The sequence below is a fragment of the Talpa occidentalis genome, unplaced genomic scaffold (genome assembly GCF_014898055.3).
Source record: "Talpa occidentalis isolate TD23 unplaced genomic scaffold, MPIMG_talOcc4v2.1 talOcc4.9, whole genome shotgun sequence".
Classification (NCBI taxonomy): Eukaryota; Metazoa; Chordata; class Mammalia; order Eulipotyphla; family Talpidae; genus Talpa; species Talpa occidentalis.
The window spans coordinates 111,070,592-111,133,035 of record NW_023605305.1 but is presented as its reverse complement, the minus strand read 5'-3'; the positions used below and the strand labels follow the sequence as shown (position 1 = coordinate 111,133,035).

At 44.0% G+C, this 62,444-nt stretch overlaps 1 protein-coding gene across 4 annotated transcripts; it reads right to left on the bottom strand.

Moving 5' to 3' along the window:
* Positions 1-2,953: 2,953 nt before the first annotated feature.
* Positions 2,954-56,309, bottom strand: SLC22A15 (solute carrier family 22 member 15). Of its 4 annotated transcripts, XM_037498422.2 has the most exons (12): positions 56,184-56,309; positions 43,017-43,229; positions 30,540-30,672; positions 29,721-29,885; positions 27,647-27,776; positions 23,904-24,119; positions 19,427-19,567; positions 17,270-17,355; positions 10,810-10,930; positions 8,566-8,638; positions 6,179-6,367; positions 2,954-5,569 (listed from the first exon to the last, which is right to left on the bottom strand). In XM_037498422.2, exons 1-12 carry the CDS (start codon positions 56,268-56,270, stop codon positions 5,480-5,482), a joined length of 1,644 nt encoding a protein of 547 aa, XP_037354319.1. In that variant the 5' UTR covers positions 56,271-56,309; the 3' UTR covers positions 2,954-5,479. The 4 variants fall into 4 exon arrangements, with proteins under 4 accessions (XP_037354319.1, XP_054546788.1, XP_037354320.1 ...); XM_037498423.2 differs by lacking the exon at positions 2,954-5,569 and having other exon boundaries at positions 6,231-6,367; positions 8,562-8,638; XM_054690813.1 differs by lacking the exons at positions 6,179-6,367; positions 8,566-8,638.
* Positions 56,310-62,444: the final 6,135 nt, after the last annotated feature.

The following is a 62,444-nucleotide window of genomic DNA, read 5'->3' as shown; positions in this document are numbered from 1 at the left end:
AAGGAGTTGTTTTTTCTCTTGTTTATATCTCTTAACTAACTTTGCACAAAATGGTGAGATTAGGCAACAAAGTTAAGATGGAATGAAGATTTTTTCTATTTATAAGTTGCCTACTCAGAGCTAAGTCATCCATTGAACCCTTCTCAAATAGATCTTGGGGAAGATTATCTTGCTTGAGTACATTACTTGGTAGTCTTGTTAAGCCAAACCAACTGCTTTATGTTGAAGCATTCATTCATTAAAAGACATAATAAATGCCTCCAGTGTCTGGATTATTCTGCTAGTTCTTAAAAATTACTAAGATGAATGAGATATGGAACTTGTTTGCTTTTGAGTACCACATAGCACATCTGGAAGGGTATGAGAGATTCTCACATTCCTTAAAAATATTTGGATGCTTATCACATCCTGGGCCCGCGCTATGGGTGGGCACATGGTAGGTAAAAATAGACATGTTTCCAGTTTTCAGAGAGCTTATGATCTAGTAGGGAAGACATCCCCATTTATTAAAGTACACAGTCAGCTATAATGGAAAACTATCTGAGGTTTAAGACATATCAAAGGTAAAGGTAATAATAGGATTTAGTAAAAAAAAAAAAAACTGCTGGAGATTAAGCTACAACCACAAACACAACTCAAAAACAGTCATGGGTGTAAATTCCTTTGTAAGCAGTTCATTGGATCAAACACTTAGTAGAAGACTGCACGTTGAGGCAACTGGGTCAGGAAGATGGATACAAATGCAGATTTGAGGCTGTGGCTCATGGGCTGGGTCTGGCTTCTCCTGACAATGCCTGATTTTTTCTATAAAACTTATAATTATACAGAAACAACTCCAGCAGGTGCATTGACTTAGACTCTCTCTATGACACACACTTATGACACCCATGGTGGGCTGAAGGATCTTCCCCCCAAAGACCTCTTTGTTCAAATCTCCAGAACCCGTGAGTGCTACCTTCTGTGGCAACCATGCCTTTACAGAGGCCATGAAGGAAAGCAGCATGAGGTGGGGAGATGAGCTCCAGGGCCTAATGTAACCTCAAAGGTCACTTGTGAAAGGCAGGCAGGGCAGAGAGAGGAGAAGGCGTTATGATCACAGAAGCAGTGGTTGGAGGGACGTGGCCAGGCCTACAGGATGCCACAGCCTCTGGAAGGAATGGAGTTGCCCATGGAGAATCCAGAAAACACCAGCCCTGTTTTTTAGCCCCTTAAGGACTCATTTTATAACTTGACCTCCGGGACCATAATAGAATAAATTTGTGTTATCTAAAACCACTAAGTTTGTGTTACAGTATTAGGCAAATAACTAATGAAACACCCTGTTGCTTAAGTGAACTACAAGGACCTGGGGAGTCTTTACAGAAAAGTTTGATTAGCATTTCCTAATTGCTGCATTCTTCTGTCACAGTTCTTCCTGTAAAAGCAAAATAATATTCTTCCTTCTCCTCCTCTCTCTTGGCTATGTTATCCACTCAGGGGAATGGAAAAATTAATTACAATAAATAATATGGGAAGAACTGCTCTTCTCTGCCCATGTCCTTTCCTATAAACTTCAGAATTTGATTTTCTGACCTATGTCATGTTAGAGGCAAACATGATCTAGACATAAAGCATTTTGAGTCATTCGTTTTATTTGTTTTTCTATTTGGCATCATCAAGAAAATCAGGGTGTTCATGTGGGGCAATGTGGGACTTTAAAATATATGATGGGGCCTCCCCTGGTGGCGCAGCGGTTGAACGCTGGCCTGCGAAGATGCCCGCAGCCTCTGCAGCGCCGGTTCCATCCCCAGCCACCGGAGAGGGTCCCACACGGCGCGCAGACCTCTCCTGCCACCCGCTGCTCCCCTCAGAAGTGTATTTCATCAGTCTATCTGTTCTGTTCCCCACTCTGGCTCTGGTGAATTCTCTCACCCTCCCGTGCTTCTGACTGTACCCAGTGCTTGTATAAATAAATCTTAAAAAAATAATAAAATAAAATATATGATGATCATTGGTCTTTGTTTTCTCACAAAGGATCATCAATGTGATGAGCTACCTGGCAGTAAGTATTTAAGTTCCTCTTAATTTGGAACGTAAACATTTCTTCAGTATCCACAGAAAGACCTAGTGTGGGTAAAGAAGGCTGTTCGCAGATCACACTGTAGGAGGGGAATATGGTACAAAATATGTTGTGGGCTTTTCTTTTGCAGTCAGCTATTAAATGGATGCATGCCCCCTGCAGCAGCAATGGGAAAACATGCATTCTTGTAATAAAGTAATGCCTTTATAATAATGAAAGTGGCTCTAGGAAGCAAATGAATCTGTTGTATTATCACCAGCAAGAATAGTTTAGCTTCGATGATTTTAAAAGCCTAATCTGAAGTGATGGATATTCACCCACTTTCCCGTGCCTCCCAACACTGAGGATTTCCTGCTGACCCCTCTGGATCATTCCTCACCCTGTCCTGGGCCCCAGGAGGCTGGGCCATGAGTAGGCCTCCATCAATGGGCTTCCTTCTGCATTGTCTTCTTTTCTGTGGTTTCTGGATGCTGTGCCCACACATTGGTAATTCATTCATTTATTACACTCTCTCCAAGTCCAGTGTGCTTTTTTTAAACTCATCTCACATGATTATTTCATACAATTTCTTGAAGCTATGTCTTGAAGCAAAGCTACTCCACCAGAATCTAATCTATTCTAAATCAATTGTTCTGTGGGGTCTAGACTAAAGTTATCTTACTACTAATTTGGCTACATCTGTCCTTGACATATTTCAATAAATAAGTAATCTCTCTCAGCTTTATGTTACAGAGCTCTAGGGTCTCAGCTGAGAAGTTATTTAAATGTTTTCACAGATGGAAAGCTCTTTTTCAGGAGAAATATAACCTATAGGGAAGAGAAATAACTCTTCATCTGGGTAGAAATAAGAAAGAGAACTCTGTAGTTTTGCAACAGAATATCAGTAGTCTTGACTATAAAGTACCGCAGAAAAAGCTTTTCGATATCTTTTATTAGCATGTTCTTCAGTTACCCCCTAAAGAATTTATCCATGAAATGATTTGATCAAGCAAAATCTTGCCAACAGTTTGTTCAACCTTGTTGAGATGCATCTACTTCATAGAACTCCTGTGTTTCACTCCATTTTATGAATATAAAAAGGTGTCTGTACATTTCTGTACCGAAGGCATTTCATGTCACTGTTTCATGCTGACACTGAACATCTTTACACACATGTCCTTGTGCACATGGGCCCGAGGCAAGGACTAAGGCAAACACTAAAGGTGGCACGCTTCTCATTTCTCTCTTCCCAGCTGCACGTCTGGAGCTGCTTATCAAGTGTGAAATCACCTTCATTTGTCTTCACCAGTATTATTTCCATTTTTAAGTGAAAATCGAAAATACAATGCAATGAAGACAGTTAGGCTAAGTAGTATTGGACAAAACTGCTTTGGTTGTATATGAAATACAATCCACATCTATGGCTACGCACCGTCTGTGTGTGGCATTGTTCGTACAGATAATGGGTTGTGGTAAAAACACCTGAAAATCATTCCATCCCATATACAGAGAAGCAGCTTTGTGTCACAAAACTTTCAAGCTGACTTGCGATGGACACTGTAGTCGATGAATAAGTGTATGCATCTATCAGGATGTAAGGAAATTCCTTTTTCTCCCTATCTTCAACATTTAATATTATGACACTGGAATCCCCCTAATGGATTTTAAATGGCCTAGAAATGAAAAGTCAAATACATAATCAAGGACATGAAAATACTTTAATACCCATAAAGGTTCAGATGGATACGGCGTAACTGAGAGGTCAGCATGGAGGGAGACAGGAGAGTACCCAGCCCACCAGTGACGCCTCCCCGGGTTCCAGAAGCAATCATTAGCATTCACGACACTTTTCCTCTTTCCCTCTAAAGCAGTTTTTGTTTCTCCGAGAAATTAGTAGAAATGGAAATCCTGAAAATACAAATATTTTCCTAATTGGGCAGGTAACCTAAAACAATGCTTCCCAAGCTTGTTGACCCTATGATACAACTCCTATTTGAGGGAACATTCCAATTTTACAGAGAAACGTATTTTCAGCACATGATTTTAGGAAACGAAATCTGATTTTGACTTATGTGCAAGCTGCTAGTAAGGAATGAAAAACCAACATTTGCTATGAAATCTCTGAGCCTTCCATTCTGACTCAACAGGCAGGGGCTGATCTAGGATAAGGAGGATTCAAGTCTGAACGTTGCCCAAGTCTCCTGGCCCAACACTGAAAACAAGACAAATACATTGTGACAGATAACTTGTTTTTCTTCATCATTAAAATAGCACCTTTGTGGGCTTCCCTGGTGGCCCAGGGGTTAAAGACAGCATTATCAAGCTACTGCCAGCCACTGCAGCACAAGTTTGATCCCATCCCACCAGGGAGCAACCCACATGGCGCAGCAGACCTCTCCTGACTCACCCACTGCTCCCCTCAGCAGTGTATTTCTCTAGATCTGCCTGTTCTGCTCCCCACTCGGTCTCTGTTAAATCCTCTCACCTCCCACACCTCTGGCTTACACCCCAGTTCTTGTATGCATAAATAAATAAATCTTTAAAAAAAAAAAACAGCACCTTTGATTTTGCTTTTCAGCATTCAGGAGCCCCTCATGTCACTTTTTAACTGCCCTCTGCTTTATAAAACTAGCTCATTTTATTATTCTTTTTAAATTTTTTTTTTAAACTTGCTCATTTTCTGTGCATGATTCTGAGATTATTGCTGCCACAGCAACCTGAGATGGAAAGCTTTCTGGGGGGGATGCATAAGTGGAAAGTGAAGAAAGGTGGAGCCACGGCTCCACCTCTGGGGCTGAGAAACTGCGTCAGTACAGTCAGCTTTTCCTAGTGCATCATCTGAGGAATCCAAGGCACCAGCTCTCATTAGGCTGGGAACCGGGCTGAGGACCCCGATTTCATCTGTACTGGAAAAGCGGAGTCTGTGGGTCATGCAAATAACCTCTCAGTGCTTTTCCTCTGGAACAAACCTGAAATGCCAACACCACCAGCCCCAACACTCCTGGGGAGGAGCAGCGGATGGAGTAAATGCCAAATATGGTATAAAAAGCAAATGTGGCCAGACCTAAAGATTAAATCTTATCCCACTTAAATGGTGAGAACTTTTACATATTTGCCCTTAGGACACGAAGGAAAAGCAACAGAATCAAATTTCTAGATAGCAATCAGTTTGCCACTTAGGCCTCTAAGCTAGAGCTCTGGGCCAGAGGCCATGATTCTGAGATAACCCCGAATTTTGGACAAATTAACAACTGTTCCTTTAATGCGGTGGCATCCTCTGTCATGAAATCTCTTTTCCAACTTTCTTTGCACCTGAAAAAATCAGTTCACACCAAGTTCTGTTATGTCCAAGCCCATCGTCCTAAAACCAGGTTTCCTGGGAGAACCTGCCTTAGTCGGAGGCACAGAGCGGGTCCTCACTCCTGGGGAGGGTCTGGTTCCTCACTTGATCATCTGGGTCTCCTCATCCGCGTCATAGAATTCCTCTTCCTCCTCGCTCTCGCTCCCCAAAGCACTTTCTTTCTCTGTGGACTGAAACAGGAAAGGAGAAAGAGGCGGTGGACTGATGTCTTTCTGCAGTGAAAGTGACTATCTAGCCATTCAACGGACAAAGTGTTTTTATGACATCTATTCCCCGAAGAATTAGGCCCTTAAAGTGTCTAAGAAAGCTAGTGAGGGCCTCCCTGGTGGCGCAAGGAGTTAAGGCGCAGCACTATGAAGTATCCGCAGCCTCTGCAGCATGAGTTCGAACCCCCGGCCAAGGAGCTACCCACATGGCGCAGCAGACCTCTCCTGTTTCGCCCGCTGCTCCCCTCAGCAGTGTATTTCAGTAGATCTGCCTGTTCTGCACCCCGCTCTGTTTCTGATGAATCCTCTCACCCCCTCCCTTCCCACCCCCATACCCCGCATCTTGGGCCTGCACCTCAGCTCTTGTATGCATAAATAAATAAATCTTAAAAAAAAAAAAGCTAACGAAATCCTTGATTATCTCTATTTCTCTGGAAAGCAGCCACTGTTAGATTCCACCTTTGCTTCCTAGCAATTTTCACTCGGTTCTGCTGCATCTCAACAGAACGTTCCTTTTCTCCCAAAACCAGGCTCATCGGTAGGTGGGAGTGATTAAGAAAAACACTGTCGTACCTGAGGGGGCTCCAGGGTCTGCAGAGATAAGGCTTCCTCCCCCAGTCTCCGATACGAACACACCTGAAGGTCAGAGAACGTCTCGAGCAATGGACTATTCAGGGTTTCTGGCAACAACAAACTCAGGAGGCCGGAGGTCAGGCCTGTGGCTCCAAATACAATGAAGGGCAGAGACCACTGTACATATCTCTGTGGGGGCAGTGGCGGGAGGAAAACAAGGCAAATCAGGGTTAGTCTCCTGGCAGATGGCGTCAGTGCTGAGGGTGAAGGGCCGAGTTTACTTATCAGGCTCCTGCCTTCTGGCCAGCTACGCTACAGATGCTTTGCCCCATAGAGAGTCCCCGGAGAAATCATGGTGGTTCCTGGGAATCTGTTTCATGCATGGTGGATGCTGTGGACTTGTTGGCACCTGAGCAGGTCAGAGTTCGGGGTCAGGGGAGAGGGAAGCCAGCGCTCAGCCTCAGGGAGTAGCTAAGAACACAGAGATCTCCAAGTCTCTGCACACAGGAGATGCCCCAAAATAATCGCTAATGATAAACTTCGAAGTTTATCGTTCTCAACCTGGAATGGACCAAACAATCCCACACATGCCTGCCAATTCACTTGGCTCCCTAACTGAGAGGCACAGGGGTTAAAAGTAGAAATATCCTCTCTCTCCGTTCCATCCATGTTGCCTCAAATGGCGTGAGTTTATCTTTTAGATTGCTGAGTAGAATTCCACTGTGTACCTAGGCCGCACCTTCTCGATCCAGTCATCTGTTCTGGGGCATTTAGGTTGTTTTCGTATCTTAGCTATTATAAATAGCGCAGCAATAAACAGAGGAGTGTTTTTGTGTCCTCTGGGTAGATTCCAAAAATTAACAAACATGTAAGAAAATAAATAAACAAATAATGTTGTGTTTTTTAAAAAATATAGAAATACCCTGAAAATGACAAGAAAAGCCCAGAATCCTGGTATACACACATGGCTTTGAACTACCCAAACTGAAAACAGCAGCAGGCAGTGATACAAACACTTGCTTTAGAGATTCTAAATTTAAACAGATTCTTTAAATACAAACAGGTTCAGAGATTGTGTTGCTTGTGGACTTTGCTCTGGGGCTTTTCCCAGCTGATTAACATTCCTGAATTCCTGCACAGGAGTCACTTGCCTTTATCATCTACTGGTTTGGGTTTCCAAATTCCGTGGGTAGGACCACTCACTACGAGTGAGGATGGCCCTTCAGATAATATTTTCCTGATTTTTCATAAGTGATGAGAGATGGAAAAAGAGGGAGAGGAAGGGACACGGAGGTGGGGAGAGGGAAGACAGGGGGCTGGCGAGGAGAAACTCTACCCTCTGGCCACGTCCAGGCAGACGTGTCTTCATTGTGGGTGTGTTGCTGAATCAAGGGGAGCCGCTCACCTCTTCCCAACTGAGCAGGACTCAACAGAAACCCGGTGCTGGGTATTATGATGCTTTAGGAGAGCCACGTTGGAGATCTTTAGCGATACACACTGAACGTCGGACACATTTTGCAGAATGGAATTAATGACTGCTCCATAAGGAGGGTGTTGGGGTCTAATAGCAAGCATGAAACATGGAGAGAGATGCTCAGAGGAAGGAAATGCATTGCAACTTCGAAAAAGAGGCTGCAATGGCATTTCAGAAACGTCTGTCCTAGGAAGCAGTTGGTACAGCTGCCTGCACTGTCATCTGCTGTGAACAGAGCAGGCTCTTAGCCCACACCAAATCCAGTCGCCTTCTGTGAGTGGGGGCTGGAAGCTCCTAGATCAGACAGTGCAGGGAGGCGCAGGACCCCACAGGCTCTTTCCCAGGGCCCTACATTTCAGAAACAGAGGGACGTCAGAGCTGTCATTTAGCCCATCCCCTTTCATGTGACTCTGAAATTTACAAAATGACAGCAACTATTAACAGGCACACAACTAGTTGTATTTCTCTTCTAATTTTCTTCCCATGTGGTGTGCCTTGTAGAGGGTCTTTCTGCTGCCTGTTCAACTTGAACCCAGGTAACAACAAGCCTCCCTCATATGGTTATGCAGTGTGCGTGTGCTACATGACATGTTTCTCCCAGAGCCCAGCACACAGAGAAGCTTATTAAAAATTCACTAACTGACTAGCTTATGAAAGAGGACAGGGAGGGGCCAGCTGGCATTAGCTAACAGCCCAATGAAGACACTGAAGTGAAAATTCAGAGTTGGAGGTAAAAGCATCCTTGGGAAGAATCTCTCCATCCCGATGGAGCCTTAATGTCAAAGGCACAGTCTCACATTTGTGTCAGGCTGAACTTGCATGGCACCTGCCCATTACCCCCCTTCTATTCAAAAGTGCAAGCATTGCCAAAGCAGAGCACCAAGAAAAACAGAACTAGGGGTTACAAACCAACCAGTGAGGGGATGAAGGGAGCAATAATGCCACCAATTCGAGAGAACATGGAACACGCTCCGAGGCCAACGTTCCTGAAAGGCATAAGAAAAGGTTTTTTAAAACCAGTAAGTTCTAGGAGGACAATTCAAAGACCCTGTGGGACAGAGGGCTCAGGACACAAGATCCCAAAGGGGAAACTCAGGATCCAGAGAGCACTGCCTACCAGAATATTCTGTGGTGCTGGGAATGTTCTAGAATTGCACTGTCTACTACACAAGCCACTGGACACAAGCAGCTACTGCGAGTGGTTGCAATGTGACTACCAAGCATGAGGACCTCAACTTTTTTTTTAAATATTTGTTTTTATTTATGCATACAAGAACTGGGGTACAGGCCAGAGGTGTGAGAGGATTCATCAGAAACAGAGTGGGGAACAGAACAGGCAGACTGACTGAAATACACTGCTGAGGGGAGCAGCGGGCGAGACAGGAGAGGTCTGCTGTGCCATGTGGGCAGCTCCCTGGCCAGCTGGGGATCAAGCTTGTGCTACAGAGGCTACTGACAGCTTCATAGGTTGCGTCTTAACCCCTTGCGCCACCAGGGAGGCCCAGAGGACCTCAACTCTTTATTTATTCTTACTGAATTTAAATTTAAAGAGTCACACAAGGCTAGTAACTACCTCATTGGTCAGTTATAGAGTTTGGTGCAGAAATGAGCAAGTGACTATCTCTTGTCAAGTGTTCTCTTGTTCTTATAATTTTTCCTATAAGGCTGTTATCATCAGTTTGTGTCTTAGGTCCCCTATGTATTAATGTGGTCATGGAGAGCCAGGACTTTTCAGTGATGTGGAAAATCAACCCATTTATTTCAACTCAACTAATTAACTCTTACAGGGTATAAAAAAAGATAACTCTTAAAGCATATAAATAGGAATGGACTGAACATATGTGTTCAGAGAACCAAGAACACTGCTTTCTTGGGGAGCATGTCTATAAAAGGGGGGAGTGCACATGACAATGTTTGTTATCACCCTGTTATCCCAGACTAACTGTTAATAACACCCACATTCCAAAGTGTCCAGTCTGACAAAATGGTTATAGCCAGTGGCTGGGAAAGTGAGTTATAGGGACAATAAGGAAATAACTAATCATCACAGACACTTTGCAAAAATTTGAGCAAAGGAGACGGTAAACCAACAGGCAGAAAGAATCATGAGGTTGCCTGGATCAGGGAAGCAGATGGGCCCATTGGAGCAGCACTAACTGAGGGGTACAGCCAACCTGCAGAGGCAGAACCAGGGGCCCTGGCGGCACTGCTACCCTTCACATCCGGGTTTGTTTTCTGTGTCCTGAGGGTAACTCAGCACAGAATATGTTCTTTTCAACTAAGTATGTCCTATTCCTCAAAAACACCCTAACAAGGTGGTCAGGAATCGTTCTCGTGAAGCTCGGAAGGATAGAACACCCCACCCCGATTTAGACCTGCGGGTGCTGCCCCACGACCTCCTCCAAAGCCCATGTAAAGAAGCTAGAGTAAAGCCATGTAACGACTGAAGAACAACTCTGTGGAGAAATAAAATGGAAATTGTACTTTAAAAAAATATGTAAATCTAACATTCAGTTATTGCTACGTGGATTATCTTTTTTTTTTAAAAAGATTTATTTATTTTTATATAAGAGCTAGGGTACAGGCCAGATGCACGGGAGGGTGAGATAATTCACCAGAAACAGAGTGGGGAAGAGAACACACAGACTGATGAAATACACTGCTGGGTGTGACAGGAGAGGTCTGCTGCGCCACGTGGGATTCTCACCAGCGGCGGGGATCGAACCCACGCTGCAGAGGCCCACAGCACAGCGCTCAACCCCTTCGCCACCGGGGAGGCCCTACACGGATTATCTTTTTAAAATGTGTATATTTTATGCTAAATGTAGGTTCTGGGACAAGAAGGACCCTGTCCCATGTCTGTCTTGCACCTGACACAGGATGGGTGAATAAATGAAGCCCATGGATGTCCAAAAAGACATCCAAGCACTAGGTTGGTGGGGGCTGTTCAGTGCAGAGCATCTCCCACAACTTACATGAGGGAATTCAGTTTAAGAGAAAACTTTGTTCTCCTCAACCAAGCAGTCCACACAGTTTCACAGCTCACAACTGCCTGCTGAATTGTGGCTGCACCTTCTAACTCTGGTCCAGGTGACGTGAAAACCATACCTGTGCAGGCGCAGGTGTGGGAGAAAGAGGGCAGCTGTGCGAGGCTTACCTGATGACGGTGGGGTAGAGCTCAGATGTGTAGATATACACCACGTTGAAGGCGGCACTGATGGTCAGCTTCCCCAGCAGAGACAGGGAGTGGCTATTCACCACCGCAAACACACCTGTGTCTGAGGAGAACAAGAGTGACACCTGTCAGACCCTTTGTGGGGAAAAAAATCCTTGAAAGGACACATTCCATTTGGAAGGATCCCGAACAGCAAAGAGGTGGTATAACTGAGAACACACTCAAGAGAGTTAGATGTGCCCCAACACACAGGCATGGTTCTCCCCAGAACTCTGACTTAGTATTTGTTAATACGTGTGGCTGAACTTGCACTTGCTCCTGAGCGACCAAGGCCCCTGAGGACATCTGCTGTGGTGAGCATCAGCTGTCATCAGGGGAGCGTCATGGAAACCTTTCGGTGTCACCTGCCTCTCCCTTTTCCCCAACCAGTTTGACAAAATGGTTATAGCCAGTAGCTGGGAAAGTGAGTTATAGGGGCAATAAGGAAATAACTAACCATCACAGACAATTTGCAAAAATTTGAGCAAAGGAGACATTAAACCAACAGGAGGAAAGAATCACAAGGAAAGAATACACCATTAATGGTGCATCTAACATGGCGGCCAGATAAGCCCCCAGCACGTGAGGGGGGTGAGTCTTCCAGACACAGAGGCAGAGAAACATCCATCTTCTAGAAAAACATCCCTCTTCAGTCTACACTCCTTGCTGTTTTTTCACTGAGAAGACGGAATAATCCCATTCAGTTACTACAATCACTGTATTCATATTCTTTAAAGAACAGAACTGTCAAAAATGGGACTACTTTTAATCTCCCCTCCTCCCTCACCTCTTACTAGAAATACTAATCACTAACGATAACTGAGTTTCTTCATGTCACAATTTTACATAAAATGCAAAAGTAGATTTTATGCCAGTTCATTTTCCTATAAAAAATACTATCAATTATCCTGTTTCTCTCCTTTGTTAACATTATTCTCTCAGGGACCTTACGATTTTTTCCTTTCAGACATATTGAACCTAAACCCTTCAATAACCCACTAGCCTCTACCTTCAAAATAGCAATTTGCCCTGTCTGAGGGAAAACAATTCTCATGGACTCTGTTATACTCCCCTCTTCACTATCAAACATCTCCAATCAGCAACTAGTTCTCCATTTCTTCAGATACATCTGCTCTGTAATGCACTGCTGTCTGGCTCTCAGCATCCTGTCCTGAAACTCCCACTCTTGAAGGTCAACAGCAATGTCCTAATCACCAAAGTAATTGCCTTTCAGTCTCCTTGACATTTCTGCCAAAGAGAACACGCTTGTCCCTTCCCCGGACCGCATGCCTGGCTCACACAAACCACTCTTCCTTTAAATAACTCAAATGCAATATCCTGCCCTTCCTCTGACCTCTGCTGCTCCCATTTCTTGATCCATCCAGCTGATGTGCTGCTGACACTCTTAGTTGCTTACATTTCCATCTTGTCTGTCCCAAGAATATTTCACGTTATCTCAGGTGAAGGCTAGTGTCTTTCTTGTGCGTGTGTCTCAGAGCAACTCGTAGCATGAAGCACAGTGATGCTCATCAGGTATTTGTTGAGCAACTTAAGTGGAAGAACTATGAGAGGGATTAATTTCAGTGAGAAGAATCTGTTTATTTTCCCTCAACTTGTAAGGAGGGAGGCATACAACACACTCTGTTCCAAAACATAAGTTTTGCTTTCCCAGTTTCACTAGAAAATAAATCTTCATCTACTTTAAAGATGGTGTCCTGAGCACAGCGGTCCAGGGACTGCCAAACTCCACCATCTGGGGCTTTCTGTTTCTGCCAGGCTATTTGGAAAAGGATTTTGTAAGTTCTAAATATGTTCTTTTAAGCTCTAAGGTGATTCTGGGAAAAAACAATCAGGCCATTCAGCATTTACCCCAAGGTATGTGCCGGACTTTCAAGATCTAACAACTTCAATTAAATCAAGAATGAGGGGGAATGAAACTCATCAATTGTTTTTCAGAAAATTGAGTGAATCAGGCAAAGGTCGTAGGTAGCATTGAGCAAACAGAAATGTACACATTTGCTTAACTGCCAGTGAGCTCTGCGCAGTTTTCCACCCAAACAGGATGACCCCCAGCCTGCGTGCAGACAATGTGACAAGTTAAGGGGCTGCCATCCTCGAGACTGGACTCAAATGGCAAGTCATAGCAGCTGTATCATCTAACACAAGCTCCAAGGCATGGCAGAGAGAATCTCCCAGTGCCAGCCGAGGTCCATATAGGGGGTCTGGCTCCAGACACATGTCACCTAGCACCTCATTAAATGCTCCACGTTTCCCTCCTATGTTCCTGCCAATGAAGGCTGCAGTTGCCAGCCAGAACCTGGGAGAATTCACTGGTTTCTAAGATGGCCCATGTCAATTACAGACAGCCCTGCTTATTGGAAAATACTTTCTTATTTTCTTTGGGACTCTGGCTTGTGGAGCTGCTGGCCATGTAGAGTTCATATTTAGGGGGGCTTTGCAGCTACAAGGCTGGTTCCCTGGATTACTGACCTTGGTTCTTTTTCTGAAAACTAAATCAGGCATTATTGGCTGTTACCAAGAGTGTTCAAAATGACCATTTAGAAAAACAGTGATTGTTGAAAAGGGAAAATTTAAATTGAATTTTTTTCTTAAAAAAAAAAAAGCAACCCTTAAAACACTTGTATCCTTCAATGTACTAAACTCAGGAGATTATGTTTATTCCAATGATGCAGCTACTAAGGACATCATCTTTGGAAACAGTCACGTGGATGTCTGCTCAGAGGCCATTTGGGGCCACCCAAGCAAAATGTCTCAGTATGTTCCAATCACATTTTTCTGGCCCCCAAATATAAAAATTCAACTTAATCACCCACGTCATTCTCTGGATGATTATAGCAGATTCTTATTGTTCACGCATGTGCTAAACATCTTTCGGATAGTTCCAGGCCTTTTGCTATGAAACAAAGGACAAAGAAGTGTGATTACTTGTGCTTTCTCTTTTTAAAGAAAAATACCATACTTACACATAGTTCTGTCACTATAGATTCACTACTTCTAGAATTTCACACAAATAAAATAATCGGGTCTAGACATTGTGTCTGGTTCCTTTAAGTTAGCATAAAGCTTTTGAAATTCATCTGTGTTGCTATATCAGCAGGTCACAGCTTAAGCCTGACCAGCGTGTCAGTACATACTGGGCAGGGCACTTGGGTCTAATAATTATAAGCCCCAGGCTGAGGATATCAAGAAACCTATTTTCTAGATTCCTGGCTCTCCTTTCTAGAGATAAACTTTAAGCCTGTGCCTCAGACACACAGAACCACAATCATATGTCTAGATGCCAACCAGAGAGGGGCACCTGAGTGGACAGAAAGGAGAAAGCAGATGAATATTTGGTGGGAAAATCTGAGAGAAAATGAGCATAAAAAGCAGTGAGATGGGCCTCCCCTGGTGGTGCAGCCGTTGAGCGCCTGGCTGCCAGGCTGCCTGCAGTCTCTGCAGCGCTGGTTTGTTCCCCCCCGCGAGGGTCCCACAAAAAAAAAAAAAAAAAAAAAAAAAAAAAAGTGAGACAATAAGTAATCTCCAAGCTTAGAAGAGACGCTAAAAAATTTTCTAAGTACTAGGTCTCCTTTCTAATATGTACCTCTCAGAACTTTCCTAATATACAGCTTTATGCTCAAAACTTTGGGGAAAAAAAAAAAAAAACAGAGAAAGTCATAAAAATATTTTTAACATTTAAATAGGAAAGATTCAGGGAAAGTTTAAAAAACTTAAAAAACAAGTTTTTAGCTCCAAGAAGAGGAGAGCCAAGAATAGCTACTTGACTTTGCAAGTACAGAAAGGATTATGCAAAAGACAAACAAACAAAAAAAAGGTGCCTCTGTTTATAGCAGCACTATTTACAATAGCTAAGCTATGGAAACACCCAAATGCCCAAAAATAGATGACTGGATCAAGAAGATGTGGTACATATACACCATGGAATATTACTCAGCAATCAAAAAAGATAAACACATGCAATTTGCAGCAACATGGATGGCGCTGGAAGGGATCATGCTCAGCAAAATAAGCCAGAAAGAAAAAGAAAAATACCAGATGGTCTCACTCATAGCAGGAATTTAGAAAACTTAAATAAGGGACCAGGAAAAAGACTAATGATAATAAAATAAAAATAAAAATCAACAGGGAACTAGAAACTAGAAACACTATGGGGGGAGGATTAGAGTCAAAATAAGGGGGGTGGGAATTGTATGGGGAATATAACCAAGATGAAAATGCATACACTGTACAAAAATGAAAAATGATGTAAAAAATATATAAAATAAAAAAAAGTGACACTCACCAAAAAAAAAAAAAAAAAATAGTGACCATCTGTTTTCCATCTCCAGCAATGAATAAAATGAATGGATATGGGCTCAGATGTCATGCAAGAGGATCGTTCTAATATCCTAATGGATATTAAAATTAGAAACCATTTGCTAAAGGACATTGTGGAATTTTTGTCTGGAAATCTTCAAAAACAGACAAGACATTCACTTTTCTAAGTGTCATCGTGGAATCATGTTCCTGAGAGTGTGAAAACACTCCCTGCACCATGTCCCTTACTTCGCATCTGCCAAGGGGAACAGCGGACGAAGGGATCCAGCTGCTCTATTACAACAGGCTGGACATGAGCAGAGAGTGATGGCTGGTTGGACGGGAGCACAAAACTCTGCAGAGACTAAGGGGTGGGTGACTGTACAGAGCAGGAGGGAGAAACGACGTAACTTAGCCTGGCCCGCAAAGGTATGCTAGGTTACCCGTATGTTTATAGTAACAGTGAGAAGTTTGTGGGGCCTCCCTGGTGGTGCAAGAGGTTAATATGCCACACTATGAAGCTATCTGCAGCTGCTGCAGTACGAGTTCAACCCCTGGCCAGGGAGGTGACCCATATGGCACAGGAGACCTCTCCTGACTTGCCAGCTGCTCCCCTCAGCAGTGGATTTCAGTCGATCCGCCTGTTTTGCTCCCCACTCTGTCTCTAGTAAATCCTCTCACCGCCCCCTCTCCCCGCCCATCTCTGGCCTATACCCCACCTCTTGTATGCATAAATAAATAAATCTTTTAAGGAAAAAAAAAAAAAAAAAAAACAGTGAGAAGTTTCCAAGCATGTTCTATTGTGGGCAGAAAACTCGAAATCCCATGTTGTCCATGACAAACACAATCTGCTGAACCGAGAGCTACAATGATGAAGCCCATTAATTCTGTCTGAGACAAACAGAGCTGGACACTTAGTACTACAAGCCCAAGGCAACAGCTGAGAAGTTTCTCCTGCTCCTAGCACAGTTTGCTTGCAGAGTAAGAACTGCTTACAGAGTAAGAAATAGGTAGATTAGTAAGTTCTCCATGATTCCATGAAAATAAGTCAAAGACTATTCTAAATCCTAGGTAAAATTCTATCTAGAGAACAAACTCATCCTGAATTCAAGGCAGAGAAGGTCACACAGCAACCCACAGGACAGCAGGCCCATTGCGGGTGCAGGTCACAGACCTATAACGTGGCCCAGGGCTCTTCCTGAGATACTGGTACAGCCAAATGCCAAAGGGGCGTTCAGTAGGAGAAGCTGGTGGGAAATAAAATTCTTCAGCTGTGTTTCTTGCAGTTATGTCAAACCATCTCACAGTGATGCCCACTTGAAGAATGAGCGCCACAGTGGAACAACATCGGAGGCCCCAGGGCCCCCACAGGGCTTCTGCCGTAGGCCCCGGCAGTGGAGTTAACCCACCGGAAACACAGCTCTCGAAGTGGCAGTGCAAAATTAAAAAAGGCTGAGAACCAGAATTTTAATTTTTTATGAGAAGAAGTGATATTACACAAGGGTGCTCAGGGAACCTTCTTTGAAGCTGTGTTTGCACAGCAAAGCTACAAATATATAAACACCCCGACTTTCCTAATGACGTTTTATCCATACTTTTCATGAGACTGAGAAGATGTCACTTGTCACCATCAGCGACTCCTCTCACTGCTGCTGTCATTCCTGGGGCTCCGAGGTACAGGGTGCAAAGGCAGATCTGAGAACCACTGATGCTGCTCCCCCATTTTGGGATCGGCTGGACAAGTGGTGTGATCAGAAGCCTTGGACAGAGTTTCTTTCTGAGCAGAACTAAAGGGTCCTCTTCCTCATCAAATAAACAACTCTAACATCACCAGTGCTACAGCCCAGCCGCCCCAGATGGTAGCTTAATCGCCTGAAAGAATTAATAGTGCACCTCTAAGCCCATTATTCACCCAGAGAATAGTTCAGGCAATGGAAAGAATCTGGCCCATTATACCCCACACAATTGCAAAATAATATGCAATCATAGACATGAAGCCTGGCATATGGTAATCTCTCTACTATATTGAGATTCATTGTAATAAAAGTGCTGTTCAAACCCTTATGTAGAAATCCAAAAGGCATACCTTTCTTCTCTGGAAGAAACATCACAATAAGACAAGCCAGTCCTCCCAAGCACAGAAATGTTGCTAATGTTCGCTTTCGGCCAAACCTAAATAATAGAAAGAAATGACACATTTCTCTTGAGGATCTCACCAATTCACCGCTTCTTCTCCCAACCTTCCTTTTACAACGTCCTCAGTTTCATTACATATGTTCATCTTTTCTTAAGGAGCGAGGGGTGGTTCTGACAGGCCAGGACATTCAATGAATAATTATCATAAAACAAAAGAAAACTTACTGGATGGCAAGATTAGATAGTGGCAGGAAAAGAACTTAGAACAGTGTTAACTGTTCCAGGCATGTGTTACATGCTTCCTGCTTATTCTTACTTTGTCATAGCAACAGTCCAAATGGCACATACCCCCATCTTCTAGAGAATAAAGAATCACGGACAATGGACTCTTCCAGATCATTTCATTTTCTGGTTACAAAAATCTAAGCATTTAGGGCCTCCCCTGGTGGCGCAGGCAGTTGAGCGCCGCGCTGTGAAGCTGTCCGCAGCCTCTGCAGCGGCGGTTCGATCCCAGCCAGCCAGCAAGGGTCCCACATGGCACTGCAGACCTCTCCTATTGCGCCCGCTGCTCTCCTCAGCAGTGTATCTCGTCCGTCTGCCTGTTCTGTTCCCCGCTCTGGCTCTGGTGAATCCTCTCACCCTCCCGCACCTCTGGCCTGTACCCCGGTTCTTATATAAATAAATAAATAAATAAATCTTTAAAAAAAAAATCTAAGCATTTAAATTTTTAAACATTGTAAACAAACCTCTCTCTTAAAAAGACAAATAAAAATATGTCTTGTTAGAATGTCAGAATTAAGTATTGCACACTTTATTGGGAGAAATTATTTTCAAATAAAATCTCTAGCCTTGGAAGAAAAGATATTGGTATTAATAAGCCTACTGCCATTGGCCAGATCCTCTGTTAGGAGCTTCGATGCTACTTGTAATTTTTGTGACAGTTTCATCAGGGGAATTTATAACCCTGAGTTTAAAGACAGGCTCATGGAGGCTTCATGAGGTGACATGTCAAGGCCATAAAACTAACAGGTGGCTGAGACTGGACTCGGGTGACTGCTGGACCCCGAAGGCGGGGTTCCTCCATCTGCTCAGGTTGTAATCCTAACTCCAGTGGGCAGCAGCTGACAACAAGGAAAGACTTGCATCTCCAGGTCATTCTGCTGGTTTAATAGTCAGTATCCAAGGCTTTCAAGTGAGAAGCACCACGTTAGGCAGGTACCTGGGAGGGGGGGGGGATGCAATACTGTGGGGTGGCCCCAGGGGCAGCATCCTTGTTACACTTATGTGGGTGTCAGAGGGGTGCACCAGAAGCTATAACAGCACGAAGGAAGGGTGTTGGCATACTGGGGTGTAGGGACAGATTTCCGACCAGGATGAGAGGAAGCTCAGTCACTAAGGGGAGGTGCCATTGGAACACCCCCCAGAAAAAGCCTTCAACAGCACAGACCCAAAGCTGGCCTTCAATGTTCTAAGCTCAATATTCATGAAAATGGAGTCAAGCGCAATGCCAAAGGAATGTCACTTTTTGTTAAAATGATGATTTCTGGAGAATAAGAAATGTACCATCCAACTGATTCCCAGCTCACACAGATCAGAACTTTTAGCTGTCCTGATTAGGGACTAAGTTACAGATCTGGGGAAACTGAGGAAAGGGTAGTCTATAAAAGAACTTTTACAAAGCATTTCAAACCAGTGCCTCCTGACAGTGACTTTTAAGAAGGTCCCATGGGTCTTAAGAGGTAAGAACAGTCTCTCTAGAAGTGCTTTCAGTAAGAACAAAATGACAGTGATTAGGTGTTGGAGTTCTATCTACAGAGAGCCAATAAATAATCCCATCTGTTGAGTCAAGCAAGTTACATTACTCGAAAAACTTGGGTGGTTATACCTTTCAACGCTGGGTTAAAAACTGAAATCTTGTAAGCATGAAACCCAGGACGTACTGTACTAGAAGTGAATTCTGTTGTTTGGTTAGACTCGGAATTCTAATCACCATGGAGTAATTAATTAGCAGATACAGTGCACGGGCGAGAACAATGGTCCGTAGGTATTTATGGATAAGTGAGCCTGTGTATTCGATACAGTTCACTTCACTCCCAACTCTACTCACCATTTTTGGTTGATCAAGTAGATGCAGATAGGGTAAGATGGGATCTCTATGAGGCCAGACAGGGCCAGGTTGGCATAAATATTTCCACCTAGGTCACCTGCATTCAGAGTTAGGCCATAATAGACCAGGCTGCACACAAACCTGCAATTGAAGGTAAAAGACAAGAAGAAAAGACACATAAGAATTTTCCAGAGAGGATCCCATACAATGTGAGTTGTTGCAAACAGCAAGCCTGACCTCCCCACAAATCCTTCTCTCCTAATCTCAATCTCTGTACGAGGAACAAATGAAAGCTAAAAGGGCCTTGGACATGATCTGATCAGATGCTTCTAAGTGATGGGAAGCCCCCCCAAAAAAGAAAGGCATTGCCTGTGTTTTCATCAAGCGCTTCTGCATATTTACAGCAGACAGTGACCTTGCTCTTACTGGATTTACTTATTTATGCACACAAGAGCTGGGGTACAGGACAGAGATGCGGGGAGGGATGGATGATAGGACCCACCAAAGAAGAGGGGGGAGCAGAACAAGTAGATTGACTGAAATACACTGCTGAAGGGAGCAGCGGGCTAGACAGGAGAGGTCTGCTGTGCCATGTGGGTTGCTCCCTGGCTGGCCAGGGATCGAACTGGTGCTGCAGAGGCTGCGGATTGCTTCAGGGTGTGGTGCTTAACCCCTTGCACTACCAGGGAGGTCCCTAATTCAAGAATTTATGGAGAGCCTCCCTGGTGGTACAAGGGGTTAAGTCTCAGCACTATGAAGCTACTACAGCATGAGTTGGATCCCCGGCCAGGGAGCTACCCACACGGCGCAGCAGACCTCTCATGTCTCCCCGCTGCTCCCCTCAGCAGTGGATTTCAGTCAATCCACCTGTTCTGCTTCTCACTCTGCCTCTGGTGAATCCTCTCACACCCCACATCTCTGGCCTTCACCCCAGATCTTGTATGCATAAATAAATAAAATAAATCTTTCAAAAAAAAAAGAATTTATGGAACTCTTGTTTTAGGCAATTGTTTTTATATTATCTAATTGACGCTAGAAAAGAACTCCCATGGAGAAAGCCAACAGAGGATGGCACAGGCCAGGGACGGAGAAGGTTCTAATGGCGACGGCCCCCTGACACCAGCCCCAGCCTCCTGCAGGTGCCCACACTGTGGACACCAGTCTTGGGGGAAGGAAGACAAGGTCCGCGGCAGATTTAGGAGCCTCTTGGGTCAACTGGAAAAGAGCCCTCTGAAAAGCCATTAAGTTACTGACACATGTCGATGCTGGAACGCTCCCGGGTGGCAGGCTGGGTGCCAGGTACGAAGCCGGGAACTCAAGAGCCCAGACACCAAGCCTGCTTCCCGCACTTGGGAACCGGGCAGCTCAGTAGCCCAAGTGCCTCCCAGAGGTGGCAGTTGGGACTCCCCCAAGCAGAGCCAAGGGCGTAAAGAAGTTCCGTGTCTAGGAAACTGCATTATTAAAACCAACCCCAAACAGAACAGAGCAAACAAAAATTACCTCCCGAAGCTCAGTTTCAGTTATAGCCGAACACATTCTGTAAACCATACATTTCTAGACAAAGAGTAAAACACTTGGGTTTGGAAGTTTGCCCATTTTTCTGTTTCGTAATTCACTTTAACAACTATTTATTAAAAAGGGGAAGTTCCCATTTGCTTCCCTTCAGTTTTTGTGAAAAAAGTCCAATGAGCTATAGCTAAGATGACAATAAATGGAAGAAAAATCTTTATTTCCGCCTCTGCCGAAACAGCACCGTGGCCCAGACCCTGGGCTCCAACAACCAAGGAGAAGGGGGGGGTGAGGAAGACAGAGAGACCCTCAGAGCTGACTGCTCAGGGCTCATCCCTGTGGGGCCAGTGAGCCCAGCAGCAGCTCAGCACTTCCGGCAACGCTTACTGGCTGGAGCCGCTGGGCTGCAGCCAGGAGATCGTGTTCAGACGGAAGGTGACACCAAGCTCCCCCCGGGCCCGAGGCGCCTTGTCACAAGCAGCAGGCCAAATAAATCAGAAGCCAGGCAGTTCTCTAAAGCATTTTAGAAATCTTCCCTACCTGCAATAAAGGCCCTCCCCTAACGTCATGGCATTCTGCATGGGGTGTGAGTGCCAGTGTGTCAGGGTGTCAAGGTGTGAGCGTGTCAGTGTGTGAGTGTGTCAGCATGTGAGCATGTCAGTGTGTATCTACTCTGCACATAAATTATGTACAGAGCAATGACAGCGGTAAAAAACACACACACCTGCTTTAGCCAAGTTGTGCTGGTGTCAAGCCGGGCATGGATAAGCAAAGCCAGTCCTGGACACCGAGGCTTTAGTCACCAGTAGGTGGAGAAAGGGGAGCAGAGCTAGGGAACCCCAGCCCCAAGGTCGAGACCCGCTCGCAAGTTCCCGTGACGGCAGACCGGTCCTCGGGGTGTGCATAGACGCAGCTATTAAAATCATGGCAATCTTTTTATGGGTCCCAAAGAGAATTTAAAATGCATATTATTTATTTATTTTCTTTTATTATTATTATTTTTTTTAGAGATTTATTTATTTTTGTACACGAGCTAGGGTACAGGCCAGAGGGTGAGAGGATTCACCAGAGACAGAATGGGGAGCAGGACAGGCAGACTAACTGAAATACACTGCTGAGGGGAGCAGCGGGTGAGACAGGAAAGGTCTGCTGCGCCATGTGGGTTTCTCGCCAGCTGGCTGGGATCGAACCTGCATTGCAGAGGCTGAGGACAGCTTCACAGTGCTGCGCTCAATCCGCTGTGCCACCGGGGAGGCCCATTAAAATGCATGCTATTTAACAGTATATTTAGTGCAGCAAAGAACTATTTTAAAAGATACTGGTATGGGAAATAACCAAAGGAACAGCTGTTGAACACAGAGGTATAATTTGACTCCCCAGTTCAGGCTTTCTTCAATGACAGATCCACAGAAAATATTTTAAAATTTTATAGCATCTTCAAAAAGAACAGCAACATGTGGAATGACATTGAATCTATTACCATGTATTTTAACATTCTGCGCCTGGGGGAAGACGGTGATTTGAGCAGAGCTCCTCTGGCTGCATGAGGCATGAAATAATCAGGGACATTTTCTCTGGCTCTGTCTAGTTTGTTTGTTCATCTATTTTGTTTATCCCCGAAAGGCCAGAACCCAAAAGCAATATGCTTGGAAAAAATAAAAAACTTAAAAACAAGAAGTAAGTAACCCTAACAGGTCACACGCTCTCTTCAGGCAGAGGGTCTGACTGTCTACATAACATGCAAATACAGTCTTAGGGCGCCCTCAGGACCTGAACGTCCTTGGGAAGAATTTCCTTTAAAATAGGTAGAACCTCAAAATTGCTAGCTTTGGCTTATATGGTTCCCCTCACCTCCATGCCTCCAAGCCTGTCTGCCACTCAGCATCCCTCACGCACCTGTGATGCTGGCACCAGGGGGAGCTGCAGGTGGTGTGACCTGGCGCTGGCCACGCAGACAGCAGCCAGGGCTTGGTTGGGCAGGAACAGAAAATCGTGACATACAAAAAAGATCCTAGCAGATTTCCTCAATCTGCTGTTCTTTTTAGCTTTATTCACAAAATTGGTCTCCTTTATTCCCACAAGAAAATGTAGGTTTCCATGCAGGATTCATGGAAAATACACAACAACCACAGCACAGGAGTCCTTTAGGCCAGTAATTGTGATGTTTACATGCCAAACTGGATCCCGTATGTGTATGACCCTCCTGCAGAATGCACAGTATTAAAACACATGCACGCCACAAATTGCAGGTCCCACCTATCCCTTTCTCCCCTTTCCACAACCTCATTTTGTAAAGGACCATCCTGAGCTAATCAAGGTGCTGAGAGGGCTGTGAGTGGGGCTGGAGGAGCCAAGGTGGATAATGAGGCTCAGAGAGGGCTGGTCTGCACACGTGGCTCTGGTCCATCATGCCAAACTCCCAGACCCCATGTGTGCAGGGACTGGCCTGTGAGCATTTAGGCTACCCCAGGGGGTCCACAGAGGACACACACTGAGAATGTGCTATCCGAATGCTTGAGGCCTAAACCAAAGGTAGATACTTCCCTTTTATTTTTTGTCTATTAAATTTATTTATTTTCTTACATTGTTCATTTTTGCTCAGTATTTTAAAGTCCCTTTTAAAAACTCTTCTGTTTCTGGCACACTTGCTTGTTTTTGGAGGGGCGGCCATGGGACAAGCTTACATGTTTGCATTAATCACCTCCTGATCCTAATGTGTTTCTGATCCCTACTTATACCACTTCAGTCAACCTGCTGCCAGGCACATCCTTTCTTCCCTGAGAAGGAGTTTAGGGCAAAAGCAGAAGTGGGCACAGGCAGGCCCTGCTGGGGGGTAGCCTTATTTCTGTGAGACCAACCTTAGGCTAACAAAGAGCCAGTTTTCTGTGACCCTGGAGAAGGAGCAGGTCACCTAGGACTGGTGCAACCGGAGTGGGAGCTTAGCAGAACCGCCCCTGGATGTAATTACCAGATGAACATCAGGGTCAGCGTGTGCCCCAGCAGCACCCGGTGGCGGAACAGGTCCAGGATGCTGCCAGTCTCCTGGGCACCCCTGTGGGCCGGGTGTGTGAGTGTGAACGTAGACTTGAGCTTGCGGTTCCTCCTGGCAATGAGGTACAGAGCTTCTTCAGCCTCGCTCAGCCGACCCTGGGAGTATAACCAACGAGGTGATTCAGGAATGAATCTGAAAGAGATGTCATTAAAGGCTGTATTTCCATGTCGGTACATGTGCAGCGGAAGGAGACAACTCACTACACAGTATGTGGGCTCCATGCCAGCCTCCAAGCTTGAGCCTCCCAGAGGGGGCCACATCCACCAGGCTGGCCGTGTGAAGAGGTGGCCTATTTTTTGCAGGGAAACCAAAAACGTCCTTCCAAGTAGCAGTAAAAAAGGGAAACGTTATGCATTTGCTTTTAAGTACGCTGTAACATATGGAAGTTAAGCCAATAATACTGAATGATACAAATTCCTCTGTAAGCATGAGTTATAGATATGGTGCTAAATCACAGCCATGTGTTGTGAGAATAATGCTCTAGAAAAGGGCTTTTTCTGAAGTTTGGAGTTTGGAAAAAGTGTCATGAGAAGAAAAAAATTTTACGAAGTGTCTTTAATGTAGTGGTATGTTATTAAGAAGGTAGAGATTATTTTAAGGTTACATGAAAATGAAACAAGACTTGTCACATCTTAGGTACTCTTGAGGGTTTATTACTTCAAAATACTCCAACCAGGTCACACGCTCACTTTAATGTGTCCTGGGGATATTTCCTGGTGCCCCAAGATCTTAAAGAAGAAAAATTATCTGTGACTTTCAGTTAAAACACGACAGTTATTTTCCACATAACTACAAAGTACTGAAGATTCAAATTGCCACTGATACCGTCAACAAGTTTTACGACTTAGATGTTCTGTGTCACAGGTTTGCATGCACTTCCAGAGGACTTCCCAAAGACAAAACTGTGGCAAGAACATAGAAGCCTTATTTTACTAAACACAACAGAAAGTACCTTTTGATCTATTTTGATCTAATAAATTATTTGCCTAAATTGAAACACATAAGAATAATAGTGACTATTTCAGGTGCTTTTTGGAATATGCTATATCCTTTGGATAAGGAAAGTGAGTTGACAGCAAATGCCAGAGAATTTGGAACTTCATGGACAGTCGGTCAATAATCACTCATCAAGCACTTTCACTTTATACCAAGCAACATAAAAGGTGCTAAGAGAAAAAACAGAAAGGCAGAGATTTCCCCAGAAGTTCCACCACTGGGAAGAGAATATTTGTGCACATTTAATTGTCATCAAGACCTGAAACAAAGGTCTTCTGTAACAGTCTGAAAAATCCTTCCTCATTGCCAGGTGATCATTACTGCTGACACCAGGTAAATAACCAGTAAGATACTGTCCTGTTGGAAGGTAGGTCAGCTCGCCATCGACTGGATCAGCTGCTGCTATCTACAGGGCTGTATAGGAGGTACTGTGTAAACTAAGTCTATCCACAAAGAACATAAGAGAAGACCATATGGCTGAAGAAAGAATACTTGGGACAGAAAAATTATGAAAGTATATGGTAATATAAATTAAAACTCAGGTAAACTGGGAGGAGTGAGAAAGAACCAACAAAGAAATAGCTAAAACATTATCACTCATCATCCTTGGGTAACTTTAGTCATTCTTGCTTTCCATTAAAGTTCCTTGTGTTTCAGAACTGTTATTGCTTAATATAAATCACCTTTTAAAAAAAGATATATGTACTTCCAAAGTTATTGCAGCATTATTTATAAAAACTAAGATGTGACAACAATCTGTGTTCAGATTGTGAATGAATGAATGGATTGAATGAATGGATTGAATGAATGGATTTTAAAAGGTGGTAAATATACACACATACGAACAATGGAATACTACTCGGCGATAAAAAAAGGTGACATCTTGCCATTTGCAACAACATGGATGGATCTTAAGAATATGATACTAAGTGAAATAAATCACACATAGAAAGACTAATACTGCATAATTTCACTCATATGTACAAAGAAAGCAAGCAAGCAAATGAATAAGGGAAAATAAAAACAGATATAGAAAACTGATTGATGGTTACTGGGGGCAGAAGGGTGAAGGAGGAGGTGAAACAAGTCAAGGGGGTCAATTATATGGTGGTGGGTAGAAACTAGACTTTTGGTGGTGATTATGATGTAGTCCACATAGAGGTTGAACCCTAAAGTTGTATTTCAGAAACTGAAGTAATATTATAAATCAATGTTATCTAAAAAAATTATTTAAAAAAGGAGATGGGGAGAAGGCTTTGGAGGAGCAGCTACAGCACTGAGCAGGAGGCAGAAAAACAGGAGGTTTATACCAGAATTACAGGCATCTTTGTGTGCCTAGGACACAGGTTATGGGGAACTGGAAGGGAGAAAATTAAGAAAGATAAATTGGAAGCCAACTGTGGGACACCTTATTCCAGGCCTAAAAAAATAAATACATATTCCAATTTTCCATGTTCTCTTCTCTCTGTTTCCAATTTTTCATGACCTGAATTCATTTTCCAGTAAGTGGTTGTCCCCATCTGGCACTAAGCAATAACCAACTCAGACTACATATTCAGAAAAAGCAAAGCAGACTGGCTTGAATCATTCATTGAATTCATTCTACTATGAGAGCCAGATTAGATTGAGAAGTATGAAATTTATGAACTACTTTAAAAGAAAATTCATTTATCGACCAATATTTACATGAATTCAAGGAACTATATTAGACACCCACTTATTCCAAAAAATAGAGTTATTAAGATGTTAGTTTCCCTCTCTAATAAAATCATTTCACCCATATTCCCATTGTCAAATACACTCAGTAAATTTTGCCTTTTTAAATACAGATGAACTATTTTTGCTATCTTCTTTTTTACACTTAATGATTCTCTTCAGAGAGAGTATGAAAACAGATGTCAGTTCAATCCCCACCAAATCTTAATAAGCAGAGCCTGAAAACTAAATTAAGGCTATTTGAATGAAAATTCTACAAGTGTCCAGCACTTTATGGTATGTAGGAAAATCGGTGCCATTAGCTGAAAGTTTTATTTATCCCAAGGATTTCAATGGTTAAAATTAGAGGGCTGATATCTTAGGAAAAAAAAAAGCTTTCACAAGCACATTAAAAGTTGTCGTGAAATAAGCCTAAATGAGTGCCTCGCTTTACAAAATTTCGGGCACCTTTGAGCCTTTGCTGCACTGTGACTCACTGCTTTGAGCTCACACACTCCAAGGATTGCTCCCATATCTGAGAATCTTCCAGAGCCCTGAAATGATACTCATCCATGGGATAAACAGTTGTGGCTACATTTTTCATATGAATAGATTGTGTCCCAACACATTCCTGAGCCACACACACAGCACCTGATCTGCTCCAGCCTGAAGATCTTTATGCGTCAAGCTTTAGATTAAATGAGAAATGTCTATCCCGGGTCGATAGCTAAGGTTAAAATGCAGTCTATGGAGAGGTCACTTTAAATAAGGGATACCTGCATTCTGAATTAATTAAGCATCTCTCTTCCCAGGCTGCCAAGCATTGGAGCGCTTGTGGAATTTAGTTCTTCACCAAAGTCAGTGCAGGCAACCTCCTGAAAGGGAAGAACGCCGCTCATTGACCCTCATCCTCTTAAGTTGTTCCTTCTACTTAGTAAATTAAAACCCCAAGAGGAAAAACTACTTACAAAGATAAGAGAAAGACCACGGTTCCCTGCAGGTTAACCAGAACGGCGAGGGTCCTCCAGGAGCGGATGAAGTATCCCAGCAGGGCATACTGGGCGATGCCCACTGCGAAAAAGAGGCCACCGATCGATCCTAATTCAGAGACAAGAGCCCAATTACTGGAGAAAGCACCATCTGCACCATGGTTTCCAACCCAGATCCCAGAGCCAGTTCCTTCCATGCGAGATGTCAGCAGAAAAGAAAAACCTGCACAAGTACCAAGTGTCAGATGATAGAACTAGAAGAGGCCAGCAAGCTGGTGGGGAAGGAAGTACAGGTGAAAACAAACTACCTGCGGTCAGGGTGGATTTGAAGGGCCTGCCCAAATGCTCTCTGCCTTTACTGTTGGGCTGACATCCACCTGAGCCCACACTGAGGCTGGGAGACTTTTTTTTGCTACACGGCAACAAGGATTTCAGGGTGTGAGATTATTGCAATTCTGACTTCATCTTTATCACAGAGGCTGCCACTGAAATTCTCATCTTAAATCACAGCAATTCCCCTGTTGTCTTTCCCTACCTAATTTATTACCATGGGGTACATGACGTCTCATGTTTATCTGGGTTTTGTCGGTCTCTCCCATCTAGAATATAAGCTTCATGAGTCATGGATTTTTGTTAGCATACTGATAGGAAAAAAAGCAATCCCTGCAATCGTGCTGGGGCCTGCATTTCTGAAATAAACACTGAGATAGGTATTAAGATGGGCTATTATGTCCAGCATCCTTGTGGCTTCGGCACCTCTGACGCACTTTCTATAGCTGCTTCTTTCACTAGTTGTAGTGAAAATTGCTATTTCTTGAGCTTTAAGCCTTTATAGACATTGTCCCCACAGCAGGTGCCATTATTAGCACAAACTCAAGTTAGGAAATAGCTCAAAGAATTTGGGGGCAGTGGCGTGAGGACAGAGCTGGGGGGCAGGGACCAGGTCCCCTGCCTGGGATGGCAGCCTCCGCCCTGTGCCCATCTCTCTCCCACCCCAGCTGTGGCAGGCAGGCTTCTGTAGGCCTCTCCAAGCCAAGGACTTTGCTGATCTATGACGAAAATTTCCTGCAACGATCCTGTAAGACAAGTGCTTCCTTCTATTCCTGTGTATCAACGACCGATCTTAACAAAAGGACATACTGGGCTTCAGAGACACAGTATCCTTATCCACAAAATGAAGGTAGAAATTCTTGTAAGTTCTGCGAATATCAGAGGTTAGTCAATGTCTCGGGTGGTACCAGGCATGGATAGATGCTCAGAAATGGGAGCTGGCACCGTACATTAGTTCTAAAGAAAGACAATGGTGCTCTCATCTCTCTCCTCCTGGGACATACTTCTGTCAGTCACACGGCCAACTTGCTTCCCGTGTTCGTACAAGAACACCAGCAGTACTCAATGAGCATCAAATGAACAACAAGCAAAACCAAGTTATCGCTGCTGCAAACATTAGAGTCCACGTTATTTTCAGTCACTGACTTTTTAAATCATTTCTTTGACTTTTAAATCATTTTAAAATCATTTATTTCTCAAATCATTTCTTTTACAACAATGTAGTTTTGAGAAGATGATTAAAAACAATACAAAGCATGGCCTCAATTCTGCAACTCAAACACTAGAAACACAATACAAAGGTACTCTGCTGCCTTGAATAGCACAAACCAGAAAGGCCAATGAGACAAGGATTCCATGAAACATGGGAGAAGGTTCTGGGAAAGGAGTTTCTAGTGTTTGCTATCTTTGCACTGCTTTTCAGTTTAAGGTAAAAACGCAGTTAGCAACTTTGAGGAAAGCAATGCTTTCACAATAATCCTAAACCACCAGTGTGGTGGGGGGAGCTGAGCATCTGCGAGGCAGGCCCCTGGGGAGAGTCCGCAGAGGGACATGAGCAAAATGACTCATTCAAGGTCATACAGAACAAACTCAGGAAAGCAAGTATAATAGTTGGACAGAGAGCCTCAAGTTTAAGCACATTTTTCGACTCTAGGATTAAACTGGTGGTCTACGGGTTTTCTGAAGCCGCAGCCACCCCTTGTTTGCACGGACTGAACAGTACCTGCCAGTGCCCAGTAGGCGGTGCCCACGCACTCGTTGAGCAGGACAAAGGCCACCAGAGACATGCCGCCATTCATCATGCCCACCAGGAAGCGAGTTACTGCGAAGAACTCATAGGAGGGGGAGAATCCATTTGCAATAGCAAATAAGATGTCAAGAGCAAAACCTAGAAAGGAAGGAGCAGTAGTCAGTCATCCAGAGACAAAACAGCATTTGATGAAAGTAATAAATATTCATTCGTTTGTAAAGAAATCTGTAAGCTAAAATTTTCTGAGCTGTTTTCTTTTTTCAGCTTTTCTGAAAAACTATAAAGAAAACCTGAAATTCCCCTTTTTTATTACAGTTGATGGCTGTCAATCACGCACAGTTCTCAATTAAGAACAATAACGTTAGTGATTGAAAAATCCCAGCTCCTGGCTCACTCTCAGCGTGTCAGGAGAACCATTCTGAATCTTACAAAGTGCATTTGAAGGGACTCAACACACAAAACAGAAAGACCTGGACCCAGAAAACTGTCGTCATCTTTGTTGTCCTTAGAAACAGGATGTAAGTGAGAATCTGGGGGTCACACAAAGCGCCATCATCTAGGAAAGGCTTACATTGCCATGTCTGGCCGTCACCAGGTGTGTCGGTCACATTAACATCCTTGGCCAGAATTAACCTTGGCTGAAGCTTGGCCTCTTGCCAATATAATAAAAATCAGTTCTGCGTCCACATGGCAATTCCGTGAGAACCTTCAGCAAGGAGCCCCTTATTATTTCTCTGAGAATCTCAGGGAGTAAGTTCTCTTAGCCCGGTCAGGAGTTCGCTGACAGGTTACCTGTGAGAAAGACTTTTTTCCTTCCGAAGCGATCTGAAAGCTGACCGAAAGAGATGACTCCCACAAACACACCGCTGAAGAAAAAGGAGCTGACTGCACTGACTTTGTACGACCGGTTGGCAATTAAAAACCACTAGAGGAAGAAAAAACAAGAGACTTTTAGGTCACAAAGTAGATGGGTTGAGCTAGCTGTCAAAAAACCAAACATACAACAACTTTTCCATTGCAATATCTCTACCACATCAAATTATTATTATTATAATTATTTTGCATAAAACTGGGGTATAGGCCAGGGGCAGAGGGGGTGAGAGGATTCACTAGAGACAGATTAGGGAGCAGAAAGGTGGATTGACTGAAATCCACTGCTGAGGGGAGCAGCAGGCGAGACAGAAGAAGGTCTGCTGCGTCATATGTGGTCCCTGGCTGCCATATCACCCATTATTAACTAGAATTCAGTACAGCGCCCACTTTGGATAACAGTCAAGGTAATTTTGTCTTCAGAAATGCTAGAAATTTTTTATTATATTTTTATTACATGTTATCACTATGACATACTCTCATAATCTTTTATACACATCTTATCACAGCACTGAACATAGTATAGAAAATCATTTATGTGTCTACTGACTAGGCCCACGTCCTGACTCCCGTGTTGCTTGAGATGAGGTGCTAAGTCCCATTCATGTCCACTTCTCTCTCAGCTGACATCCTACATGGTCCATAGGAGATGATAAATGAAATATCCTTTTCCTAATATGTTAATAGTTTTAATCTCTTGAGTATTTTTCTCAAAAAAATTAAATATATGATCCAGTAAATCCACTCTGAGAGCAGTCATACATTGCCTAGTTGACAATGGGCCATGCACAATAGTGGCCCCAATAGCCTCTCCCATAGAGCTTGGTGAGCAGCAGGCTACACCACATAGGTTTGCATACACAATCTGTGGTATTCACATAATGACAAACTGCCTAATATTGCATTTTTCAGAACACATCTGCCTTGTTAGGTGGCATGACTATATATACACAAAAGAAATGAAAGCAGGGATTCAAACAAATAATTGTAGACTAGTGTTTATTGCAACATAATTCACAATAGCCAATGGTGGGCTCAACTCAAATGTCCAATCACAGATGAATGGATAAACCAAATGTGGTGTGTGTGTGTGTGTATACACATATGCAATGGAATATCATGCAGTCTTAAAGAGAGAATGGATAAACTTGAGTACATTATACTAACTGAAATCAGCCAGACATTAAAGGACAAATATTACATAATTCTATTTATGTTAGTGTGATATAGTGATTTATAATAAGAAACACATGCTTGGAAAGGGTCAGGAAAAAGATAAAATTTGCAGGCAGACAACAGATCTGAGGCATACAGCAGGGGAGGGGCACAGACAGGGGTCAAAGCAGGGGAAGGAGGAGCACAAGGGACTGTGGTGATGGGTCACGGGGTGTGTGGTGGTGGGAGAACTCTGGGGGCTACACATGAAGGGAGACATCAAATGCTGTCCAAAAATGAACAATAAAATTTTAAAAATATGTGTTTGGTCTTTGTCCACATAGCTCCTGAAACTCTTACAATTTCCTATGTAGGAACCATAGGAGCCTCAAAAAAGCTGTAATTAAAAAAAAAAAAAAAGAGCCATAGGGGGACCTTCTGCTATAATATTTAGTTTTGTTCCCCGTTTCTGAAATAGATCCAGAGCTGCAACAGTGAAGTGGGTGTCTTTTGTTATTCATAAAGGCCCCTTTCAACCACCTTGGGGTCATGTTAGTGAGGTGATTTCTGGAAAGTCCCTACAGACAGGACTGGTTGCCAGGGCAGCGCAAATGAAAGAGGGTTGGAACTTCTGCTCCCATCCCTCCAGGCCTCTGGGGAGGGGCAGGAACCCAAGATTGAGTTCAATGACCAATGGCTGAGGATTTAAATCAATCATGATTTTGTAATAGAGTCTCCATAAAACCCCCAAAGACAAGACTTCAGAGAAGTTCCAGCTACTGATGGAGGAAGAGCGGAGAGCCCAGGACAGCCTGGAGCCTTGCGCCCCCAACGGAGGGTGAGCACAAGGGAACATGGGGATGGTTCATGAGTGACATGGAGGTGGGAGAACTATGGTGACTACAACGCTGTAAGAAAAAAATAATTAAAAATAATAATATTAAGTAAAGAAAGAAAGAAACCCTATGCTCCTTCCCACATACCTTGCCCTACTCCCTCCCCAAGCTTCCAGAACCTTCTCTGACTCAGAGCACAGCTGCCTTTCCTCCTTGGTCTCCTGCACGGATAAAGCCCTGACAAGGTGGTTTCTGGACATCTCTGTGCAAAACAAAACAAATAACTCAGGGTTTGGAAGATAAACACGGCCACTTTCCCTCATTCAGGTGCTTGACTTGCAGATTCTCTGCACGTGCAATTCTGAGCAAGGTTCATTAACCTGCTGGCCTCGCCCTTCCTGGGCTGAGAGTGAGGACCAAGCACCACTACCTTTGGAAAAGGTGAGCAGGAGGCTCCCCGAGGCAGTCATTTAAATAAGGGAGGGTGATGGAGGCAGTGGGACAAAATTGCAGCATGCCTCAGATGTGTTTTCATTTGTTTATTTAATAAATATTTTATTAGCTTGCTAACAACTATTCTAAAACCTGGGACTACAGATGTGAATGAGCCAGGCATGGTCCCTGCCCTCATGGGAGTAAGAGCCATCTGATTAAAATAAACTTTAAACAAGTGAACACATAGGGAGAGGCCAGTGGGAACCTCTTCAAATAAGGTAATCAGGGAGGGCATCTCAGGGGAGGTGACATTTGTGATCTAACTAAGTGATCAGTGACGAGAAGCTGCTGGGGGAATCTGAGGACAATCTTATGGCCCGAAGAGGAGGCCACATGGGTGTGTCCCTCCAGGGTGGTGGAAGGGAACAAGGAGGTGAGTGAGATTAGATCACAGGGGGCCCTGGGCCAAGGTAAGGAGCAGGGGTTCTATTCCAGGGCAAAGGGAAGGTGTGGGACTAATGGATTTACGTCTCTAAAGGTCACACGGCCACCCTTAGAGAAAGCATCACAAGAGGAAAAGTAGGACAGCGATAGTCGAGATGCTGGTGGCTCACGCGTGGGTGGAGCAATGGTGACAGAACCACGTGGACTTGGGAGGTATTTTGAAGGCAACACTGGCAGGACTTGGTGATGAAGGAGCTGTGAAGGCAGGAGGAGAGGAGGGGACAGTCAAGGATCTCACTAGCTGTCAACTCCCGCCACTCAGTGGATGGTGCTGACCGTTCCTGGGAGGGTGAAGGCTGCCCGGGGTGTTGGAGGGTGCTGGGCCCGAGTTGGGTCTGACAGGCAGAGGTTGAGAAGCTTATCAGACACGCAAGTGCGGAGGCCATGTGGGAATCTGGATGTGAGACTTGAGCTCAAGGAAGAGGATGTAAAGGCTCCTGACCCTTACGCAGGAAAAAGGGCTCAAACAAAAACAGGAGGGTTGGGGAGAGCAGGTCCCAAGGTCACAAGAAGAAACCTGACGCACAGAGGAAGAGGGAGTCATGGCTGTCAAACGCTGCTTTAGAAGTCAAGTAAGAAAAGGGCCGAGACTTAGATTTGCAAACAATGGACACTTTACAGTAGCAATTTCAGTAGAGTGAGGATGGACAGAAGTCGAGGTGAAGAGGGTAGGAGCACTGGGGGGAGGCTGAGGAGTTACAGACAGCAGGATGGACGAGGAGGCCCCACAAGCAGGGCTGTGTGGGGCAGCCATGAAATGGGGTGTCATGGGGGCAGGGATGTGGGGTCAAAGGACACTGGCTTGTTTTTGACATGTGTGCATGATCTGGGGTGAACAGCAGAGGAGGTGCACTTGCAGGAGAAAGTCTTCCCGAGTGGAGAAAGCAGAGGGGTTAGCCCTGTGCTCACAGCTTCAGAAGGAGGAGGGCAGAATGGGGGTTCAGAAGCAGGCAATGAAGGCACGCCCGCCTGATGGCCTCCTTGTCATGGAAATAGCAAGGCAGTCACCAGTGACGGGAGAGGAAGAAGAGGGTGTTGGGAGTTTAAGGAGGAAGATGATGAGGGACCCTCACAGGAGTGGGGTGCGGCCCCCTCACAGGAACTGCAGCAGAACCCACCCGACCATGAGAAGGCGAACTTGAACTTGGCAGTTGGCATTTTTATGAGGCGGAGGTGAGTAGTTGGGCGTCCGCAGAGCTGGGAGTTCCCCAGGAGCACTACAGAGGGCAAGAGGCAGCAGGGACTTGCGGGGATCTGCAAAGGAGTGATTATCGTCACAGTGGAACAGAAGCTGGGTAAGAAAAGGAAGACGTGAGGATGGCAATGAAGCAATGTCATCACCTTCAGGAATCCCTAACCTCTCTGTGCTTCTCACTCCTGCCCTAATTGACGTGGCTGTCTCCTCAGGAAATCACTGGCTGAAGAGGCTCCTTCTCAACTGGAGGCTGCTTTTCCCTTTAGACCTGAGAGGCCGAGAAGGGAGCGGATGACCGACCTTCAAAATCTCCGGCCCAGCTGACATCACATCATCAGACTGGGGCCCTCGACCTTTCTATGGCAGAGACGTAAGTGTCTTCAGAAACGTCCACTCTCCTTTCTTCCATGGTAACAGGATGCGTCCCTGGGCACACAGCCACCCAAAGGGAAGAAGAAATGTCCGAGCTTCCCCACAGTGGGGCTGGCCACAGTATCAAGGTCAGCACAGTGAATACAAGCAGAAGCGTCACGTGGTGGCTTCCGGAAGTTGTCTTAAGATGGCTGCTCTGGCCTTTGCCTGTTTCTTATATCTCATTGGTTAGGATGGCCACCTGGAAGCTGGGGCTCCCCCTGGGACCAGGATGAAGATGGCCATATATTGGGGTGACAAAGTCAAAGCAGAAGGATCTGGCATCCCTGAGGATGCTGGGGTAGACCAGGCCCAGGACTGGCATATTTTTATAGGTTCTCCAGATGATTCTCAAAGACAACCAGGTTAAGAACCTCTGCCCAGGACCTTACCACTCTCAATAACTGCATCCACCCTGAAATTGTGAATATCCCACTCACCCTCAGCTCACCACCACTGTTGCCCACTCATCTCCTGCAGTACGCAAGCTCCCAGCATTCAAGGCCCCAGTCACCACCAAGCTCAAATGTACAACCAAGTTATCAGAAAGAATGAGCCACGTTCGCATGCCCTGATTTAAGGATCTGTGAAGGAAAGGGTGTTATACACTTTATAGTTCCACGTAAGATTTTAAAGGTTCTGAAATTTGAAGGAGAAATTCTGTTTTGTAGCATTTTGGATATAAGGAGAGTGTGTGGTAAAATGGTCAAGTCATGAGGAATGCCTAAGGTGATGTTTTTCTGGGCTGAAAATTGAATCAAATATTAGGCATAAGGTTGGCCTAGGAAGGAGAGGGCAGCATTTATTACCGAGATATCCCTTCTCTTACAATGACTAAAAAATAAGGCGTCATGGACTTATTTTGCACACCTTGAAGTTCGAACCCTCATTGTTACATCTTTCATGTTCATAATGCTTGTTTTAGTGTTTTCATGCCTTTAAAATCTGACCTGCAACATTAGCCTCAATTATCCTGTGCCTCTACCTCTGCTCCTCTGTCTACACCACAGGATGTACAGGCTCATTCTGGTCTGTTTTGCGCTTAATTAAAAAGAGCCACTAATGCAGCCATCCCACCATCAACCACCCTGCTGACCGCATTTGAGAGCTTCTCAAATCCATCGGAAAGTTGCTAATCTACTCCTCCCCACAACTGGACAGCTATCAAGTTTTCTTTAGAGGAATGAATGATGATACCAGTTTTTTTGTCAGCCCCGCAAATCCTTTTTTAAAATACACTATAATGTGCAACTGATGTACTAACTCAGCTTATTGATTGCAGTTGGCATTAGATGGAAGATTTAGGCACGAGGGGATATCTGACCAGAAAATACCAAATTCTAATTCTCAGACTGCCAGTTCTAAGTATCAAAGTAATTTCTAGTAATTTTTCTTCATGTCAATGCTGATTGGGTTAATGCGTCTCCCTATATCTCCTGGAATAGATTCAGAAACTGATAGCAAAATGGAAAGTCACCGCTGGATTTTTAAAATGCAAATTAGGCAGCAGGAAGCTGGAGCCCAGGAGATCTCCTTGACAGATCTAGGTGAATGAGCCGCCCAAACACCAGGGGCCCAGATCATGGGTTACCATCAGCTTTCCACACTTACTCCCCTCCCCAAAACAGATGAGATTTTAAATGTTTTATTTTCGATTTTTGAAACTTTTCAAATATAGTTTATATATTTCTCACATACCAACTATGAAAGCTAAAGGGTTTTATTTTGTAAAATCCCAGACAAGTTATACCAGTGATTTCTATACTGTCTGAGAAAATGTACTGGCCTAAACTATTAAAGTTTTGGAAAGAGGGCATGCACCAGACCAGATTCAATTGCTAACTCATTTTTTTCTTGTGCCTTTGGCAAATACTTGGTACCAAAGTAAAACCCAAACCAGTATATATCAGAAATTAAACTATTTTAAACCTAAATACGATGACTGTGATATTCACAAAAAGGTTTTTCATGAGGCTTTAATTTTAAGAAATAAATTTATGTCACTCAAATCCTTAATTGGCTTGAGATGATTAAAGTGATGACTGTCTCATTATTTTCTTATATGACAAGTCAAATTCTAAAGCTACCTAATGAATATTCTTTTAATACTAATTTATTTCAAATTGAAAAATCACTTGCAAATTGAAAAAGCAAGAAATCTACTTTTCTTCTCCCATACCGTAACAGAAAGGGAAGAATCCAGAGACAAAATATTGTCAGTCTCAGTTGATCTGGCTAAAGCTACTTTTGTTTCACAACTAACAAGTGTAGCTTATTTTGCTCTATGCTAACAGCAATCACTAAGCTGGGTTAGTACATAAGTTGCACATTATACTGTACTTTCAAGAAGGATCTGAGGGAGCTAACATTAAAAAACTGGTATCATCATTCATTCATCTACAGAAAACAGACCTCGGAGAAAATCAGGCACAATTTTCTGCAGACTGACACCAACAGCAGGTGCCTCAAATATAAAAGATGAAAGGAACATAAATATTGCAAATGCCAGTGTGAATCAGAGCCAGGTGGCACCCAGTGTCTTCCAGGTGGCACCCAAGGCCTTTCAGGTGGCACCCATGGCCTTCCAGGTGGCACCTAGGGCCTTCCAGTTCTTAAAGAGGGAAAAAAGCAGCAAGCAGGAGTGAAGAGAATTGAGAATACTATTGACTAGTATTAATGAAGCAACCAGTAGGCTTTTTGTTGAGCAACTGGATTCTTACTGCTTATAGGCTGAGAATAAACTGCATCTCCCTGGATGGGATAAAGGACTGGCATATGTCAAGGAAAGTTATTCCAGCTGCAATACAGAGAGTGGACAGAGGTCGCAGTTACTGGTGTGGGAAGCCCCATCAAAGGTGATTACAGTGATTTAGGTCAGACTGGACAGGACCGGGGCCTCAAACAAGAGGACGGTCTCAAGCTGGATCCGGACACCTGGCTGAGTCACCCACAAACAGGTATTATCTGAAAACGCTAGCATGGACTAGATCAACCACGGATTGAGTGAAGCCTCAAGTCTTAAAGGAAAGAGTAAAATATGTCTTTAGCATCACTCTCAAAATCACCAAACCGCAGCTTTGCAGAGATGTCACAAATCATTCCCATTTTTCTGATGTGGCAGAAATAGGATAATCTGAAAACATTAATTATTACTTTAAAATGGATTGCATGCTTACATTACCCCAAAAATAAATTCAGCATCTGAGCAAAAAAAAAAAAAAAAAAAAAAAAAGATATATCAAAGCTATGTCAACTAGGAAGGGTTAGAGCACATAACAACTAGATCAGTAACAACCAGCCAGTCTTCACATGATCCTCTAAGTCCAATAAACGCCTGTTAGAATAGGTTGCTACTGTCACTGTTATTAGTCTCATTTTATAGACGTTGCTGCTCAGCTGAGACAAAATGGTGCTAGAGCAAGTGATGGTGCCTGGATCTGATACCAGGATACTTTCTCAGCCCCTTTCTTTGAGTCCTAGATGCTCCAGCTAGTTCAGTCTTAGAACTAACACCCAGATCTCAATCATACACATAACACTATACATGAGTGTGTTAAACCAAAAGCATAACATTAACAATGCAACTTTCAAAGTGTATTTAATGGAGATTCAGTTCAATCTACGTTGCATATTTTAAATACAAATACTAAAAATAATTCTGGGTTTTTTTTTAAGGTTTATTTTTTTATTTATACAAGAGCTGGGGTACAGGCCAGAGTGGTGGGAGGGTGAGAGGATTCACCAGAGACAGAGGTCAGGAGCAGAACAGGCAAAGTGATGAAACATACTGCTGAGGGGAGCAGCGGGCGAGACAGGAGAGGTCTGCCACGCCATGTGGGTATCTCCCTGGCCAGCTGGGAATTGAACCAACCCGCTGCGCCACCAGGGAGGCCCAAAATAATTCTGTTTTAGTTGCGCTTTTATCATTTCCTGTCTGTTTAAGCTCCCAGTGTTCACTCGTAGTCACAAAATCCCACCCCCAGGCTGCCTCCTTTGTTTCTTCCCTGAGAAGCACCGTGCTGGGCCCTGTCCCCACAGAACTAGAACACGGTCTATGCGAGATGTGTCTTCAGCCAATCATCAATACTAAGACGATAACAAAGCAAGAAGGGCCTTGAGAATTTAGACACGAGCCCAGTATCTGCTGTGAGCAACTTCTCATCGGCACCGGCAAAGTCACGGACTTGTCTCTACTGCAGTTTTCCTCTGTGACCTGAACAGCCCACTTTTTTCTCCCGCTGTCTACTGTCTGGTGGCATTTCATGCACAAAGAGCTGAAAAACAAGCTATTCCTATAGCTGGCTCTGATGGGAGGGCCAGCGCATGGGAAATAAAAAACCCTGAGCTTTTTCAAGCACTGGGTCAGGTCGTTTTCCTTCCCCAAGGTGACTCTGTCCTTCTGTCCTCCTTGTTTTGGCCACAGTGAATGAATGACTACATTTCCCACACATGAATAATGTAGGGGCAAAGGGGAGGGCACGGCCCCCCAAAGGAAAACAACATGACTCACTCCACACTTGCTGTGACACTGCACCTGCCACTGACCACTCACTCCCCACTTGGGGGGCTGTGGCCTTGTTGCACCCTCCCCCCCCCGACTCCCAGTCCCGAAGGTCCCCTGGTGAGCTGCTATTGGTCCTTCAAGACATCCTTAGGTTGTTTTGCTCACCTGGAAACAACAGACCCACTGAGGCAGGGCTGGCCATGCTCTCCTTTTGCCATCTCTCTCCCAATTTTTGCATCTATAGTGATGCCTGTCAAATGACGTGTTTGCTTGTCTCTCCCCTGCATGCTGGGAGTCTCTGAGAGTCTCTGAAGGGTGTATTTCTTCCTAAGCGCTGCCGTGATAATGTCTACCAGCACTAACTAGATACGTGCTGAATTGTTTATGGGTAAGAGTGAACGCTTCTCCACTCTGTCTCTGGCGAATCCTCTCACCCCCCACACCTCTGGCCTGTACCCCAGGTCTTGCATGCATAAATAAATCTTAAAAAAAAAAGATAGACTCATGCCATTTGCAGCAACATGGATGGAGCTGGAAGGGATAATGCTCAGCGAGATAAGTCAGAAGGCAAAAGAAAATCAAAAATGATTTCTCTGATGGGGCGGCATAAGAACACCAAACAAAGGGTCAGGGAAAAAAAGACAAAACGTGCAAACCCAGCACAGAAGTGAGGCAAACAGCAAGAGGAGGAGGAGAGAGGGGTCAAAACAGGGGGGAGAAGAGCACAAGGGACTACGGGAGCAGTTCATGGGTACTTTGGTGGTGGGAGAACCACTCGGACCACACCTGAGGGGGGAACAATGCTGTAAGAATAGAAATAAAATATTTAAAAAACACAAAATAACTATGGCTGTTTTCTGGAAAACTGGCTTGAAAAAAGTCGCAAAGGCAGATTCTGTCCATGGAAACATAAACTTCCCAAAGCCTGCACAAGGGAGTCAGCGAGGTCCCCAAAAGCACTCTCACGGGTCTATAAACCCCTTCAAACACCCATGCTGAGAAGCACAGGGAATGGGCAGAGCAGGAACCACATGTGGACACTCACAGGGCTTCAGCCTGCAAGCCAGGCAGGGCCCACAACGCTCGGACGGTGGTACCTGAGCCTCTCACCTGCCACTGTGTCTCTTCTAAAGGGTGGACTTGCTTATCAGCCATGCAGATGACTAGCCTCAAATGAGCCCCGGGCGGGGGACACAGCACACCTGATCATAAGGGGAAACTGAGGCAGCTGCCCCTGGCATCCAGGTGGGCCAACCGAAGAAGCAAATCAGCCCGGGGTGGGCTTATTGATGGATCTCCAAGTCCTACTTACATGAAAATCCTGTCTGACTACAAGGGCCAGGGTCCTGGCTCCGCAGCACTTTAAGGCTGCAGGGAGGCTGGACAGTTGCCTCCCTAGGCCCGAGGCTCTTTCCTGAGGGTCTGCACAGCTCTAAGCTGTGGCTGCTCTGAATAAGCTCCAAGTATTCTCACAATTCCAGCCAATTCCCCTTCCATGGTCCTGTATTTCCCACAAAAATATTTACAGCTTTGGACAGGAAAATTTCACTTCAGGAAAAAAAATCAGGTAATCAGAGGCCTCCTGTGATGAGGGCATATGTGAACAGGGTATTTCGGGAACAGTTTCATGGTGATTAACTAACTTGCTTCATTTCAATGTAGTTGTCATTCTGAATTACCACTTAATGGGTGAAGTGTGCAGGCGATAACAATCAGCAGTACAGGCATAAGGAAGCAAGACATTAAAAAAAAATTAGCCCCTAAAGCAATTATTGCAGTGAATTTTTCAGATAGTTTTAATACTCTATCTTTTGACCCCGGGGTATGGCTTGGGGAAAATATATTAATCTCAAGATAATAATCAGTCAATTTCAGTTCTTCAAAATCCACAATGATATTAAAGATTCCGACCTGACTCTTTTGGGTTGCAAACATTAATTAAGCATGATAATTGTGTGTCTCCGTGATATTTGGTGCTTTCTGAATGAGTCAGAGCGCAGGGAATAATTTGAATACAGCAGACAGCAATTTGCTACATAAATTCACCCCAATGGCTATTAGCTCATTTTAAAATAGTCAAGACTTCTAGATTAGAGATTTTTTTTTTCATTAATACCAAGTTAATCACATCTACATAACCCTTCATTCACCCTTCCCGAACCCTCCACCAATAACTTCTGCAAGACCTGACGTGAACACAGTGTGGAGCGGGAGCTTTAAAATGTGTATTTTTTTCAGTCTCCTTAAACTGGAGTTCTGCAGACTCTCTCTAGCTATCTATTTTCAGGAGTTTTATATGAGATGTCAATAGGACTTGACATTTGTTTCTTAATTCTGCTTTTACACCAAATAATTTCAATAAGCATATTAGCGTGTATATATATATATATATATATAGTTTTTCTATATGATAATATACTAGATATACTGTATGTGACAGTACATTACGTATACTATATAATTTATCTAAATCTTAAAAAAATATGTAAAGCAGACCAGCCTTTCTTGGGTCTCCCTGCACATTCTCAAGGAGGAGAGATGTGAGCGACCGTATGGCCAACAGTGGGGCATACTGGGGTGGGGGTTAAAGGCTGAGAAGCACAGATGTTGTGACTTTTATTTCATTCTCCTTTGTTATATCAGGAAACCTGCAGGTTTCTTTATGCCTGACAATTAACACAGAGGGGCTAAGGCACACCTTCTCCGTAGCACTTGCAAGATATTCACGTGCAGCAACACTGACCAAGATGCTCGTGAGCTGGATACCAACATCACATCAGCTTAGAGAAGGCAAGTCCCTGACAGACTCCTGCTTCCCTGCCTGCCACGTGCCACAGGGGACAGTCAAGGGATCGATGGTCTCTCCTGTCTCGCCCGCTGCTCCCCTCAGCAGTGTATTTCAGTAGATGCACCTGTTCCGCTCCCCACTCTGTCTCTGGTGAATCCTCTCACCCCCCACGGGGTTTACACACAGGGCTGGGCTTACACACACACTGGGCGTTAATGGTGGTCATCGCTTTCCCTCTCTCTTTACTTGTTAATTATTGTGTATGTAAGAGAGAGACAAGAAGTTCTCACTCACTTGCTGAAAGGACACTATACTTGAAAAGTGACTTTGAGTTTTCATCTGACTCCATCTAGCTAGTCTGATATGACTCATGCTTTTCCCATTTCTAGTAAAAGAAAAACAAATGTGTTTTCATGGCATGTTCTTGAACTCTCAAACTTACTAGAAAACAATTTGAAAATGTGGCTGAGCTGTAAATCAATAAGATAAAGAAACAGACTCCTCTGGACAGGAGGCCCCTGTTGGTGATCAGAATCCCCTTTGGGGGCTCACTGTCCCCCAGGTGTGTTACCTCTGAGGCGATGGAGGTGAAGCTGCCACTGAAGTGCAGGTGCTTGCGGACCTCGCTGCCGTTGGCCGTCAGCAGCCAGTCCCCAAGGGCCTGGGCCTCACCGGCTGAGCGGTTGCCGTGGCTCTGATTGCGCAGGAGCTCGGCCAGGTCCCAGTGGTATGCAGGCGTGGCCCCCACCAGCGCGATGAGGATGGCTTCCGTGGCCACGTAGAGCTAGAAAGCAAGCACACAACCGTCTAAGCTGGAAGTGCCATTAGCGAGCTCAGCAGCCTTCAGAAAGAAGACACATCAGGGACAAAGGAGAAAAAGGAAGCTTCATGACCGCAAGTGACAGAGCCACCAACAGTCCCATCTGCAAAGCACCTTGTAACTCTCCCAAGGATTTTCCTTCTGCTTTTGAGCTTCTGCTTTTGTCCTCTGATGTAGAGGACCATGCACATAGGTTGCTGGACCCTGGGGGTACGGGGTGCTGGCATCTTAAGACTGGTTTAAAAGATAAACATTGCAGCTATTTGCTCCTCAGTACTACACCCTTAGCTCAGTCAGACTAGCAGTCACCAGGGGTCAGGAGTTTCTTAGTCTTGGATTCATACACCAAACAAGAAGACTTTCTGTGGCACAGAAAACCACATTGATTGACTAACTGATAGAAAGATAGACAGACAGACAGATAGGCGATGTGCTTTATTAAAGCATATTAACATAATATGTACCTGAGTAAGAACTATTCCTATAATAAGGTATGACACTGGAAATAGATTTTAAAGAAATTCAAAATCCCAAGCATAGACATTCACTTTATAATCTTTAGTTGTACTTAATCATTGCTTAATCTAAACATAGTGGTCCTGCAGCACCCAAAAAAATTCATTCAAGAAATATTTCTGGAGCACATGTGCCATGTCACTGACTGTTTTGGGCTTTTTGGTTATTCACAACTGGGTTTCTTCTGTGCTTATATGGACAGTTAATTTATGGCAAAGGAGCCAAGAGTATATACCAGAGAAAGTAAAGTCTCTTAAACAAATGGTGTTGGGAAAACTGGACAACCATGAGCAAAAGAATGGGACTAGATTACTCTCTTGCCCCATACCCAAAAATGAACCCAAAATGGATTAAAGAAGTGGATGCAAGACTGAAATAAATACAGAAGAAAACATATACAAAGCGCTGCATAACTTTTCCAACAGCCTAATATAAATGCAATGGAGTACTATGCAGCTATAAAAAAGATGAACTCTTGTCATCTATGACAATATGGATGGAACTGGAGAGGATTATGCTAAGTAAAATAAGTCAGAAAGACAAATGCCAGATGGTTTCACTCAGATGTGGGATAAAGAGAAACAAAAGAGTCAGACTAAACAAAAACAAATCCTAGAAATATGACTAAAATTGAGGCTACCAGAAAGGCAGGGGTAAAGAGCAAAGTGTAGAGGGGGCCCAAAAGCTATAGTGGTGGAGGACTCTGGGTGCCCTGGTGGTGGGTGTGATATGGTAACAAACATCTGAAGAGCTGTGATCCTATAACTCTCATCATATTCAGTGTTGTAAACCAATGTTACCACAATAAAAAAAAATTAGGTTTCTAAGATGTTGAGCCCTATACATGCTTTCTATGCTACAAATTTCCAGTCACATTAGCTCCCATTGTTGGATGGATATTTCAAGCTTAAAATTTACTAGGGAAACATAGAATTACTCTGCTCCATAATGAGACAATTGTTTTCTATGAGCTTAAAAGTTAATGTCTTAAAATATCTTTACATAGAATAACTATTTTAAAAATACAAAGCATGTGGTTTCTTTCCAGCACATACTATAATTCCCCCACTGCGTGGATGCACTGACTGAGGCACAAAAAGGCCGAGAAACTTGCCAACAGCTCTCTGTTCATCAGCAACGTGCAGTTCCTTCCACACCAGTCTGCAGAGGCATATTCAGCTGTTAAGTGGATAAGCTAAAGAGCCGAAGGCACAGTAATTTATCACAAACAGATGATGGAATTACTGCCAGAGAAAGAGAAATCATGAGGTTGTGTGTGCGTCACAAAAGAAAGCTAATGTAAAGCCCAAGATGTGATTTTTCCACTCTGGTTAAGACGGCGAGGTGGCAAGTCAGCTCCATTCTATTTTGGTCAAATGATCTTGGGCCTCTGGAGATGCCAAACTGCCACAGGTCAGTCAGTGGGCGTGATTTATTGCCAAATAGGAAAATACATTTTGAGATTTACACTGCTTCCTGGTCGCTATTTGCTTATTATTAAGAAAGTTTTAGAAAAGGAGGCGATCAGCTTAGAAAACTAAAAACCTTAGCAATTACAGGAACGGACCACCCTTTTAGCCACAGCTACGATTACAAAGCCACTAATACCTTTTTTAATAACTACCCCTCCTGATTATAAGCTGCTGAAGTTTAACTGAAAGCTAAAGAAATGAAAAAAAGGGGACAAGGAAACTTTGGAGATGTCGCAGAACTCAGAGCCTTCACGGAGGCAAAACAGGCCGGTTGGGTTTTTGCTCGAAAGGAGCTCTTTCCTGCTTTTGTTCCTACCATGACTTCACCTGGAGACACCTTCTGGCCTGTGAGTATCTAAAACTTTCCATCCACCAAGATGCGACTCCGATGTGGCCGCCTCCCATCCTGCCTTCTCCCCTCTGCTGGCTCTGCTCACCCTCCACCCCAAGCGCCACCCAGCCCTGCCTTCGAGCACAGGGCATCTTCTCCACAGCGTTTCCATGTTTGTCTTGTCTTTCCAATCGGACTAACCTCTCCCTGAGGGCTGGTCCATGTCTGAGTCACTCTGGGGCTGCACAGCACACAGCTCAGGGAATGCAGCAATGACAGCAGACACTTCTACACCGGGGGCTACACGCTACGTTCCAAGCGCTTGTTATGTACATGTCAAGTGCACCATATGGTTATCTGGATTGTTCTAGGATAAGCCATGTTCCTGGAAGAAAAGGGAAAGGCTTGATGGGAGGCTTGTTTCCACGAAGTTCCTGTTCTGGTCAGGAAACTGCAGTTGAAAAACAAAGGTAAGGTGCTGACACACTGATACATCCTCATTCATAACCAAGGGAGCAGTGACACCTGCCAAGAAGCATAATCTGTGTTCATCAGCCCAAGTCCCAGCAATCTCGAATCTTCTCTGCCCCCGCGCCCACAATGCTTCCATTCTCCCACCTGGGCACATGCACACACACAGACAAGTAGGCTCTGGGTAGCACCAGGGCCTTGGCTATGCCAGCAAAGGTTACGGCCACATGGCCTCTTGGCCTCTCTGGCACCCCTGATCATGCTGCTGATAGACGGGCGCCATGAGGCTCAGGCACGGGGGTGCCGAGAGTCTGCAGGCAGATGTAAATCTCCTCCAGACCCACCCACCCAACAACAGGGTTGTAAGAAGTCGGAGATGGCTGAGCATTTCCCCAGGGGTGGGGCTGAACCATCTAAACACAGATTTAGGGGGCTCCTCCTGCTGCGGCAAAGCCACACACCTCACATCCTGCCTCCGTCCCCAAGGACAGATATTCTTCTCCTGCTATTACTCCACAGCTCCACGCATACATTCGCCCACAAATTCCTGTCTAATGAATCGCACCCATCAGCAATGGGCCTGAAAGCCACAAGGAGAAACCACGGTCCATTCTCCTGTGGAGAAGGACGGACGGCGGCTGAAGAAGCCATTATCTTCTCCGGTGCTGCCTCCAGGGAAGGGGAGTGCCACAGATGGTCAGATTCTCTTCCCCTTTCAATGTAATTATAATGAGAAAAATGACTGAAATGCACTAGGGGACTCAGATTTTAAAAGTTTCAAAAAGTGAAGGTCTTAAGAGTAATTTTATATTGACACCATTACAGCTTTGATAATATCCAGGAAGCCAAGAGTCTCCCATAAATTATCTCATCACAGCATCTTGTGCTTGAAGTCACACTGAGTGTGATGTTTCTGTTGTGAAGTAGTAGAAATGGGCTGCAGAGCGATTAAGTGACTCATTGGAGGTTACGTAAACACTAATGGAAAAGCCAGAATGAGGCTGGAGGAGCCACCCGACTTTGGGGCCGCAGCTCTTTCCAGAGGACAGAAAATGGGGGGAAGAGGCAAAGATGATCCTATTGTGTCATTCCCATTAGTCTTTTTCTTTTTAAGATTTTTTTTTATTTATGCATATAAGAGCTGGGGTACAGGCCAGAGATGCAGGGGTGAGAGGATTCACCAGAGACAGAGTGGGGAGCAGAACAGGTAGATCCACTGAAATACACTGCTGAGGGGAGCAGCAGGCGAGACAGGAGAGGTCTGCTGCGCCATGTGGGTCAGCTCCCTGGCTGGGGATTGAATAGCATCCAGTCTTACTGGAGAAAACATGAAGTTCACAGAGGTCATCATTTGCTGGGAGTTGACTGGAGCTGGTCCCCATCAGGTATTCGGGTACCACTTACTCCACACCACGCAATGAATCTGTCATGTTTGGCGAGTTGAACAGGTTAGTATGGGGGAAAAAAAAAAAGACTGGACGCTAGAGGCACTCACATTACCTGTCCTGTTCTTAGGTCAAATGGGATGTCCAATAGCATAACACAAACTGCCTATCAGCACCCCCCCCCAGCCGCCTCCCCAGCTTTAACATGCTGAGTCTGACCCCCTGGGCTGGGTGGGGCCTGATTCTGCACTCCTGACAAGACCCACTTCCTGATGTCTCAAGAAGCCATTCTAGACCCACTGACATCTCCTTCCTTAATTTTCAATGGTTGTATTATTTTCTGGGGGAAATAATACTTTGCATCTTTATTTAATTGTGTGGACATAGTTAAATTCTAAGTTTTTAATGCTGTGTCATCTCCTGAAGGGAAGAAACCCTACCGTATACTTCTATATCCCTTCAAGAAACCCAATACACCACTCTGGACATACCAGCCTATGAGATATTTTGCTAGTTAATTCCTTGCAGAATGGCGAGCAAAATAAATAAATAATAAAAAATGATGATGGTGGTGGGTTAAAAACCAGTAAGTAATTCTGGGACCCGATTGCAATCTCAACCCACCACTGCTTAAGACTTTGGCAAGTTATTTACCCTGCATCTGTTCTCCCTTCTTCACACCCTTCCTACCTCCCTCGCTCATAAAATGGGAATACCAGCACCTGACAAACTTCCTGCTGTTACGACAGTTTAATTTTTAACAAATTGCAGTGAGCACCAACACGTCACGTGCATATTATAAGCCTCAGTGATGTGATAAGAAATGATTGTTTCCTTCAAGGTACATCCACTCAGGTAAGGACAACAAATATCTCTGAAGCTGTAAATACAAGGCAGAGCTAGGCAAATGCTACATTCATCACAGTAGAAGTGAAGTTAACGAGAACACAGAAAATAGATGTGAATTCCAAACAGGAGCATCAAGAAAAGTTGCACATGTGTCACCTGAGCTAGGTAATGAAAGACAGCTTGGGGGTTAATCAAAACAAAAATCTGATTCAGGAAGGAAAAGGCACCACTTTAGGGGTCTGTGAAGATCTAACAGAGTTATCGCAGCTTTTCTCAAACTTCAGTCATCTGAGAACCCCTTACAAGAGTTTTACATGCCTATTTTCTGTCTTCCATTTATTTCATCGTCTTCCTCTAAGTTGCTTCAAATTTTGTAACTTAATTCACAGAGAAATAAAGCTGTATATCAATACAGCCATGCCCTGCCTAATGGAGCTACTAAAATCCACACCACGTTGTGATGTCAAGTGTTGGCTGGTGTGTGTTTGGTAAAGGCGGGCCGCAGGAGGTACTTCAGGGCAGGACTGGGGAGGGACCTGGCAGCAAAGCAGTAGGCACTGAGTACTTTGTGGGGGCAGGTGAGGCAGGTGCGTTCTTGCTGCACACACAGCGTCAATTCTCTGCAGCTCACCTTGTTGGCAAGCACAGCACCTGGGCCTACACCTGTCCAGCTTCCTCAGCAACTCTGACTCCTGGGCCAGGTAAGTGCTTAGTTCCACGATGAAAGGCCTTCACTTGATAAGGTTGGAGACCATGAGCATGAGGTAGTAGTCCCAGTCAGTTGTGATGCATTCCCTTCCCAAAGGATTGACTGCAGACTTTGGGATCCGACACCAGAAACGAGGACAACAGCCTCACAGGGTCTATGGACGAGCTCTTACTACCGAATACAGTCAAATCCCCATATGTGCTATTCACCAGTTACATATATAATCCTATACACAGAGAGGCACGCACACACACACACACACACACACACACACAGCTCTAGCCTAGTTCTGCTTGTTGCTCCTCTGGCTGAACTGTGACTGACACAACCTTAAACAAACCTGGCAAAATATTAACATTTATTAAATCGGGAAGTAGGTACATGTGTGTTTGCGAGTTTTTAGCAAAAATGAATAATAAATACAATGACAATAGAAGAATGTTATTCAATTCTAAGTAGGCAATGTTTCCTGCCAAAGTCTGAACCCTTTGTAATTCTTTAATTCTAGTTCATTTCTTTTGTTAAAAGAGAAATATTTGCGAATGTTTTGAGAAGAACCCGTACCAAATGAGGCTTTCTTTTTAGATAAATTGAAGGATTAAAGAAGAATTGAAAAGGGACTAACCTCACTTTATGAGTTGATGTTAATTTAATAATTTTCTCATAGACCAGCTAAATCTACAGATTTAGAGTTAGAACGTCAGAGAAGCAGAATGACAGGAGTTTAGAAATAATTGGGGGAGTCACACAGAACCAAGAAAAACTCTGAAAGGCTACCCCTACAAAGAGGATATAAAAGTGTCATCCTGTGGACACCATGGAAAACATAAGGACCAATGAGAATTATAAAGTAATTTTGGGGCCTCCCCAGTGGCACAGCAGGTTGAGTACAGCAGCCTCTGCAGTGTGGGTTCGATCCCGGCCGGCCAGGGAGCAACCCACATGGTGCGACAGGCCTCTCCTCTCTCACCCGCTGCTCCCCTCAGCAGTATTTTCGGTCTGTCTGCCTGTTCTGCTCCTCGCTCTGTCTCTGAATCCTCTCACCCTCCTGCGCCTCTGGCCTGTGCCCCAGCTCTAGTATAAATAAAATAAATCTTTTTAAAAAAAGTAATTTTGAAGCAAAATGAAAGGATGTTCAGGAAGTTTGCATCACATGGTACATATGCTAATTACACAGCATCTGTTTGGATGAAAGAGAGAGACCTCTATTTTATCCACAAATTGGAACAAAGGATACCTGGGGAGAATGACAGGGAAGAAGTGAGGGGAAATCTGGGCTGAGAAGAAAGGTAAAGAGTCACCTGGGAAAAGCAAAGGCTAAATCCAGAACACAGTCAATAGCATGGGCTGTGCGCATTTCAGAACCATGAAAAGAGGAAACAACCAACCTCCATTTACAATAAATGGGAAGCGAATAAGCAAATGACGGGATAGCCAAATGCTGACACACCGCACGCCAGCCACTAAAAATACGTGATTATTCTTTTATGAGCCCAGCAAGGTACTCACAAGACTTTTGAGACAAAGTCAGGTTAAACAGAAATTTCTGCAAAAACAGTGAGTGGGCATATTTGTGTGATAAAATGTCTGGCAGGCCTCACACCCAAAGGTGAGCACGGGTTAGCAGTTGTGCTGCTCAACCCTTTTCCTAGTCTATGGTGCCTCCTCTGTGCTGTGTGGGGAGCAAGTTTTTGAGGCTATCCTCTTGCTGTGAGTGCTTCCTCTGGCTCTGGTGAGGAACCACACTCGCTTTCTGAAAACCTCTGTGTCCACACTGACACGAGGCCATCTAACTGCTGGGCATTGAGCAACATGAGGAAATCCTGAACTTGCAAAATACATGAATTAAACTCTCAAGAGGCAGAGTTCCAGGAGCCCAGTGAAGACTGAGCACAGAGCAGACTCCGCTCCTGTCCCGAGCCCAGGGTACTCCCTGCCCCGTTCATACTGCCCCGGCAGCCTTCATGATTTCTGGCCTGTCTGGAAGGCAATGCCTTCTCTGGCAGGGCACATGTCCAGCAGCTGTGGGTGGCTCTGAGCAGGTGTATTGCTGAAGATTCGGGCGCTATGGAGGCATCAGACTAGGGGCTTTCCAAGGCACATCCCAATCCTTGACAGGTCCCTGAAACCTCCCTGCTCCGGAATCTCCTAAACCCCCCAGGATGGAATCCAAGGGTCCCACACATTTGCAGCTTTCTCTGCTTCACGCCAGGGGGCAGTGTCTGTCTGTGGACAACACAGCTGTCCTGAGGGTATACACTTGGGGGCTAAGACCTCTTTGCTCAGGGCACCTGGAGTGCCCCCTCTCGTCTAAACTGAAGGAAGGAACACCAGGCCAAGGTTCCCCAGCTTACCTAAACCTCTCTGGACACCCACGCTCCAGGGCTTCGGCTCTGAGCAGGCAGAACTACATTTGAGGACAGATGACATGAGATTTGCTCAAACTAGCAGACATCTGACCACATGTCTCCAAGTCACAATGAAGAAGCTTATATCACGGGGGCTTCTGTGGGGGCTAAACTCCTGGTTGTGCTGAGGGCCCCCTGAAGTGATCGCTGGTCTTAACGATTGGCATATGAAAGGGTCCTCACTATGCTAATGGGTGAGAGGTCAGAGGACCCAGATATCCACCAGTGACACCCCATCCAAAGGGGGTGTGGCCATGAATCTCCCGGAGGGGCTAGGATACGGTGACAAATGCAAGTGTGTAGGAGAGCCGAGTGGTGGCAGTGAACAACACAAAGTTTAATTAAAACCCCCTGAACAAAACCCATTCTACCCCGCCCTCCTACTGTAAAGTGACCTCAATCCACAGCGTAAATGGACTCAAGGAATTTCAAAAATAAATAAGACTGATAAATCTACCAGCGCAGTGATGAAGTAATGTTTTATCATTTTTGCTTCGGATGTTTTAAATCCAGCATTCCAGATAACAGAGGCTATCTCCTGTGTATCCCTCCTATACCCTTTCCTCCCAAGAGGTAACAATCCTGTTCATTGAGTATGAGTCTTTCTAATCCACATGTCTGTACTTCTACATTGTTCAAATACATTCACCAACCAAACATAGTATTATTTCCTATGCTTTTAAAAATCGGGGTGCAGCAGACCTCTCCTGACTCACCCGCTGCTCCCCTCAGCAGTGTTTCAGTCAGTCTGCTTGCTCTGCTCCCCGCTCTGTCTCTGGTGAACCCTCTCACCCTCCTGTGCATCTGGCCTGTACCCCGGTTCTTGTATAAATAAATAAATCTTTAAAAAAATAAAATAAAAAAATAAAATCAGTACTAAGAACATGTGTCACATTGTATCTATCATCCTGGTTATTTTATTTTTTATTTAACATCGTATTCTAGAGATATATTCAGGGAGTTGCGTATAAATCTAGTTCATTATATTCTACCAAATTCACACCACATCTTCATTATCCAGTTCTTCTTTGAGACTTATTTAGGTGATTACTAATTTTAGTTATTACAAACAGCACTGCAATAAACCTTCCATCCTGTTCTCCTTATGCACATTTTGAGAGATCTAGAGATACTGCAGAACGTATACCTAGGAGTCCAATGTTGGGTTTCAACTCACTAGATGGTGCCAAATTATTCTCTAAATGGGACAGTTCTTACTTCTCATTTGCATCACACTTGTACTGTTAGACTGTTTAATGTCTGCTTATCTAATAAGTGTGAAATGATATTTCATAGTCATTTTAATATGCTTGTCCCAGATGACCACTGAAGGTAGACATCTTTTTACGTGTGGACTATTAGCGTTTCATCTTCTGCAAAATACCTGTTCAGTCATTCCACTTTCAAAAACACCATGAAAAGGTATTTACTGTGTACATGATATGAATGCACCGGTCGTACCAGGATCTGAAAAATAAGGTTGAGGTTATTAAGAGTTTGCATAAAAATGGGGCCTTTGTCAAGCTGGGGCTCACAGCAACATTGCCACTTTGCTGGTGAAACTAATGCTTGTTACAGGTTACATGCTCTCGATAGTTTGAGGTTGCAAATTATACTACAGCCTGTGATTCACAGTCCTGAGAAAAATGAAGGAAGGAGCTGGGCTTCGGGCTTAGAACAAAAAAGTAGAATCCATTTTTACTTTATATCTAAAGGGATCAAGAAACAAAGCATTGCACTCCAACCTCCCTCCTCCAGACAGCCTGGCACACAAGCACACACATCACAAATACAAAATTACCACATGGAATGCCATCAGAAAATAGAAACAAGAATAAACAGAATTACTGATATTTTTTGGAGAACATCACTAATCTTTCCACTGGTGCTCAGCATAGGCCACACCTTCTGAGAATTTTTCATGTTTAAGTACCACAGAGAGCTGGGAGGGCACAAATATTTGGGGGTAAGAATTTTTCAAACTTTACAATTATAAATCTTAATGTTTGTCCGTAAGACAACCATTTTCACATAAGGCAATCCTTTTGTCCTATAGCTCTTTGCTTAGGAACTTTAAAATGACAAACCACTATTATCAGGGCTTTTGCATCTTATGCTGAAGAGAAATCTATAAATTCTGTATCTATTCTTCATGTCTCTGAAAGCTGACTGCTAAAGGCAATTCTGAAGACTGTGTTTGCAAGGAGCATAAGTCTCCAGCCAAAGGAAACTGGATCTTGAGATAAATTTTGAGGATCTATGTGATAGCAGCAAGTAATCCAAGAAAATTAACCTAAAGACCTTTGGTGTTGTTTTGAATGTGATTTTGTCCTCTTACTTGAACTTGAATACGTTTGAAGGGAGTTAAAACCATTTACTGATCCCAAAAGGACGAAAATGCAAAAGGATCTAGAACATTTCCATGTCTGTCCCTCAAGTTTGGTGTGTCCCGCTGGGGTTGGTTGGTACCCAGCACAGATTAGAGGGAGCTGCTGCTGAGACAGACGCCCTCTCCTGGGGGCACAGGGCTCTGGACATGCTGATGGGCCACTGGCCTGCACCTCCCTTGGGCAACAGCAGACAATGCTTTGGTTTTAAAAGCAAACATCCATCTCCTCTCATTTAAGTCCACTCTGAAATGGTCTTATGTTTTCCCTTTTCCTTACTTTGCTGTTGGGGGCAGCAACCCCAGCACTGAAGGTTGGGAATTGGAACCCAGAGGGTGTCCTGACAGGCTCTGACAGCCTGCCCTCTGGGTGGGTCTACATCAAGAGAGCTGGGTAAGGACCCCCTAGACTCCCTGTCCCCAGGCCAGCTCTCCTCAAACCATCTCCATCAACAGCCTTGGCAGAGGGGTCTTTGAGGGACCCCTCATATCCAGGATAGTTTGGGGAAGGCCAGGGAAGCCTGGACCAGGTGTCCTAGTGGGCAGGTGAGTCATCACAAACAATTCATGCCTGAGAAGGATTCGCTGCTGCCTGGATGGGGGCATCTCCTCTGTGGAGAGAAGCACAGCTACAGGGCACCTCCCCAGCCACACCTACCCCTGTAAGACCTCATCCTTCTATGGCAACTACTGGCCACATGTCACTCAGGGCTCAGTGAACAGTCACCGCCATGGGCTTGGACCTCTGGTGCCAGACCCTAAGTAACCAGGTCAACCATAAACAAAAGCAAGGGAAACTTAATAGCAACTGGCCTCTTGGTGCGATCCCCCACTCAAGGCAAACCTAGCCAGGTGAGCCGACACCTAGGCAGGTCAGGAGATGGAGTGCAGGGATGGAGAGCTAGGGTGCTGGATTGTTTGCAGAGGGAGTTAAGTTCCTGGAATTTTTAGCAACAGGAAAAGAATTTTCTCCAAGAAACAGTTGTAAGTGAGCATCAGGCAGCAAGAATATAATTCTAGTCTGTATTAAACCCTCTTTTCTGACTTAGCAGGAACACTTTTGTCACCATAGGGAAAGTCTGTTTAAAGCTAAAACAACGAACTTAAAAAGAACTTCCGAACACTGCAGATGTGTGAACTGAGAACGTGTTTTACTAGGGAAAAAACTAGCTCCATCTATCTGTCCATCCTTTGAAAGGCTCTTCTGCCTGGTGATAAAATCAACTGAACTTTCATTTTATTGGAAAAGAGAATCAGTAAGTCAGTATTAGCTCCACCTACATCCTTTTGAATGGCTGCCTCCTGCGGGATAAACAACTGGTAGACCGATTTTTCTTATGAACACCGAATAGTTCCCTCAGAATAACGATGATCACCTGTTAACTGCAAGTCTTTGTTGAACTGTCTGCCCGCCCCATCCCCACCAGAATGCAAGCTTCACAGGAAATGGACTTTGATTTGTCCACTATGGAGCTTCTGCCCAGCACACAGTAGGTATTCATTACACGTGTGCTGAATGAAGGAATGAGTAAAAGTGCTGACTCACACTAGGCACTAGTAAAGGATTTGTGAATGAAATGCCTGCAGTATGCTGGGAAAAGAAATTGATAATCAAACGGGCCATTTAACCAAGCAGAGGAGAAGCACCTCTCACCTGGGAAAATGTTTGCAGTCCAACTTACATCCTATGGAACATATATTCTAAGGCGGGGTGTGCAAAATGGTTGGAGAATTCTGTACAGCCAAGAAGTGACTTCATCTTATAACCACTCATTATAGATGGCACTTCAGTGGATCAAAATCTCAATCCAAAAGCTGACTCAGAGCAGACGACCCGGAGAAACTTATACCAGAGAGAAATAAATCTGAGGCCCTAAAAGTCCCTAGAACAGGAATCCCCTCAAATCCAGGAAAATAAAGTCAGCAGATAGGAGAGTGGAGGGGCTGCTGGAGACCCACCCCAGAGGGCAGGCTGCCAGAGCCTGTCAGGACACCCTGGGGTTCCAATTCCCAAGAGAAGGGCCACAGGTTAGAGTTTAACACTTTCCTTTCACATTCGCAGAGTATTACAGGTAACAGACATTTTGCATCCCTTTTAACCAGTTCACTGGCTGAAGCCCCCCAACACACACACAGGCGAGTGCACACACACACACACAGAGCCCTACTCCTGCTCCCCGGCAAGGGGTGGGGAGGCAGGAGGCAGCTGGCCCAGGCTGGGAGGCTCTGGAGTGGACAGGCCTCAGGCGACCTTGGTGTGGGGGGCCAGGCCTCGGCGCGGCTCCCCCATCCTGCCCTGGCCCCTGGGGTCGCTGGCCTGCGGGGCGCGGCGGGCGCCCGGGCCCCAGGGCGGGTGGAGAGTGCTGGGGGCCGCCGGGACGCGGGACTCACCTGCAGCAGCACGGCCAGCAGGAAGCACAGGTACATCTGGTAGATGCCCAGCTCGCCCACGGCCTGGAACGCCTCCTCCACCTCCATGGCAGGCCGCGCCTTGGGCCGGGCTGCGCCCGAGCTGGGGCCGCCTCCAGCCCACCCACCGTTATTGCGGGGCGGCCCTGGGCGGCGCCCGGCTCGGACCCGGCGCGGAGTGGGGGCGCGGGCGGGGCGCGGGGGGCCGGGGCCACGCGCACCGCGCGCTCCGAAGCGCCCAACCCCGGCCAGGGCCGCGCGCCAGGCCCGGCTGGATGCGGGTCCCGGGGCCTCCGAGCTTCCTGTTAGGGATTTTTCTTCTGAGAGGGATTGGTGTCTGCGCCCTTTAAAGAGAGAGGCGAGAGGAAGTGGACTGGGGTGTGGCATCCTCCCGCCCGAGAAACCCGAGCACCCCTGCAGCCCAACCCGCGGCCCCTGCTTTGGTGTCGCCACCACTGTTGCGCGACCAGATGGTGGCCCAGACTTGGGTGCCCTTTAGTGCGCGCATCAGGTCAATGCGCGCGGGGGGAGCAGGTGAGGGGTGAGGGGCAGTTTGGAGGTGCTTCGGCTGGGGGGTCGTTCTAGATCCTTCACAGATGAGCTCTGTCCAACATTTCTCTGCAATCCTATTCTGCCGGCCATGTGTTCTGGTCCTAGGTAAACAAATTCTTGCAAAACCTTGAGGTATGTTTGCATAGGCAAAGATGCAAAAGGTACAACGTGAACATAAAAGAAGAACAAGAAGGACAAATCTGTGGACCACAGGTGGTGGCTGCCAAGGTGTTTAAAGGGTAAATGCATCTGCCAGGCTGGAAAGGTGGAGAAAGATAGGCAGGGCCGAGGCGCACTGGGCACCTGCCGTAGTTCTTCACCCTCCACCTCCTTGGGGGGGTTTAACAGCAGTATACTATTCCATCGTCTGGCCCCAGTGGTCCATTGTGGTCCCCAGTGCAGTCCTGATCAGAGACAACGGCCAGCTACTGTTTTATCTAAGATTATACATGAGACAGTGAGGCTGGTGCTTAATTTTCTTCTTACTGTCTTGTCTGGATTTGAGGGTGAGATTATACACAGTAGTTGAGTGAAATGCCCAGGAGGGTTTGTTATAACTCTCCTTCAAACCATCTGGCCTTGCCTGGCTTTGTGGCTTTCGACAATTTTTTTTGTAGAAAGTTCAGAAAAGTGGATGCATGAATTCACTAAAAGTGAATCACTTTTAGTTTCTTCTTGAATTACTTATGGTTAATTTTTTCTTAGAACTGTTTCTATTTTATGTCTTTTTTTCTTTTGTTTTTTGGAATAAACTTGTTCATCTGCTTCTCTTAGGGTTTTTGACAATCACACTGTAGCTGTATTTAGGCCATTTTCATTCTTAACATTGTTCACTTTTGTTGTTTCATTCTCAGCAGTCCTGCTAGAGATTTGTGTATATTTTTAAAAGAACTAGTTCATGTACTGCTTGTGTACTTTTTAAAGAACCAGTGTTTATGTTTCTTTTTATATATTTTTTCTGTTTTGTAGATTATGTAAATTCTTTTTTTTTTTTTTTTGCTTTTGTTAGTTGGTAATTCTTTTACTATATAACTCATGGCTTGAAAGTTTAGCCTATTTGCTTTCAACTTTTCTTTTTTAAGAATAATTGTATGCAAGACTATTTTTTTCTCTAGGTAATACTTTGCTCTGTCCCACAAGTTTTGTTACGTGGTACTTTCTATGTCTTTAGTTTTAAATATCCCATGACATTATAATTTCTTCTTTAATCAATGAGCTACTTGTCAATGCATTTTTTCAATAGCTTCCACTTAAAGGTCGTTGCTACTCTTCAACCATCTCTTTATTATTGATTACTAATGTAAATGCTTTGGAGACAAAGATGATGTGAAATCTTTGAAATGGAGGAGTTTTTTTGAACTATGTGATCATTTTAGAAAAATGTACTGAATGTATTGGAAATATTCTCCATTTGTTTGGGTCCAAGCTTCTCCATATCTATTAGATCAAACTTGTTAATTTTATTCAAATAGTCTGTATTATTACTGAATTTTCCTCTGCTGAATATATCAGTTTTTAATAAGTGTGTCAAAATCATCCAATACATTTCTCATTTCTGAGTTTTTATCTAGTTCTCTTGTTATTTCTGTAGATTCATAAACACACCAATTGAGTTATTTATTTGATCATAAAATATTTATTTCTTCTTTTAATGCTTTTTGTCTTTTCTGAGTGCCTTCTGTCTTAATTTTTATTTTGTCTAATATGAATAGTGCTGCATCAGGCATATAATTTTGTTGTCAATATTTTCCTTGTAATCTTTATACATTCATTCTTTCTGTTTCTGGTCTAGGTGTGTTTATGGAAGGAGGACAGTTTTACCTATACAATTTGATAGTCTCTGTCTTTTAATAGATGAGTTAAATCCATTTATATTTAATATGAGTGAGATATTTGGAATTTTTTTCTATCATTTCATTTTGTGTTTTCTATTTACCATCTTTTTTTTCCTTCCTGATCATCTGCCATTTTTATATTGCCCTTCTTTTTTTTTTTACTGTTTTGGAAAACTACAGATTACATTATTATTATTATTATTATTATTATTATTACTATTTGGATAGTTATTCTTGTGTTTTTCACATTTACGTGACTATACACATTTTTACAATGTATGTAGTTATTTAATAAAGCCATCCTCTTTTCAAATACCCAAGAACCTACATGAGATTCCATGAGTACTTTATTTGAGAAAATGTAGAATATGAAGATGAAGATGTTATGTTCTAGAAAACTGTGATAGGTGACTCAAGAAGTGACTACTGCAGTGACCAAAAAAAGAAAAAAACTTCCATTGTTAAAAAAAGTCCTATACTTAAAATAATAAGAAAGCAAGAAGAGAATTTTATGTTGTTTCAAAGGAGTATGGAAGCATTGTGTGAAACAGTCCTCCTAGGATTGTTTAATTCTGTAGAATTTGCCTGTGTTTGACTTTGCTATTTATAATCAAATGGAATCCAGATACCATGCAGTTATGTGTAGATATATTTGTGTGATAAAGATACAGTGATTATGTTTGGTAAGAAAGATAGCCTATTATTTCATTGATCTATAAAACATAGATTGTTTTGCATCTAATCAGGTGATATTATTTTTTTAGGTGTTATAAATGAAGCTTTATTGTAGGTAAAAGTGCACACTGGAGTGTGCATGTAGGCAGATTCAGAGGGGAATAGCTAATCTAGCAATCTTATTTTAATATTCTATTTTTCCCTATAAATAACCAGTTATTTAAATGCCCTTAAAACCAGCTTTTCCATCCTCATGGCTCGCTTTGACATGGGTTCATTCTATATTGGTAACTTAACTTTTGAAAATATTTCTTTGGTATCATGGTGTGGGAGTAAAAAAGTTATAAATTAATATTTTATAAGATATATAGCTAGAGGGACAAAGTAAATGCTAAGTAAAAATTGTGTTATGTTATTATTAAAGTTTACCTAGTTAGTGGGCTAAAAAGGCTACTATAGATTCAGTAACAATTCACCTTATATTGGGACATGTGTGCTAGAAGCCCTTGGATAATGTGAGAACAGAAAGTGAAACCTGGGGAGTGTCAGCAATTAGGCCTGATAGCAGCCAGATATGATGTGCTTGGGTACTTGCATTTTTTCCTACAGGTGTTAAGGAACCACTTATGTGTTTTAATTTGGAATGGCAGAGTGGAAAATGCTTATAAGATGGGTGGAGACACTACTGTAATGGCCCGGTCAGTCTCCAGTTTGGACCTGAAAGCTTAAACCAAAATAATGATAATAGGAATGGAGAAATAAAGTCCACTTTAAGATAAAATAAGTAAAAGTTGATAGTGATTTCATTGTGCAGAGGCAAAAGATGACTTTGCAGAGGCTTTGCCGCCCAAACATGGAGGTGCTAGTTAGTAACTGAGATAGGGGACACAGAAGGTGGAGCAGATTCATGATGGTAGACTGAAGGCCCTATAATAGGAATTGCTCTTTTAAAAATAGTCGTTGCCCCTTTAAGATCCTGCCCTTCCTCCTTAACCCACCCAGGCCCCTGCTGGATTTCCTTGCCCTAATTTACTAGCCGCACCAGAGCTTCTGAGCATGCTCTGAAGGAAGACCTGTACTAATTAAAGCTCTCCTGAGGCTCAAGGTATTGCATCTGTGGCTCTTAGCAAAGAGTTCTATATTTCCCCCATCTGACCATTCTTTTCTCGTTTTTCTCATTAAGTCCTTCTTCACCATAATTTTATAATATTTGTATCTTTCCTTTTTAACTCAGGAATAATGAACATCTGGGGTTTTTAAATAATAAAAAAATTAAAATAATGTTTAGAATAGGTTATCAAATATGCACTTATTGGGCAATGAGGAAAAAAGGTTAAATTTATCTGGTGAGTTACATAAAGCTTAGAAGCAAACGTAGATATTATCATTTTGTTGTTGTTGTTGCAAAACCTGCAACCTAACATTGTGTCATGTCTTTTGCTTCATTGGTAATTCCGTGTCCCAGTTGGCTACCGACATTTAGTGCATGAGATAATGGATTTCATGTATGTTAGGTATTGTTTCAAATCCCTGGAAATCGATATTGTGTACCCACGGAAATGTACTCAGAGTTACTGACTTTTAAAAATAATATGAAGGTCATTTCTTTCTGTGTAGGACAAATAAAATGTTGAGGTAACAATTTGTTGTTAATATGGCACAGGAACATATCTTAGTAAAGCTAGCCAAGGAGCAAATACCTATGTCTACATTAAATGCATATAGATGCAGCAAATAAAATGGACATAACCAATTCACTAGGAAGCCAATTGGGCGGGTAGATGTCTGGGAGGGAGGAGCAGTAACACAAAGGGAGGAGATTCAAAAAGAAGTGGAATTAGCAGTGACATGGACTTACTCCTCATCTGACCTCCCAAAGCAACAACTGCCATTCAAAAACTATTGTTTAGTGAGTCAAGAACATACAAAAGTTGATCTAAATTTAGGATGGGGGCCTCCCTGGTGGCGCAAGGGGTTAAGACACAACCTATGAAGCTATCTGCCGCCACTACAGCATGAGTTTGATCCCCTGCCAGGGAGCTACCCACATGGTGCAGCAGACCTCTCCTGCCTCACCCACTCTTCTCCCCTCAGCAGTGTACTTCAGTCAATCTGCCTGTTCTGTTCTCCATTCTGTCTCTGGTGAATCCTTTCACCTCCCCCCCCCCAACACACATACAGCTCTGGCCTGTACCACAGTTCTTGTATGCATAAATAAATAAATCTATTAAAAAATAAATAAATATAGTATGGAGAAATTGTTCATTTCCATGTCTCAAACCTTAGGAGTCAAAGAGTATGAATAGAGTTAAGTCTAAAATGTAAGAGGTTATGATGAATATGAGGGAAATTCACCACTGGTTATGTTTGAATTTAGATGGAGTCTTTTGCTTGCTTAGAGTACAAATTTTACATGTTGTCCCAAGAGGTACTGAGCCTAAGTAATAGGACATTCATTTAATTCAACAAATTTACTCCTGAGTGCCCAACTTTAATGAAAATATGTGTTGTTGTTACTAATGGAATTAGCTGTTGCATTTCTTAATATAGGTTAGTTGTGTAACTAGGAAATACAGACTAAAATTATGAATTTGCTGTACACATGGGGTCAATAAATGAAAGCTATGAATCAGTGGTGTGGTTGAAAATTTGCCCCATGCAAGGCCAAATGCCTCCAGTTTCCTAATATCAAAACCTGGCCACTATTGCAATGCTTAACCCACCTTCATTGAGCACTGTACAAAGATGATGATAACCTGTTTATCAAGAGTCTTAACTCCAATTGGACTTTAAATTAAAACCAACAATTTAAAAAAATTTTAAAAACCCAACAATTTACATTGCTTTCAGTGAATAAGAAGCCAAAATAGATAACCAGGGAATCAAGTTTGATATACTTGATTTACTCAGTCTCAGAAAGGAGGTTGTCTCTAGTCTCTATTATCGCAGTTTCTGTGTGTGTGTGTGTGTGTGTGTGTGTGTGTTGTGTGTGTATGATGTACCTTGCAACAGAAGGGTATCCTCTTCAGAGTGGGTTTCCCCCTTGTATCCAGAGCTGCCCAGATTGGCTTCAGCTCCCCCAGACCCTAAAATGAAATAAATGGGTTGGAAAATGAATGAATGAATACAAATTATTGTTTAATATTAGGAGTGTTTGAGTCTTGATTTAGAAGTTTAGTGA

Excerpts from the sequence above, each read along its gene's own strand:
- SLC22A15 (XM_037498422.2), bottom strand. The coding sequence starts at position 56,270 with ATGGAGGTGGAGGAGGCGTTCCAGGCCGTGGGCGAGCTGGGCATCTAC. Across the intron at positions 19,568-23,903 it reads CTGACCCTGATGTTCATCTG|GTTTGTGTGCAGCCTGGTCT; the intron begins GTAATTACATCC and ends CTTCAATTGCAG. Across the intron at positions 8,639-10,809 it reads CTCTACCCCACCGTCATCAG|GAACGTTGGCCTCGGAGCGT; the intron begins GTAAGCCTCGCA and ends TATGCCTTTCAG.